At 43.7% G+C, this 72,089-nt stretch overlaps 1 protein-coding gene across 1 annotated transcript; it reads left to right on the forward strand.

The window, feature by feature from the left end:
• Positions 1–8,218: 8,218 nt before the first annotated feature.
• Positions 8,219–46,613, forward strand: LOC145359999 (tumor necrosis factor receptor superfamily member 5-like). The gene is made up of 8 exons (XM_080214902.1): positions 8,219–8,296; positions 21,812–21,911; positions 23,107–23,129; positions 28,551–28,653; positions 32,474–32,599; positions 33,564–33,710; positions 43,949–44,042; positions 46,432–46,613. Exons 3-8 carry the CDS (start codon positions 23,121–23,123, stop codon positions 46,595–46,597), a joined length of 645 nt encoding a protein of 214 aa, XP_080071028.1. The 5' UTR covers positions 8,219–8,296; positions 21,812–21,911; positions 23,107–23,120; the 3' UTR covers positions 46,598–46,613.
• The last annotated feature ends 25,476 nt before the right edge of the window (positions 46,614–72,089 follow it).

The raw sequence follows: 72,089 nt of genomic DNA on the forward strand, positions 1-72,089 counted from the left end.
AAGGGTTATGGGGAGAAAACAGGAAAGTAGAACTGAGCCACGACAGATCAGCCATGATCTTATTGAATGGCGGGGCAGGCTCAAAGAGCTAGATGGCCTACTCCTGCTCCTATTTCTTATGTTCTTATGAGGGCAGTTGAGATCAACCACATTACTGTGGCTCTGGAGTCACTTGAAGGCTGGGTAAGGACGGTGGATTTCCTTCCTTAAAAGACATTAGTAAACCAGATGGGATTCTCCAACAATCATAGAACATACATAGAACATAGAACATTACAGCGCAGAACAGGCCCTTCGGCCCACGATGTTGCGCCGACCAATTAAGAGAAAAGCAATGACCCTCTAACCTAAACCAATCCCTTTCCATCCATAAACCTATCCACGGATCTCTTAAACGCCCCCAAACTAGGCGCATCTACAACTGCAGCAGGCAGGGCATTCCATTCCCCCACCACCCTCTGGGTAAAGAACCTACCTCTGACATCCGTCCTATAACTACCACCCCTTAGTTTAAAGCTATGTCCCCTCGTGCTAGCTTTCTCCATCCGAGGAAAAAGGCTATCACTGTCCACCCTATCTAAACCTCTAATCATCTTGTATGTTTCAATAAGATCCCCTCTTAGCCGCCTTCTTTCCAACGAAAACAACCCCAAATCCCTCAGTCTCTCCTCATAGGACCTTCCCTCCATACCAGGCAACATCCTGGTAAACCTCCTCTGCACCCTCTCCAATGCCTCCACATCCTTCCTATAATGTGGGGACCAGAACTGTACACAATGCTCCAAGTGCGGCTGCACCAGAGTTGTGTACAGTTGCAACATGACGTTGCGGCTCCTAAATTCAATCCCCCTACCAATAAATGCCAAGACACCGTATGCCTTCCTAACAACCTTATCGACTTGATTCCCAACTTTCAGGGATCTATGCACATATACACCTAGATCCCTCTGTTCATCAACACTATTCAGAGCCCTACCGTTAGCCCTATACTCTACACATCTGTTATTCCTGCCAAAGTGAATTACCTCACACTTTTCAGCATTAAACTCCATCTGCCACCTCTCGACCCAGCTCTGCAACTTGTCCAAGTCTCTCTGTAAACTATGACACCCTTCCTCACTATCTACCACTCCTCCGACTTTGGTATCATCAGCAAATTTACTAATCCATCCTTCTATACCCTCATCCAGATCATTTATAAAAATTACAAACAGCAGTGGCCCCAAAACAGATCCCTGAGGCACACCACTCGTAACCGAACTCCATGACGAATACTTCCCATCAACCACCACCCTCTGTCTTCTATCAGCTAGCCAATTCCTGATCCAATTAACTAAATCACCCTCAATTCCATACATCTGCATTTTCTGCAGAAGCCTTCCATGGTGAACCTTATCAAACGCCTTACTAAAGTCCATATATACCACATCAACTGCCTTACCCCCATCCACCTCTTTGGTCACTTTTTCAAAAAACTCAATAAGGTTAATAAGGCACGACCTACCCTTCACAAAACCGTGCTGACTATCTCCAATCAATTCATTACTCTCTCAATAACTATAAATCTTATCCCTAATAATTTTTTCTAATACTTTGCCCACAACAGAAGTAAGACTCACCGGTCTATAATTCCCGGGGAAGTCTCTATTCCCCTTCTTAAACAATGGGACAACATTCGCTATCCTCCAGTCTTCTGGCACTATACCTGTGACCTGAAGATCAGAGCCAGTGGCTCTGCAATCGCCTCTCTTGCCTCCCAGAGAATCCTAGGGTAAATCCCATCCGGCCCAGGGGACTTATCTATTTTCAAACCCTCAAGAATATCAAGCACATCCTCCTTATCAACTGCAATACTATCCAGCTTACAACCCTGTAACCCAGTGTTCTCCACAACTACATTTCCATCTCCCTGCGTGAATACCGAAGAGAAATATTAGTTCAGTGCCTCTCCAATCCCTTCCGGTTCCACACATAACTTCCCACTGCTGTCTCTGACTGGCCCTAATCTTGCCCTAACCAATCTTCTATTCTTAACCTATCTAAAGAAAGCCTTAGGATTCTCCTTAATCCTATCAGCCAAAGTCTTCTCGTGTCCTCTTTTAGCCCTTCTTAACTCCCTCTTTAACTCCCTTCTGGCTAATCTATAGCTTTCCAGTGCACTACCTGAGCCCTCAAGCCTCATCCTGACATAAGCCTCCTTTTCCCTTTTAACCAGCGAATCAACTTTTTTAGTGCACCACGGTTCCCTCGCTCGACCATTTCCTCCTTGCCTGACAGGGACATACTTATCAAGGACTCGCAGTAGCTGCTCCTTGAATAAACTCCACATTTCGGATGTTTCAAGCCCCTGTAGTTTCCTAGTCCAACCTATGCTCCCTAATTCTCTCCTAATAGCCTCATAATTACCCTTCCCCCAGCTATAACTACTGCCCCGAGGTTCATGCCTATCCCTTTCCATCACTAAGGTCAACGTAACCGAACTGTGGTCACTATCACCAAAATGTTCACCAACTTCCAAGTCTAACACCTGGTCTGGCTCATTTCCCAGCACCAAATCCAATATAGCCTCACCTCTAGTTGGCCTATCTACATACTGAGTCAAAAAACCATCCTGCACGCTTTGTGTAAAAACTGACCCCTCTAATGAGCTAGAGCTATAGCTATTCCAATCAATATTAGTAAAGTTAAAGTCTCCCATAACAATTACCCTATTACTTTCACTCCTGTCCAGGATCGTCTCTGCAATCCTTTCCTCTACCTCTCTAGAACTTTTAGGAGGTGTATAAAAGACTCCCAACAGGGTGACCTCTCCTCTCCTATTTCTAATCTCAGCCCATACTACCTCAACAGACAAGTCCTCATCAAACTTCCTTTCTGTCACTGTGATACAGTCCTTGACTAATAATGCTACTCCTCCCCCCCTTCTACCTCCTTCTCTACTCTGACTGAAGCATTTGAACCCCGGAACCTGCAACAACCATTCCTGTCCCTGCTCTATCCATGTCTCTGAAATGGCCACAACATCAAAGTTCCAGGTACTGATCCACACTGCAAGTTCATCCACCTTATTGCGAATACTCCTCGCATTAAAGTATAAGCATTTCAAACCACGCTGTACTCCACCCCCATGGTGCCGTGCTTTGCAGTCCTCAACTATGACCCCCTCAATTTCATCCCTGCTACTCAGGATCCCACCCCCCCTCTGAATCAGTTTAAACCCCCCTGCATAGCCTTTGCAAATTTTCCCCCCAAGATATTGGTTCCCCTCTGATTCAGGTGTAGACCATCCCTCTTGTAGAGGTCCCACCTTCCCCAGAATGAGCCCCAATTGTTCAAGAACCTGAACCCCTCCCTCCTGCACCATCCCCTCAGCCACGAGTTCAAACTTACCCTCTCTCTGTTCTTCTCTAAACTATCCCGTGGCACAGGCAAGAGTCCCGAGATAACCACTCTGTTTGATTTGGCCCTAAGTTTCCACCCCAACTCCATAAATTTCTGTTTAGAACATAAGAACATAAGAAATAGGAGCAGGAGTAGGCCATCTAGCCCTTTGAGCCTGCCCCGCCATTCAATAAGATCATGGCTGATCTGTCGTGGCTCAGTTCCACCTTCCAGCCCTCTCCCCATAACCCTTAATCCCCTCTCTTATCAAAAACCCATCAACCCACGTCTTAAAAATATTTAGCGAGGCAGCCTCCACCACTTCAACGGGCAGAGAATTCCAGAGATTCACCACCCTTTGAGTGAAGAAGTTCCTCCTCAACTCCGTTCTAAACCGCCCCCCCCTTTATCTTGAGGCTGCGCCCCCTAGTCCTACTGTCTTTTTTGAGCGGGAAGAGTCTCTCCACCTCTATCCTATCCATCCCATTCATCATCTTATACGTCTCAATGAGATCTCCCCTCATTCTTCTAAACTCCAACGAGTACAAGCCTAGTTTATTCAGCCTCTCCTCATAGCTCAACCCCCTCAACTCCGGTATCAGCCTAGTAAACCTCCTCTGCACTTCCTCCAAGGCCAAAATATCTTTGCGCAGGTGCGGCGCCCAAAACTGCAAACAGTACTCCAGCTGCGGCCTCACCAATGCCCTATACAGCTGCAGCAAGACCTCCCTACTTTTATATTCAATCCCCCTCGCGATGAAGGCCAGCATCCCATTCGCCTTCCTGACCACCTGCTGCACCTGCAAGCTGGGTTTTTGCGACTCATGCACAAGGACCCCGAGGTCCCTCTGCACCGTCGCCTGCTGCAGTTTTTCGCCCCGTAAGTAATAGTCCTTCCTACCATTATTCCTACCAAAGTGGACCACCTCGCACTTACCAACATTAAATTCCATTTGCCATTTCCTGGCCCATTCGCCCAGCCTATCTAGATCCTTCTGCAGACTCTCCACACCCTCCGCACAATTTGCCGTTCCACCAATCTTGGTGTCATCAGCAAATTTCGACACCCTACACTCGGTTCCCTTCTCCAGATCATCTATATAAATGGTAAAAAGCTGAGGCCCCAGCACCGACCCCTGGGGCACTCCACTAGTCACCATCCGCCAATCCGAATAGCACCTGTTGACCCCCACTCTCTGCCTCCTATTTGACAACCAATCCTCTATCCACGCTAACACCCTACCCCCAACTCCATGTCCCTCGACCTTCTGCAATAACCTCTTGTGAGGTACCTTGTCAAACTCCTTCTGAAAATCTAGAAAGACCACATCCACCAGCTCTCCTCTATCCACCGCCCTAGACACATCCTCATAGAACTCCAGTAAATTTGTCAGACACGACTTCCCTTTAATGAAACCGTGCTGCGTCTGCTCTATCAAGCAATTCCCTTCAAGATGCCTTGCAATTTCCTCCTTAATGACAGATTTTAACATTTTACCTTCCACAGATGTTAAACTAACAGGCCTATAATTCCCTGCCTTTTGCCTGGCACCCTTCTTAAACAACGGCGTAACATTAGCCGTTTTCCAATCATCCGGCTCTTCCCCGGAATCCAGCAACGTCTGGAAAATAACCACCAAGGCATCCACTATCACCTCCGCCATTCCTTTCAGGACCCTCGGATGCATTCCATCCGGTCCCGGGGACTTGTCCACAATCAGCCCCTCCAGTCTGTCGAGCACCGCCTCTCTAGTAACTGTAATGTCATTAAGACCCTCCAGTCCTACCACCTTTCCATCTCTAACACCCGGCAAATTATTCACGTCCTCCTCCGTGAAGACAGAAAAAAAAAGTTATTCAAGACCTCAGCCATTTCCCCATCCCCTACCACTAAGTCCCCCTTCTCATCCTCTAAGGGACCAACGTTCACCCTAGCCAGCCTCTTCCTTTTTATATATTTATAAAAACTCTTGCTATCCTTTTTTATATTAAGCGCTAGCCCAGCTTCATAGTTTCTCCTGCCCTTCTTTATCAACTTCTTTGTCAATCTTTGTTGACATTTAAACCTCTCCCAATCCTCTTCTCGCCCACTACTCTTAGCTACTCTAAACGCCTCCGCTTTTAATTTAACACTTTCCTTTACCTCCTTCGTTATCCACGGCTTATTATCTCTCCTCCTACTGTCCTTTTTGACCATCGGAACCCATGCAGATACAGGGAGAATGTGCAAACTCAACACAGTTACGCAAGGTCAGAATTGAACCTGGGTCCCTAGGTCTGAGGCAACAGTGCTAACCACTGTGCCAGCGTGCTGTCCTCCACTATACACCCTTGTTTACACTATTTTGTTTATTCCAGAATGTTTTCTGACTCTTGAATCTATAGCAATACAATTAACCCATTGTGGCAACTTCCTAATATTGTATCAATATTTGACTGATTTGAACATTAAAGGGAATTCTCATTGCACTGTGAAGTTTCCATACAGGGTTCTAGGGAATCTTCAAGTCAAACTGGGTTCCTGCTTCTGATATGGAATCCAGGTTTCAGCTGCAGACGGCAATCTACTTATCTGGATGGGAATTGTCAGATTGGGGTTTTCCAGGCTCTTGCTGGAAGCTTTCCTAATGTTGTAGCAGCACGAATACAAGCTGGTGTCCCCCTCGCCAAGCTTCATTTCACTTGAGATTGTCAATGCCAGCAGAATACACCTACCTTGTCCACTTCAGTTGCGATTTTACTTATGACCACCTCATTTTTTTTTGCTGGTTAATCCTGACTCCAAATTCCTCTGCAACAGTTGAGAAAGTGTGTGGAATTGACTACGCACCTTCAGGTGAATGAACCACAAAAACTGCATCATTGGCAAAGGCTAATATGCAGGTACAGCAAGTAATTGGGAAAGCTTATCAAATGTGATTGTTTACTGTGAGGGTAATTGATCGTCCCCAAAAGTAGGCAGGTTATGCTTCAATTACACAGGACACGAGTGAGACCACATTTGGGTACCATCTACAGTAATGGTCCCCTTTTTGAAGAGAAATGGAAATGTGTTTGAAACAGTTCAGAGAAGGTTTACCAGCCCAATACCAGGAATGGGCAGGTTGTCGAATGAGGAAATGTTGGGGGGGTTAGGTTTGTATTCACTGATGTTTACAAAGAGGTGTTTGAAATAAGATCCTGAGTGGTCTGGACATGTGGCCCAACTTTTTGCTCTGTCATTCAATGAAATCAGGGCTGAACTTCTGCATAAACCTCATGATCCGTTTCTGTCCTCGTATCTCTCGATCTCCTTACTGCCCAAAAATCTATCCACAAGTCTTCAATATATGCAATGATTGAGGATCTAGAGTCCTCTGGGGTAGAGAATTTCAAAAATTCTCCAAATGAGGAATATCCTCTTCATCTCAGTTCTAAGTAGCTGATCCCTTAACCAGAGATTATGAACACATGTTCCAGAAGATTCTTCAGCCAGTTGCATCAAAAGGTAGAATCCAGGAACTAAACTGTGTGCAGTTCTTGATTGTTTTAGGTCATGCTGATGAGGTTCCTTCCTGCTGTTTAACACTGTTTAAAATTTGGCTCAGGTCAAGCATCAGATGAAGCCCAAGCTGAGGTGAAATGCCTCAACTTGTCAGCTTGGATCTTGTTTGTCTCTTACGAGGACAATGAATTAGATTCAATTGGATATTTAATGTGGTTGTTGGCCTCTTTTAAGGTCCAACCAAATAAACAAACTCAAATTAAATTAGGACAAAGTAAAAGGAGCAGCTCCCCAAAGGAAGGGGAACAGCCCGAACAAAAAACAAGGTACAAAGGAAACTTAAAAGCGTCAAATTAAAATGTGATTATTAGGGTTGATAATGCACCCCAGCCCCTGCTGTGTCCAACGGGCATGGGTCAACTGCACCCGTGGCCACCACATGCTCCCTCTCCAGGGACTCCTGGCTGCGAATGTAGCCATGGTAGAGGGGCAGACGGTCAGGATGGACAGCCCCCTCGATCGCCCGCTGCCTGGACCTATTGATGGCACGTTATGTGTTTGTTGGAATTGGTTTGGGTTTGTTCAATCCATTCTGAGCATTTTCTTTATAACTTTATGAATGGTCTAAAAAATTTAAAAAATAAAATGTTGAGGTTAAGGTAAGGTGTAGGTTGGGGCATAGTGTTTGAAAATGGCAGCACTGGTTTCTAATCAGCATTGCACACCAACTGGCACCAATGTGTGCCCCTAAACTGATTATCAAGATATTTTTTGGCACCAAAAACACACACAAGTTCCACCCCATTTTCAGCATTAGGAAGCTCCGTAGCACCTAAAACCACAGTGGGCACTGGAGAGCCTTGATTCTCCTCCAGTTTTTCTGGTTGGTGACACTGGGAATGGAAATTGTATTGTCAGATTTGAACCTAACAAACAGCAACCAAGTGCACTGAACCTGTTTATAAATTAGCCTTTAAAACAATCGTCCATTTCACACAAACACTGAGGAAGGGGAAGGCTGCAGGGAGAGGGTCCAATATTCAACAAAACCACAAACTGCACTTTGTTTAACACTGTGTGAACTACAGCATTAGCACAGAGAACATTGTGACTGGGTGTGGGAGATGATATTGCGCGCGGTGACAAGTGAGTCAAACAGAAACCGCACTTTGTTTCACACTGTGTGAGTCCACCCACACAGATTAGCACCGGAAACATCCTTATAAGGTGTGGGAGATGATATTGTGCGCGGTAACTGGGAGGTAAGATCACGGGCGGAGACGACGCTGAAAACCGTGAATAAAAAAGAGTTTTTTTCCCGAAACTCATTGATTACTTTGTCGGCAGTGGAGCAGAGAGAGTTTAATAATCTTTCCCTCCCCGCGGATGGGGTCCGGGTTTCCCACCGCTATCGGGTGGGGAATTTCACGGGTGAGTGACTGGGTTTGAGACCGTGTCCCCCGCGGGCTCGGGGCTCGGGACTGGGACTGGGGGCGGGAGGGGCCCGCGGGACCTTCAGCTCCTCACGGTTAAAACCGGGAAGAGGGGGGGGAGATCTGAATTCCAGTGGATGGTGTGGAGATGGATGGGGCAGCGACACATTAGAAAATCACAAGTACACATTATTGTCGATGGAGTTTGCTGAAGACGGAAAGTAATTCTCACTGACCGTTTGTCTCTCTGTCAGTTTGTTCTCTCCCCGCTACCCTCTGGCGGGCAGTTATGGGATGGCGGTTAGTCGCGAGCGGATTTGAACAAAGGCGTGGGGCTCGTGATGCGCATGCGCACTGCCCGTCATGGGACAGTAGCGCGCGTGCGCAGTGTTAGCAGATTTAGTTCTGCAGCATCATTAATTCATCGATCCTTCTTAAACTAAGTGATTTTTAGTAAGAAGTCTCTCAACACCAGGTTAAAGTCTAACGGGTTTATTTGGTCTTGGACTGTTGGACTTTAACCTGGTGCTGTGAGTCTTATTACTTTGTCTGTCCCAGTCCAATGCCAGCATCTCCACAATGATTTTGGAATGTGACAGACGTTTGAAGCCAGGATCTTTCCTGGAATTTGTGAGCTCGATAAAGCTTTGCTCTCGGATCACTGAAAATTCAGCAATATGTGATTACCGTGCTTATAAATTTGAAAGACGACTAAAATCACTCCAGTGAGTTGAAATATTGGCATTTAACAACAGTTCTGGATTGTTCCTCTGCACGAGATAAAGTTTGAGCTGCTGGACAGTCATAGAAACTTGGTGAGATGGATCAAAAACTGGTTTAGTAATAGTATTCAAAGGGGAGTGGTAGAAAGCTGCTTGAATGACCAAAGGCCACTGTCCACCGATTTACCACAAGGTTCACTTTGTTATCTACATAAATGAAAATCTTGGGGGGAATGATCGGCAACTTTGCAGACAACACCAAGATTAGTAGGGTGCGTAACACTGTAGGAGATGATTGTAGGTTACAGGAAGATATAGATGGGTTGATCAGATGGACAGGGCAGTGGTAGATGGTACTTAATCCTGATAAGTGTGAGGTGATGCACTTTTCAAGACAAAACAAGACAAGGGAGTATTTAATGGATGGCAGGATGCTGGGAAACTTAGAGGAACAGAGGGATTTTGGGGTTATTCACAGATCCCTGAAGTCAGCAGAGCACCTGAATTGAATAATTATAAAGGTATATGGGACACTTGCTTTCATCAGTCATGATGTAGAGTATAAGAGCAAGGAGGTAACGTTGAACAGAGTGATTAGGCCACAGCTGGAGTACAGTGTGCCATTCTGGTAACCTCACTGTAGGAAAGATGTGATAGCACTAGAGGGGATGCAGAGGAGATTCACCAGGATGTTGCCTGGGATTGAGCTTTTGAGCTATTAAGGAGAGACTGGATTGACTTGGGTTGTTTTCCTTAGAGCAGAGAATGGCGAGGTGGGGACATGATTGAGGTAAGAATATGAGGGGTACAGATACGGTGAGTAGGGAGCAGCTGTTCCCTTTGAGGGGGCATAGTTTTAGGGCAAGGGGAGGGGATTCAGAAGGGATTTGAGAAAAAACCTTTTCATTCAGCAGATAGTGCATTCCAGATTCCCACTGTCTGGGAAGGTAGTAGAGGCCAGAAACCTTAAAACATTTTTAAAAATTTGGATGAGCATTTGAAATATCATAATATTCAAACATATGGGACAAGTGCAGGAAAATGAGATTAGTGCACGTTTAGTGGTAGATATTGTTGGTGCAAACTTCATGGGCCAAAGGGCCTTTTCTGCACTTTGACTGTGTCCACTGGATTTCTGGGGGCCATTCATTACGTAGTATTACAGCAATTTCTTTACTAGATGTGCACTACCCACAGAAATACAATCAGATCAAGATTCAAATTTTATGTCAGTTATTCAGGTAAGAAGTAAAACAATCTAAAATCAACTCCATACCACACAATCACAGGGAGTATTGGAACAGTGGCATTAAAGATCATGTTGAGGGCCTATAGACAAGATTATCCAGAGGATTGGGATAAAGGAATTCCATCTGTACTCATTAGTGGAAGGATGCACCGAACAAATCAACCAAATCAGTCCATTCGGATTGGTTTTTGGTCATTGGGTAAGACGACTACTTAAATTGATTAAGGAGAAATTGATGAGTCAGCATTTTGAGACTACATTTTTGGACCATGTGTCAAACTTTATGGTGAGATTAACTAGAATAGGTGAGTTGGCTGGACAGCATTTAAAAGTGGCACAACATTGAAACAAGAAATGAACAAGGAATCAAAAATTTGTAGTTTTGCTAGTGGCAGTAAAGTGTTACTATTACCAGTGGTAGGTGAACCCTTAAAAGCAAGGTTTAGTGGGCCTTATCAAATCCAAAAGGGAATTGAGTGAAGTGAATTATTTGATAAGGGCGCCAGATAGAAGGAAAGCTCAGTGCGTCATGTGAATATGCTCAAATGGTATTTTTATAGGGAAGGAAAGCAGAAGGAAGATTTGTTCGTTGTTACAACTCAGAATGAAGAAACAAATTCTGTTGATTCTGATTTTGATATTCTGAAATTAGATTGGATAACAAAGAAGCTATCAGAAATTGGAATAAATTATTGAGTTACCTTCCAGCAGAAAATCAAAATGACCTGAAAGGGTTATTACAGTCATATGGAGATGTATGTGGGAATGAATTGGGAAGTACTAAAATAATTATGCCTGATGTAGATGTAGAAAATGCTGTTCCAACTGAGCAATATTCGTATAGACTTCATCCATTCAAGTTGGCACAGTCTCAGAAAAAGAAGCTGATGTTTGCTCAATCTGAAATGCAGCACTCGAAAGCCTCCGGTCAAACACTACGAAGGCAGATAGATTTCTGATCAATAAGGGAATTAAGGGTTAGGGGAACAGGTGGGCAAGTGGAACTGAACCACTTTCAGATCAGCCATGATCTTATTGAATGGAGGGGCTAGATGGCCTCCTCCTGCTCCTATTTCTTATGTTCTTAGGACTGGTGGATAGTCACCACTTTGAGATAAATGAAGACACAAATGGAGGTAAATGAGTGCAATGTAAAACTGATGAAGGTAGTTACTGGACAATGATGTGAACAAGGAAAGTGAACAGTGCAGAGACAGATGCACGAAAATTTGACTGATTTGGAACTTATTCCTGAGTTATTGAAATTACTTGAGCATAAACTGCAGGACTGCCAACAACAGCTCCTCATTTTTGAGAAGAAAAATGTAGATGAATCAGCAGTTATGTGTGATCTCAAGACAGATTGAGGAGCAGAAGTATTTTACTCCTTCAAACAAAGGAAACGGACAACATGCAGTAAGCATGTTTAATGAAACTGCACAATCTTTCAAAATGAACTGCTGGAATACTGAATCTATTCCGCTTGCACAGATGTGGATGCCAAGAGAAACAGTATTGTTCATAGCTAATGTTAAAGTCAACTAAGATGATTTTTGCAGCAGCGCAACTGTCAGTGATCCCTAAAACCATAATTATAACACATCTTGCCAAAGAATATGCAGGAAATGATTGAGGATTCAGAACAAGCAAAGGAATTGATGAACTACCTTGGAACAGAAAGATATACAATTGGAGATGCTTAAAATAATTTTGAGCATATCATGTCACAGCAGAAGATGGAGTTGGACTGCCTGACAGGGGAACTCAGGCCATTTAACAAGAAAGGGGAGAGAGATAAAGTAACCTTACTGAATGGCCTTGATCATACATATCTGAAATTGAGAAAGCGAGGGAAAAGTGACTTTGACAAGTTCAAGTGAGCTGTTCAACCTTCTGGGAAAAGATTATTTCATTTTGATGTTTTGAGACTCTGAAAATAAAAAGAACTGTTTGGACCCAGCAAAGGAAATTAGAAATCAAATCCAAAAGTAGTTTGTGCTCGTTTGCATCCAGTGTAAAGTTTTATCCTCCTGATTCTGCTTAGCTCTGAGGACATTACCAGGACTACTTTACATTCGTGAAAACAAAATTAAGCTTGGATTTGGAATCAAAGAAGGTTTCTGAAAGGAAATCGGAAGCAGCTGAACAATAGCAGCGTGTTGAGACCAGGAGAACCAGGAGTAGGCCATCTAGCCCCTCAAGCCTGCCCCGCCGTTCAATAAGATCATGGCTGATCTGAAGTGGATCAGTTCCACTTACCCACCTGCTCCCCATAACCCTTAATTCCCATATTGATCAGAAATCTATCTACCCGTGACTTAAACATATTCAACAAGGCAGCCTCCACCACTTCAATGGGCAGAGAATTCCAGAGATTCACTACCCTCTGAGAGAAGTTGTTCCTCCTCAACTCTGTTCTAAACTGACCCCCTGCCTTATTTTGAGGCTGTGCCCTCTAGCTCTGGTTTCCTTTCTAAGTGGAAAGAATCTCTCTACCTCTACCCTATCTAGCCCCTTCATTTATCTTATGTCTCTATAAGATCACCCCTTAGCCTTCTAAACTCCAACAATTACAGGCCCAATCTACTCAATCTGTCCTCATAAGCTAACCCCCTCACCTCTGGTATCAACCTGGTGAACCTTCTCTGTACTCCCTCCAAGGGCAATATATCCTTTCGCAAATAAGGGGACCAAAATTGCACACAGCACTCCAGTTGTGGCCTCACCAGTACCTTGTATAGTTGCAGCAAGACCTCCTTGCTTTTATATTCTATCCCCCTCGCGATAAAGGCCAACATTCTATTTGCCTTCTTGATCACCTGCTGCACCTGCAGACTGGGATTTTGCAATTCATGCACAAGGACCCCCAGGTCCCTCTGCACAGTAGCATGTTGTAATTTTTCACCATTTTTAAATAATATTCCATTTTACTGTTATTTCTTCCAGAGTGGATAACCTCACATTTTCCAACGTTATACTCTATCTGCCAGATCCTCGCCCATTCACTCAGCCGATCCAAATCTCTCTGCGGACTTTCTGCGTTCTCCACGCAGTTTGCTTTCTCGCTCATCTTGGTGTCATCAGCAAACTTTGTTCCTCTATACTCGGTCCCCTCCTCCAGATCGTCTATGTATATGGTAAACAGTTGAGGCACGCCACTAGTCACCAACTGCCAACCAGAAAAGCACCCATTGATTCCAACTCTCTGCTTCCTGTTAGACAGCCAATCCTCAATCCATGCTAACACTTTACCCTAATCTTCTGCAGCAACCTTTTGTGAGGCACCTTATTGAATGCCTTCTAGAAATCTAAAAACACCACATCTACTGGTTCTCCTCTGTCAACCGCACTAGTCACATCTTCATAAAAATCCAGTAAATTTGTCAAATACGACTTCCTCTTCATGAATCCATGCTGCGTCTGCTTTATCAAACCATTCCTTTCCAGGTGTCCTGCTATTTCTTTAATGATGGATTTTCCCAACTATGGACGTTAAGCTAACCAGCCTGTAGTTACCCGCCTTTTGTCTAGTTCCTTTTTTTAAACGGCATAACAGTAGCTGTTTTCCAATCAGCCGGCACTTCTCCAGAGTTCAGCGAATTTTGATAACTACTAACGCATCTGCTATTACTTCTGCCATTTCTTTCAGTACCCTGGGATGCATTCCATCCGGTCCCGGGGACTTGTCTACCTTCAGTCCCATTTGTCTACCAAGCACTACCTCTCTAGTAACAGTATTAAGGACCTCACCTCCTACCAACCCTCATTCGTTACTATTCGGTAAGTTATTTGTGTCCTCCACCGTGAAGACCGACACAAAAAACTTATTTAAAGTCTCTGCCATTTCCTTGTTTCCCACCATTAAATCCCCCCTCTCGTCCTCCAAGGGTCCAACATTCGCTCTAGCCACTCTCTCTTCCTTTTTTTATATATTTGTAAAAACTTTTACTTTTTTTATATTTTTGAGCCAGTTTAGTTTCATAATCTATCTTTCCCTTCTGTATTGCTTTCTTAATCGCTCTTTGTTTTTTTTTTACAGCTTTCCCAATCTTCTAATTCCCCACTATTTTTGGCCACTCTGTATGCATCGGTTTTTAATTTAATACCCTCTATTTCCTTCGTTATCCACGGCTGGTTATCCCTTTTCTTACAGTCCTTCTTTACCACCGGAATATATTTTTGCTGAGTTTTGAAAAAAAATCTCCTTAAAAATCCTCCACTTTTCCTCAGCTGTCCTACCAACCAGTCTGCGCTCCCAGTCTACATTAGCCAATTCCACCCTCATCCTATCGTATTCCCCTCTGTTCAAGCAGAGGACACTGGATTGGGACCCGACTTTCTCACCCTCCATCTGTATCAGAAATTCAACCATATTGTGATCACACATCCCAACAGGATCCCTCACAATATAATTCTACCTGCCTCGTTACACAATACCAGATCTAAGATAACTCGCTCCCTCGTAGATTCTATAACATACTGTTCAAGGAAACTATCCCAACAGCATTCTAAGAACTCTTCCTCAAGCCCATCTCCTCAAGAAAAGGAGAGAACCTCACCAACCTTTACAGATGCACCATAGAAAGCATCCTTGCTGGTTGCATCACAGCTTGGTCTGGCTCCTGCTCTGTCCAAGGCTGCAAGAAACTAGAAAGGGTTGTGAATGAGGCCCAGTCTGATTGCTAATGCTTTATCATGATTTTAATGAAAGAAAAAGGAATACTCAATATCGGAAGAGAAGGACTGATGTGTACTATTATGTTTGCATGCTTTTATTTAATAATGTATGTGTATATATAATGGAATACTTATAATGTAAACCTAGAGGTTTTGAAAAATTCAGCTATCTTTGCATATTAGAACAAGGAACAACACAGCATGGGAAACAGGTCCTTCAGCCCAACGAGCCCACACCGCCATTTTAACATTGAGTGCCCTCCTCGACCTGTGACCTTTGTCTACGCCTATTGGGGAAGATTGAGGGAAGACTAATTTAGGAATAATTTGTTACACCAATCAGCCTAAGAGCACGTTTTTGGGGTGTGGGAAGAAACCAGAGCGCCCGGAGAAAACCCACACAATCAGGGGGAGAATGTGCAAACTCCCACAGACACTGGCCCAAATCCATGTATCTGTACAACAAACAGTGATAGTCACTGAGCTGTCATGTTGCCCGTCAGATGGTCCAGTTTAAGCGTACACTAATGATGTGAAGCACTAGGCAATTCTCGAAGCAACATCCAAGAGCAGCCCTCGCACGACCCACCGCGTGTATGCCCGTTGTTGGACAAGAAGGGGGACCGAATGACCTGTGAATTAAAAGAAAAGACATCAATAAACATGCAAAACCTAGACAGACATTTACAGAATCCCCAGAAGCTCAGAAGTAAGACAAGTGAGCCGTACAATATGTTGGAAGGTCCGTAGGAATCAATTGATTCCCAGGGACGTCCCAAGGCTGTTGATCTTTATTTAGATCAGTCTCCTGTATCCGTCCATCTCTAGTCCACTCATGTGCCTATCAAAGTAAGCAAAGTTAAAGTTAAGTAAGAACATAAGAACATAAGAAATAGGAGCAGGAGTTGGCCATCTAGCCCCTTGAGCCTGCCCCGCCATTCAACAAGATCATGGCTTATCTGAAGTGGCTTGGTTCCACTTTCCCGCTTTCTCCCCATAAACCTTAATCCCCTTGCCTACCAAAAACCTATCTACCCATGTCTTAAATATATTTAGCGAGGTAGCCTCCACCACTTCAATGGGCAGAGATTCATCAGCCTTTGAGTGAAGAAGTTCCTCCTCAACTCTGTTCTAAACTGCCCCCCCTTATCTTGAGGCTGTGCCCTCTAGTCCTGCTGTCCTTTCTGAGTGGGAAGAACCTCTCCACCTCTACCCTATCCATCCCTTTTATCATCTTATACGTCTCAATAAGATCCCCCCTCATTCTTCTAAACTCGAACGAGTACAAGCCCAGTCTATTCAGCCTCTCCTCATAGCTCAACCCCCTCAGCTCCGGTATCAGCTCAGTGAACCTCCTCTGCACTCCCTCCAAGGCCAAAATATCTTTGCGCAAGTGCGGTGACCAAAACTGCACACAGTACTCCAGCTGCGGCCTCACCAGTGCCCTGTACAGTTGCAGCAAGACTTCCCTACTTATATATTCAATCCCCCTAGCTATGAAGGCCAGCATCCCATTTGCCTTCCTGACCACCTGCTGCACCTGTAGCCTGGGTTTTTGCGACTCATGCACAAGGACCTCCAGGTCCCTCTGCACCGTAGCATGCTGCAGCTTTTAGCCCTATAAGTAGTAGTCCTTCCTACCAAAGTGAATAACCTCACATTTGCCAACATTGTATTCCATCTGCCAGGTCCTCGCCCACTCGCTCAGCCTATCTAGATCCCTCTGCAGACTTTCCACACCCTCCGCACAATTTGCTGTTCCATTTATCTTTGTGTCATCAGCAAATTTCGACACCTTACACTCGGCTCCCTCCTCCAGATCATCTATATAAATGGTAAATAGCTGAGGCCCCAGCACCGATCCCTGGGGCACTCCACTAGTCACCAACCGCCAATCTGAATAGCAACCATTGGCACCCACTCTCTGCCTCCTATTTGACAGCCAATTCCCTATCCACGCTAACACCCTACCCCCAACTCCATGCCCCCAACCTTCTGTAACAATCTTTTGTGCGGCACCTTATCAAACGCCTTCTGAAAATCGAGAAACACCACATCCACCGGTTCCCCTCTATCCACCGCACTAGATACATCCTCATAGAATTCCAATAAATTTGTCAGACACGACTTCCCCTTAACAAAACCGTGCTGCGTCTGCTCTATCAAACAATTCTTCTCAAGATGCCTCGCTATTTTCTCCTTGATTACGGATTCAAGCATTTTTCCTACAACAGACGTTAAAATAACCGGCCTATAATTCCCTGCCTTTTGCCTGCTACCCTTTTTAAACAGCGGCGTAACATTAGCCGTTTTCCAATCTTCCGGCACTTCTCCGGAATCCAGCGAGGTTTGGAAAATAATCATCAAGGCATCCACTATCACCTCTGCCATTTCCTTCAGAACCCTTGGATGCATTCCATCCGGTCCTGCGGACTTGTCCACCATCAGTCCCTCTAGTCTGTCAAGCACTGCCTCTCTAGTAACAATGATCTCATTCAGGTCCTCCACTCCTACCATCTTTCCATCGTTAACACCTGGCAAACTATTTGCATCCTCCTCCGTGAAGACCGAAGCAAAAAAGTTATTCAAGCCCTCAGCCATTTCCTCATCCCCCACCACTAAATCCCCCCTCTCATCCTCTAAGGGTCCAACATTCACCCTAGCCAGCCTTCTCCTTTTTATAAAAAGAGTAAGTTAAACAACTCTAGCGTGCCTGCCTCCACCACCCTTCTTGGCAGTGCATTCCAGGCCCCCACCACCCTCTGTGTGAAAAACCTCCCTCTAACATCCGAATTATGCCTTGCCCCCCTCACCCTAAGCCCGTGGCCCCTCGTAATTTTTGTATCCAACCTAGGAAAAAGCTTACCTCTGTTCATTCTATCTATACCCTTCCTAATCTTATACACCTCTGTTAGATCTCCCGTCATTCTCCGCCTTTCTAAGGAGAACAGCCCCAATTTGCCCAATCTCTCCTCATAGCTCAGTCCTTCCATACCAGACAGCATCCTGGTAAACCTTCTCTGCACTCACTCCAGGATCTCCACGTCCTTCTGGTAGTAAGGCAACCAGAACTGGACGCAGTACTCCAAATGCGGGCGAACCAACGTTCTATACAACTGCAACATTAGACACCAGGTTTTATACTCTATACCCCTTCCTATAAAGGCAAGCATACCATATGCCTTCTTCGCCACCTTCTCCACCTGTACTGCCACCTTCAAGGACTTGTGTACTTGCACCCCCAGGTCCCTCTGCATTTTTGTACTCTTAATAGGCCTACCATTTATCGTGTAAGTCCCCCCTACATTATTTCTTCCAAAATGCATCACCTTGCATTTATCTGTATTAAACTCCATCTGCCATTTCTCTGCCCAATATACCAACCTATCGATATCCTGCTGTATTGCCTAACAGTGCTCCTCACTATTAGCAAGTCCAGCTATCTTTGTGTCATCTGCAAACTTGCTGATCACACCACGTACTCCCTCTTCCAAGTCATTTATGTATATTACAAATGGCAAAGGTCCCAGTACTGAGCCTTGCGGCACACCACGAGTTACAGACCTCCAGCTAGAAAAGGACCCTTCCACTACTACTCTGTCTCCTGTTACCAAGCCAGTTCTCAATCCATCTAGACACCTGTCCTTGTATTCCATGAGCCTTAACCTTTTCCACCAACCTACCATGAGGGACTTTGTCAAACGCCTTACTGAAATCCATATAGACGACATCCACAGCTCGTCCTTTGTTAACCATTTTTGTCACCTCCTCAAAAAATTCTACCAGATTCGTAAGGCATGACCTCCCCTTAACAAAGCCCCTTAAAATATTGATGGTTCATTTTTTAAGAGGGGAGGTCAGAAGACACTGCCTTTAACAAATGTGTTTGTGTCACGTTTCTTGACAGGACTGTTTTATATTCCAACCCTGATCGCAGTCCCACGTGCTAGGCAGGCAGAAGAGCAATTGCTCCAGCTTATTGGTGTGTTTGATTTGATTTATCATTGTCACATGTATTGATATACAGTGAAAAATATTTCTTGCATGCTATACAGACAAAGCATACTATACATAGAAAAGGAAAAGAGAGAGTGCAGAATGTGGTGTTACAGTCATAGCTAAGCTGTAGAGAAAGTTCAACTTAGCGCAAGGTGGATATATTCAAAAGTCTGATAGCAGCAGGGAAAAGGCTGTTGTTGAGTTGGTTGGTACATGTCCTTAGACTTTTTGTATCTTTCAGATGGAAGAAGGTGGAAAAGAGTATGTTCGGTGTGGGTGGGGTCTTTGATTATGCTGGCAGCTTTTCCGAGGATGTGAGAATTGTAGATAATGTCACTGGTTGGGAGGCTGGTTTGAGTGCTGGACTGGGCCTCATTCTCAACCCTTTCTGGTTTCTTGCAGTCTTGGACAGAGCAGGAGCCATACCAAGCTGTGATGCAATCAGAAAGGATACTTTCTGTGGTGCATTCAGAAAGGTTGGTGAGAGTCATACCAAACACGCCAAATTTCCTTAGTCTCCTGTAAAAGTAGAGGCATTGGTGGGCTTTCTTAACTATAATGTCGGGACTGGGGGGAATGTGAGTCTTATTCTATTCGAATCAGTAATCTGTAAACTGTCTGTGCTGCTATATGCTTTGTCTGAGGCCAGAACTCTCCATTCACCTGACGAAGAGGCAAACCCGAAAGCTTGTGAGTTTACTCTCAAATAAATCAGTTGGACTTGAACCTGATGTTGTCAGACTTCTTACTGTGTTTACCCCAGTTCAATGCCAGCATCTTCACATTGTACCCCATCCGGGCCAGTCGCTTTCCATGTGTTGATCAGAGTTACCTGATTTGAATGCCTCAGACCTGGACTTCAGCAAGCAGTGGGTATTCCTGTTTCCAGTTGGGACTTCTTTGGCACATCGTCTTCTACACAGTTAGTTATTAATGAAGTCAGTTACTGTAGTGGCATACTCGTTCAGGCGGATCACAGAATTTTTAAGTACTGACCAGTCTACTGACTCAAAACAGTCCCGTAGGAGATCATCCGATTCCTCAGACTGACATTGCATGACTTTCTTTAATGGATTCTCCCACGTCAGTTTTTGCTTGTAAGTTGGGAGCAGGAGCACAGCCTTGTGGTCTGATTTGCCAAAGTGTGGGTGGGCGATAGAGCGGTAGGCATGTTTGATGTTTGTGTATCAGAAATCCAGAATGTTTGGGCCTCTGGTGCAACATGAGATGTGTTGGTGGTTTCTTGGTAGGATGCTCTTGAGCTTGGTCTGATTGAAGTCCCTGGTGAATATGAACAAATTCTCAGGATGTTTCATCTTGAGGCTATTTGTGGTGGTGTATATTTTGTCCAGCACGGTCTTCACACCTAGGTTGTTGCCAAGAGTGATCTGGAAATCACCGTACCTAAGTGCATGCAGTATTCACAATAAGGTCAATCAGTTGACGACACAGACAACTGGGTATGATTAGGTGGGGATTACTGAAACATGGTTACAGGAGGACTGGGACTGAGATTTGAATGTCCAATGGTACTTGGTATTCCGGAAGGATAGACAGGATGGAACAGGAGGTGCAGTTGCTTTCTTAGTTACAGATGACATTGAGGCTATATTAAGAAATAGCATTGGCAATAAGGGCAACATGTTCAATCATGGGTGGAAATAAAAAACATCTTGGTAAGAGTAATTTACAGGCCCCCGAGCAATATTTCCAAAATGGTGCGTAATATAAACCAAGGAATAATGAGGGCTTGTGAAAAGGAAGTAACAGTAACCGTGGGTGATTTTAACATGCATATTGACTGGATCAAACAAATTGACGAAGCTAGCTTCGAGGGAGATTTCATTAAAGTGTATGAGAGATTGTTTCTCAGAGCAATATGTTCTGGAGTCAACCAGGGATCAAGCTATTTTTTGATTTAGTGTTCTGAAATAAAGAAGGGTTGATAAATAGTCTTTTGTTAAAGATTCTCTTGGAAAGAGTGATCACAGCATGGACATCTACTCATAGTTATTTGTCCACCATATAAGGATTAAAACAGTCTGTGTGGCAGGCGGCAGCATGCCAAAATTCCAGATTGAGTGAAAAGACAAAGTGCCATACTAGAGTTTTAGCATTGGGCAGAGGTAATTAATTATACAGGCCTGAGGAAAGGGTTAGGCCAAGTAAACAGGATACAAATAATTGAAGGCAGGACATTTGAGGAACAATGGTGGATGTTCAGGGAGATATTGAATCCCTCTTAACTGAAGTATATTCCTGAGAGGAAGAGGGATTGTAAAAGGGGAAAAAAACCATGGCTAGAAAAAAGCTAGTGGTAAACTGGAGGATTGGGAGAACTTTAAGATTCAGCAACAAGGTTAGAACAAGAACAACAAGGTTACTGGAATCACATCATATCTGAGTTTGCTTCAAGTTTAATACTACCCAGATTTGGACATATATTTCTCTTGCTTCATTGATTCTGGGTCATTTTCCTAGAATTTTCTAGTTAACAGGATTGTGGCAGTGCCATCAGCACGTAGAATGCAATAATACAGCTTCAAGAGAGAGCTGGAGTGGTTTTTTAACTTGGGCTTTGGTTGTATCATATTTGGGGGCCAGTACGGGCTTCTTGACTAACTTTGGGCTCTTGGAGGGATCAAAGAACATTTTTCACCCTAATGGCCGTTGTTTTGTTTTGCGTTTTCAATGTCCTGGGAAGCGACATGGCACCTACAAGGTCAGGAGTTTCTTGACCTTGGTACATAAGGTACCAGAACTGCATGTGACAATTTAATTATTCAGTTGCTCTTTTCGAGGCCAACATTTTTGTATATTCATATCATCAGGATTAAGATCTGATGGATTTTTTCCTCTGTTTCAGATGCTGGATTTCTTTTAACTGAGGAGCTGGATAAGATTCTATAAACATTATAATATTTTGTAAAGTATTACTACTTTACGCTTAGAGAAAAAAACTTCTTGTGACTTGTGAGTATGTTTATTTTACTTCACACATATACAGGGACAAGCAGAGCTGTTTCAGTATGTCCTAATGACAATTGAAGGATATGATGGAGAGGAGTTGATAGTTGAGAGTGGTAGCAGAAGGGGAAAGAGGAAGAGGTGTCATTGAGAGACATGACTTGTCATTGTTAACTCCTGTGAGATCATATTAAGCAACAATTTGTATTGTGTAACTTTGGCCAATTCAGCAGGTGATTCTAAGGGCAGCCGAACCGTCAGTTGTGGCAGAATCTGGAAATTAAAATCAAAGTTTTAATGTCCACATCTTAAGTTATTGCTTTGAAATGGATTGGTCAGATTCCATTTGTAATATTGTGTTCAATTCTAATTACTGCAAAAGATATTCATACTTTGGGAGGTAGAGAAATTAATTGCAAAGATAATCTGAAATGGAATAACTGCAGCTCAGAGTGAAAAGTGTCTGGTTCGGAGAAGATCTGAATGGGATATGTGTAGAATAGTGAGAAGTGAATTTGACACTGATGTCAGGGAGATCATTTTAAAATTCACTGAAGGAGTTCACCAGGGTGGTGAAAGAAACTGATTTAATGGTTTGAGTCCGTATAACTCTTCAGTGTTAAATAATATCAGAAACAACTTACATTTGCAAAGCTATAGAGCGACCAAAGTACCATGTTTTATTAGTACATGCCTTGAGTATTTATACATTGGAAGGCCATTATCCTGCCTGAAACCTGGATAGATGAACAGTCAACATTGTGTGAGGAGGAATGGTGAGGAAAATAATGGATAGATTCAAATGATGAATAGAGTTTTTTGTTGATGTGGAAAAGGAATGCAGTGAACTCAAAGTCAGATCATTGGAAATGGGAGCGGGAGTAAGTAATTCTGCTCATTGAGCCTTTGAATAATAAGGGTGGAAACCTGATCAGGGCCAGCATGACAGGCTGGGTGCATCATGATCGGCACAAAACTTATTTTTCTGCTAGTGCCAGATTCTCTGAGCCAATGTGATTCCCACCAGGGAGCTAGCAGGCCTGAAATATACTCCAATTAGTGTTTCCATATCCTACCATTCAAACTTTGACTTTATTTTCTGTGTAAATATAAAGCTATTATCAGTAAAAGTAAAAATGTTAAATTCTGCACATTCCTTTCAGAAATTTATTTACATTATTCTTATATTATCAGGAACTAGAAGAATAATGAAACAGGTAAGAATCCATTATATTCCAAGACCGATTTCATTGCCAGTTATATAGAATTGTTTTTCTTTCATGGAATGTGCCTGTTGTTGACGAGATCAGCATTTTTATTGCCCATCCATAATTGCCCTGGAGAATGTGGTGGTGCACCGCCGCCTTAAACTGTAGGTGTAGGTGCACCTACAGTGCTGATAGAAAGTGAGTTCTAAAACATTGACCCAGCAACAATGAAAGAATGGAAATATAATTCCAAATCAGGATGGTGCATGGCTTGGAAGTGGTGGTGTTCCATGCATTTGCTGCTCTTGTTCTTCTAAATAGTAGAGGCTGTGGGTTTGGAAGGTGTTGTTGAAGGGACCTTGGTGAATTGGTGCAGTGACTGTTATAGATGAAACATACTACTGCTGCTCTGTTGGAGGGAGTGTTGAAGGTAGGGTGGATGGGGTACCAAACAAGTGGATTGCTTTGGCCTGGATGGTGTCAAGCCTCTTGAGTTGTTGGAGCCACGCTCATCCAAGCAACTTACCTCTGACTTCTGCCTTATAGCCCATGATCTGACTAAAGGCAGAGCAGACTCAAGGGGCTGAATGGCTGACTCCTTGCTTGTATGTTCATAAGATAATGGGCAGAATGTTCTCCTCCCACCAGTGGCAAGCGTTGTGGTAACAAAATTTGGAGTAACTTCAAAAGTCAGCTTGGAATTTTGTTCTCCCGATTTTGGTAGTGGGCTAAAGGCTTTGCTGCTGACCTATGATTGGATCCTCAATTGCATCTTATGAATACTCATTAAAAGGCAAGCCAGAATCGCATCTCCCCTCCAAATTAGTGTATAGAATGATGTGCAGGGAATTGTCGCTGAACAGAATGGTGCACAGGGCATTTGGTCGTAGGTGTCATAGTCATGAGAGTTAACGAGCACAGTAACATTGATTGGAAGCTTCTAGATTTGAAAGGTTGGTAAATGTGGAGGCATTGAGGATATTGTATGGCCTCATGGGGTGGGTCTCTGAAAGTGAGGGTGCAGGAGGGCTGAGGAAGAGACAGGTCAGATCAACAAATGGCATGGGAACATCAACATGGAAGGGAATGTGAGGATATCAGGGCTATCAAAATGCACAGTGGTAGCTCAGAGGAAACAGCAGGGAAGATGAATCACTGCCCACCCACCATGAGATTTGACAAGCTGCTCACTGATGCAGAATTAGTGAGCTGAAGAGCAGAAGATTGGGTGCAAAAACCTGCCCCGATGCTCAGCGGGAAGCACGGCAATTTTCCGATCGCTACCACATTTCCATCTCCAAAACTGAAAATTCCACCCGACATCTCCAACAGTGATTAGGGAATGCTGCACTGAGGTAGTCTTGATATTTGTGCTAGAACTTTCTGACTTGGATGTGAGTGTCTCACTAACAAATCCCCCTACTATACTCCTTTTACACCTATGACTGTGTAGCTAAATTCCCCTCCCGTTCGATTTTCAAGTTTGCTGACCACCGTGGTGGGTCAGATCTCAAACACTGATGAGACAGAGTACAGGAGTGAGATAGAAAATCTGATGAACTGGTGCGACAATAATAATATCTTCCTCAATGTCAACAATGTGAAGGAGATTGTCGTTGACTTCAGGAAGCATAGAGGAGAACATGCGTCTGTCTACATTAACGGGAACGAAGTAGAAAGGGATGAAATAAGTTCAAAAGTTCAACGGCAAAAGCCGTTTAATCAGCAAGAGCACGATGAAGTTTCAAACTCAGGACAAATGCTGAAACATTTAGTGGAACGTTTAATGTCAAAGTGAAAGGCCCTATTGTCCGAATATAAGAATGTATCGATTTAGGGGCCTTCCAACAGATATAGTCAGCTGTCTTGGCAAAGTGCTACTGGGAAAGGTATTCAGATGATAAAGAGACATAGCAATAAGGAAGTTAACTATGCCAGGGGATAGATATCCAGTTTTTGGGTTAACAAATGAAAGATCATTAAGTCAAGCTGTGTTTTGCAATTGGCTGAAACAAAACATTAATCTTGGTTGTGGGAGGCCTTTAGATAGTCAACAAGCTCTGAGTCAGTGCTAAAGACTCCTCCCAAATCTATTACAATTGTACTTTCCTGATACCTAAGGTAATCCTTTTGATTAGCTTAGACTTGATTTCATTGCACATTATCACATCAGTCCAAAGCATGATAGATCCCTCAGCCAATTGCAAAACACAGCTTGACTTAATGATCTTTCATTTGCTAACCCAAAAACCAGATATCCACCCCCTGGCATGGTTAACTTCCTTGATGCTATGTCTCTCTCTTATTCGAATACTTTACTTTTCCCAGTGGCACTTTGCCAAGACAACTGACTATCGGTCCAGGGCCCTTCAGACAGATACATTCTTACACCCAGACAATAGGGCCTTTCACTTTGACATTAAATGTTTCATTAGATGTTTCAGCATTTGTCTTGAGTGAAACTTCATTGTGCTCCTGCTGACTAAATGGCTTTTGCCACTGAACTCTTGAACTTCTATAGTCTCTGCAAAGTTTGCAATTTGACTGAGGTGAACAATATATTTGAATTAAATTCAATATCTTAATATATATTATTTAACAAATATATAGATATTTAACTTTAAAATCATCTGTATTATGGGAGATTTCAATCTACATATTCATTGGTCGACCCATGTTGGACGCGGTGGGCTCGAGGAGGAGTTCTTGGAATGCTGCCGGGATGGTTTCCTTGAACAGTGTGTGTTGGAGCCGACGAGGGAGCGAGCTATCTTGGATCTGGTGTTATGTAATGAGGCGGGTAGAATTAGGGACCTTGCGGTGAAGGATCCTCTTGGGGAGAGTGATCATTGTATGGTGGAGGTTCTGGTGCAGATGGAGGTGGAAAAAGTGGGTTCCCGGACTCGCGTCCTTTGTTTGAACAGAGGGGAGTACGGTAGGATGAGAGAAGAATTGGCGAATGTTGACTGGGGGAGCGCGTTGGAAGGTAGGTCTGTTGAGGAGCAGTGGAGGATCTTTAAGGAGATCTTTCTTGGTGCTCAGCAGAAATTTATTCCGATGGTTAAAAAGGATCGTAGGAGGAGAGGTAATAAGCCGTGGATGAGGAAGGAGGTGAAGGAAAGTGTTAAATTAAAAGCGGAGGCGTTTAGAGTAGCTAAGAATAGTGGGCAAGAAGAGGATTGGGAGAGGTTTAAATGTCAACAAAGATTGACAAAGAAGTTGATAAAGAAGGGCAGGAGAAACTATGAAGCTGGGCTAGCGCTTAATATAAAAAAGGATAGCAAGAGTTTTTATAAATATATAAAAAGGAAGAGGCTGGCTAGGGTGAACGTTGGACCCTTAGAGGATGAGAGGGGGGACTTAGTGGTAGGGGATGGGGAAATGGCTGAGGTCTTGAATAACTTTTTTGTTTCGGTCTTCACGGAGGAAGACGTGAATAATTTGCTGGGTGTTAGAGATGGAAAGGTGGTAGGACTGGAGGGTCTCAATGACGTTATTGTTACTAGAGAGGCGGTGCTCGACAGACTGGAGGGACTGATTGTGGACAAGTCCCCAGGACCGGATGGAATGCATCCGAGGATTTTGAAAGAAATGGCGGAGGTGATAGTGGATGCTTTGGTGGTTATTTTCCAGACGTCACTGGATTCCGGGGAAGTGCCGGAAGATTGGAAAGCGGCTAATGTTACGCCGTTGGTTAGGAAGGGTGGCAGGCAAAAGGCAGGGAATTATAGGCCGGTTAGTTTAATGTCTGTAGTAGGTAAAATGTTAGAATCCGTCATCAAGGAGGAAATAGCGAGGCATCTTGAGGGGAATTACTTGATAGAGCAGGTGCAGCACGGTTTCGTTAAGGGGAAGTCGTGTCTGACAAATTTGTTGGAGTTCTATGAGGATGTGTCTAGGGCGGTGGATAGAGGAGAGCTGGTGGATGTGGTGTTTCTTGATTTTCAGAAGGCATTTGACAAGGTACCTCACAAGAGGTTATTGCAGAAGGTAAGGGGGCATGGAGTTGGGGGTAGGGTGTTAGCGTGGATAGAGGATTGGTTGTCAAATAGGAGGCAGAGAGTGGGGGTTAATGGGTGCTATTCGGATTGGCGGTTGGTGACTAGTGGAGTGCCCCAGGGGTTGGTGCTGGGGCCTCAGCTATTTACCATTTATATAGATGATCTGGAACAGGGAACCGAGTGTATGGTGTCGAAATTTGCTGATGACACCAAGATTGGTGGAACGGCAAATTGCGCGGAGGGTGTGGAGAGTCTGCAGAAGGATCTAGATAGGCTGGGCGAATGGGCCAGGAACTGGCAAATGGAATTTAATGTTGGCAAGTGCGAGGTGGTCCACTTTGGTAGGAATAATGGTAGGAAGGACTATTACTTACGTGGCGAAAAACTGCAGCAGGCGACGGTGCAGAGGGACCTCGGGGTCCTTGTGTATGAGTCGCAAAAACCCAGCCTGCAGGTGCAGCAGGTGGTCAGGGAGGCAAATGGGATGCTGGCCTTCATAGCAAGGAGGATTGAATATAAAAGTAGGGAGGTCTTGCTGCGGCTGTATAGGGCATTGGTAAGGCCGCAGCTGGAGTACTGTGTGCAGTTTTGGGCGCCGTACTTACACAAAAGATATTTTGGCCTTGGAGGGAGTACAGAGGAGGTTTACTAGGCTGATACCGGAGTTGAGGGGGTTGAGCTATGAGGAGAGGCTGAATAAACTAGGCTTGTACTCGTTAGAGTTTAGAAGAATGAGGGGAGATCTCATTGAGACGTATAAGATGATGAATGGGATGGATAGGATAGAGGTGGAGAGACTCTTCCCGCTCAGAAAGGACAGTAGGACTAGGGGGCATAGCCTCAAGATAAAGGGGGGGCGGTTTAGAACGGAGTTGAGGAGGAACTTCTTCACTCAAAGGGTGGTGAATCTCTGGAATTCTCTGCCCGTTGAGGTGGTGGAGGCTGCCTCGCTAAACATTTTTAAGACGTGGGTTGATGGGTTTTTGATAAGCGAGGGGATTAAGGGTTATGGGGAGAGGGCGGGAATGTGGAACTGAGCCACGACAGATCAGCCATGATCTTATTGAATGGCGGGGAGGCTCGAAGGGCTAGATGGCCTACTCCTGCTCCTATTTCCTATTTCTTATGTTCTTATGTATTCAATTTTAATTGTGTCTTTTATGTTTAAATCTTTTAGTTACGTCTTGAATTGAGACTTCTTGCCTTTGCGAGTTAAGTTTTTAAGAGAATCGGCCCACCAACAGAGAAAGCCCCACTACATGCCCTATTATCTCCTGTAACCCAGTGTCATATTGTGTTTTATAAAGATGCTGTATTGCGCTTTGAGACATGTTATTACATTAGAAGTGTTTAAACATTTTTTTTGTAGAGGAAAATGGATAAGAAGTAAAATCTAACAAAGTGCATGTCAATTCACTTCTCGTTACAGACTTGTTTAATCCTCTTATTGGTTCTTAACCTACAAATCAAAGTCTGCTGTGGCCCAGCCGAGTATTTGAATGATGGAGAGTGGTGCTCAAAGTGTCCACCAGGTAAGTGATGGCCGCTATTTTAAATGATCATGTCCACACAAACACCATCATTATCTTTAACTTTTCAAAGTGCGAATGTTATGAACCATTTGAATAGAAACCTTACAGTGCAGAAGAAGGCCATTCACCCATTGAACCTGCACTGAAAACAATCCCACCCAGGCCCTGTCTCTGTAGCCCTACATATTTACCCTGCTAATCCCCCTGACATTAAGGGTCAATTTAGCTGATTCACCTAAGTTGCCCATTTTGAACTGTGGGAGGAAACCAGAGCACCCAGAGGGAACCCACACAGACATGGGGAGAACATGCAGACTCCACACAGATAGTCACCCAAGGCTGGAACTGAACCCGGTGGCAGTGCCACCCTGCTGCCCATAGTTTTAATTCATATAAAATGCATCATGAATAAATGTTCCCTTATCAATGCCAGTTGCTTTATTATGAGAGACGCATAGCTCCTGTTTCCTCTTCTCTTAATTAAGATTTTTGTTTAATTTTACTGCAAATCATTTCAGTTTCTCAGAAGTATTCACATCACTAATTGTTTCAACATTGAAAGCTTTCAATAACAGTTATATTTTTGATTGTTTTCCAATGACACCTAACTAATATGAACAATGGCACAGTTTTTAACACTGCTGCCTCACAGTGCCATGGACCTGGGTTTGATTTCCGGCTTGGGTCATTGTCTGTGTGGAGTCTGCACATTCTCCCTGTATATGTGTGGGTTTCCTCCCACAGTCTGAAAAGATGTGCTGGTTCGGTACATTGGCTATGCTGAATTCTCCCTCAGTTTTTCCGAACAGGCATTGGAGTGTGGCAACTAGAAGATTTCCAGAATAACTTCATTGCAGTGTTAATGTAAACTTACTTGTGACACCAATAAATAAACTAAACTTTTGTATTTGTGAAATGTTTTTAATGTAATTAAAACAAACTTTGAAATATTCATTTTCAGGTTTACTTATTTAAATCATAAATAAAACCACCCTGCCGAAAATTCTGAGGTTTCACATTTCAATGCTTTTGTTAACATGGTGATTGCTCCATGTTTTCCAAAGAGCCGTTCACCTCACTGACAGCTGCCACATAGTTTTTGCGGTCCTTTGAGCAGAGAGTTTCTCTAATCAGGCATCTGATCCAGCACAGCGTGCCTTCTGCAGGGCATGTGTGAGTAGGATTAAAAAAAACAAGGCTCTTCAACCAATCAAATTGAATCCTTGCTGAAACACACGGAGGGTTAAATTGGATAATCCCTGGAAAACAGCACAGGGACTGTGATACACAATTAAACCACACCTATATTTAAAAGGCAGGCAAAATGCCAAACCTGTGCCTATGCCTTCCAATGGTTCCTGTGTGCAGTCAACATTCCCCACTGGGTTCACTGGAGATACACACCAACAGGTGGATCTATAATATTGGTATCTTGACTTTTTAAAATTAATTTTGGGACATGAGCTTTGCTGGTTGGTCAGCAATCATTGCCCATTCTAGTTGCCCTTGAGAAGGTGGTGGTGAGCTGTCCACAATGGCATTGGAGAGGGAATTCCAGAATTTTGACCCAGTGACTGCAAAGGAAAGGCAATATACTTCACGTGACATTCCCATGTATCTACTGCCCTTGTCCTTTTAGATGGAAGTGGTTGTATGTTTGGAAGGCGACTGAATCTGTTAAAGGGGAAGGACGTTGTGCCTGCTGGTGATGCTGAGATCATTTGAAATATTGTGTTGTGATGGGTCAGCAATGGGTAGCAGCTGGAGAGAGCATGGACTAAGATTTTCAGATGCTGTGCTGGAGCTCTTGGTGGAAGAGATGAAAGAAAAATGTGATATTCTGTACTTTCCAGGCACATGCTCAGAAGGCACTGACGAGGGAGAAGGGGTCTAGTCCCAAGAATCTGGTCCCAGGGAGCTGGATGCAGTGAAGGAAAATGTTTAATAATCTCACGCAAGTTATTTCTGTTAACACATACATCTTCAAATGCCATAAGGATGCACACTAGTTCTACAGCAGAGGACTCAGCTGAGGACTTTATATAGACCAAGTTACAGATAAAGGCTGATGGGTGTGCACAGAGAATTGCACATGGTACACTGGGAAACCTGCAGGAAAAACTTCCTTCAGTGTTAATGGAGAAGTCCAACACCAATTCTCTGGAGTGTTGCAATGGAAGCTGACACTGCAACCTTAGCTCACTGTTATGGAAGAAACTGATTTTTTTGCACAAGTCATTAAAAATCTGTAGATAATGGAGACAAATATGGAAAAGCACTTACTCCTGAATGTGGCAGCCCTAACTTTTCTGGTTTTTTTTGTTCACGGGATTTGGGCCTCACTGGCTTGGCCAGCATTTATTGCCCATCCTGAGGGTATTTAAGAGTCAATCATATTGCTGGAGTCACATGTAAGCCAGACTAGATAAGGATGACAGATTTCCCTCCCTAAAGGACATTAGTGAACCAGATGGGCTTTTATGACAATCAATTCGTCATAGTCATTAGATTTATAACTCCAGATTTAAAAATCTAATTCCAGTTTCACCATCTACCATGGTGAGAGTTGAACCCAGGACCCCAAAACATTACTTGGGTTTTTGGATTACTAATTCAGTGACAAAACTGCTACCTCCCCCTGTGTGTTTAATGGTCAAGTATCAATGCCACAATTCTCCCAAAATAAATGTCAAATTCATGGGAAAACTGGTACAAACCACACCAGTTTTTTCAGTGTGACTTTGTACTTGAATCTCCCAAACTCTGTGCAATGTAGAGGTCACAATCGTGAATATAATTAAAAGCTCGGGCGGAGACTGACAGTTGCGCAGTGCTGCCAGTGTACAGTGGCCCCGATTTGTCAGCCTGCAGTTTGCTGGCCAGCCCGGGACCTGCGCAGTGCTGCCTCTCCCACCCAACATCTCAGAGGGCCCCAATCTTCAGACAACCCCACACCGTAGCAGCGACGACCCACCACACCATCCCTCCTGCTAGGTTGATTTCACCCTCCCCCCCCCCCGCCCCCGCCTGCTCCCCCCGACCCTGAAGGTGCCCCGATCGCTGGCCTTCCTCCCTGCAGCCTGCCAGATCACCAGGCAAAGTGGCAGCAGGACCCCCCCACCATCACACCCATGGATCATTTCCTTGGGATTGCCAGTGGGCAGTGCCTTGGTGCCCTGTGGGCATGGGCATTTTGCATCTTGGACAATGCCAGAGGCATACGCGGGCACAGTCAGGGTGCCCATGCCCAGTGGCACCCCCATCCCCCCTTTACTCTTGCAGGGTCTCCTGCTAGTCCCCTGAACATGGAGAATTACACTCAATCGCACTGGAGTGAAATATTCCTGATGGGGTGGGAGATGCTAGCGGGCCTGGAGAATTCAGTCCCAGGCCCCCTAATCACAAAATAAAATTAAAAACAGATGCAAAGTACTTGTCTTCTCGCTGGTTTCCAGACAGCGCCGGATTTCGGCGTTGGGAAATGCACGTGTGAATTGGCCGACAGGTGATTCTCCCAGCCTGCCGCACTAATTCAGGGCACAAAGCTAAAAAATTAGTGCGGTGGGATGGGAGAATCGCGCCCCCTCCTCCCCCCAAAACTTGCATCTTTACATGAGTAAGCTCCTTGATTACTCTGATATACCTGTACCTCCTGAACTTCTGTTATTGCTGTCTAAAAATAATAAAGCTTCTCATGTCATTTCTAATTTTGTTTTTTCTTAGCCTTTTGCAGCAGAATTCTTTCTGTCAACAGTTTTCCAGGAACATGAGAAGTATTCTAATTCCATAACTGACTTGCACATGTTTTATTTCCTTGCAGGCACCATAGTGTTCAAACATTGCACGAGAGATTTTGGTACAACTTGTAAACCTTGTACAGATGGAGAATATATTGAACATCCAAATGGCTTAGAAATCTGTCTCAAGTGTAAAGTTTGTGATCAAGGTAAATATCACAATCACATTTATTTCACTGTCGTGGAGACTGACTTGTTTAAAATATTCAAGATGCAGATTGGCAAAGTTCTGGGAGTCAAGGGTTATAAGGGTTATGGGGAACAGGCTGGAAAGTGGAGTTAAGTGGAGTCAGACTTCTTACTGTGTTTACCCCAGTCCAACACCAGCATCTCCACATCATGACTACTATCGAACCAGAGAGTTCCTGCCCGTCACCACCCCCCCCAATCCCCAGTTTGCCCCAAACCTTAAATCGCCCCAGTAATCCTGGTACATCTAATTTGAATTCCTTGAGCTTAGTGTTTGAGGGTTGAACTAATTAAACTCTTTAACATTTTAAAGGGATTGAATTGAGAAGATACAAAGAAACTAAGATGGAGGTAATCTTAGTATTATTGCTGAAAGATAGACTTTGTTGAAGTTTTTTTGTCTTGTACTCATCACAACAATCTGCAAGGACGCCAAATATAAAGGAAAGAACAATTTTTACCATGAGAAGAGAGTGCTGAATGATTGGCAAGTAGACTGTGATTGGTAGAGGCGTTGCTGTGGAGGATGAACCAGTAAATGATGACTGACAGTTATTAATTTTAAGATTAGAACCTGTCCATTTAAGAATTAAATTAGGAAGCAGTTTTTCCTGTAAAATGTAGTGGAAATTTGGAACTGCCTCCCCAAAGATCTCTGGATTCTGGGTCATTTGAAATGAGGTAGAATTTTGGTATGAGTGATTGGCGAGGAAAATGTTAAAAATATAAACTGAGAAATGGTCTCTTCTTCATGGAATTGGACAGTTGGCTGGTGGCTCCATCAGGTTAATCACCCAAAAATCAATCCTCTAGATTATAATCTTAATAAAGTTCCTCTATTTCATTGCCTACCTTGTAAGGCGGATAAAGTGAGATGGTTCATACTGATCTCACTTGTAGTTTATTCATGTTTTCTGTTTATAGAGTTGGGGCTGCAAGCTAAGCATGCATGTACCTCTACACGTAACACAATATGTGGACCGAGAGAAGGATATTACTGCGTTGACAGCACCTGTCAGATGGGCAGAAAGCATAAAACGTGTCCTCCAGGCGAAGGAGTTAAAGAAAAAGGTATGGTTTGAATTTCCTTATTTCATTATTAAATCCTGCCTTGTGGTGGAAGATGTGGGTTTGACTTTACTGCATTATACACTTCAGAATTAGGCGTTACAGTAACAGCAGAGGATGGACAATCCGGTATGAAGGCAGGTTGCTAAATACTTGATCCTAATGCCATTTAGCCCTCAACTGGCCTATCAGATTAATTATGGGCAGTGCTTGGGAAACAAACCCAAATTGATATCATGATGAGGGAATTTGCTCCCAGAGAAGCAAGATGCATTGGGTCACCCAATTGATTCCTGCGGTTTGTCAGATTGACCCCAATGGGGATCATGGACAAATCAGTCTGTCTTTGAGCTGAAACATTTGGGCTCTGCCGATATCAGGAATAGGTGCAGATTGGGCTTAAAAGTGATGTAGCTGGCTGGCTTCCCAACTCCTTTCTTTAGTGACCCATTTGGGTTCAGCAGCCTGGAAGGTCACTCACTCCTCAATGCCAACAGGCAATTAGTCATTAAGAGCCTTGTTAAAGGTAGGAAACCGAGACTGACTAGGAGTTTCTCGTTGGTCTCCAGTTTCGGGTCACAAAGAGGCAAGTCACCTATCTGGAGGCAGGCACACAGCAGTAGCCCAGACAAAAACCTACAAGCTGCCCTTGCCTACCTGTGTGGGTTGACAGCCACAAATTGCCCAATAGAGGGATTCCACCCCCTCTCGGTGATAGCTTTGTATGTTTTAAATTCTTTTAAAAATTGGCTGAGAGGGCACCTTGTTATTGAAGTGACCTTGAAATTACTTGACTTGCACAGCAACCAGACACACCACCTGAAGCTGGAAGGCCTCCAGTAATGCAGCTTTGAGAGACTATTAACTGCTGTTAATTGGATAAGAAACCAATCCAAACGTTTAAGAGGATCTATGGTCAACATTCCAGGTCAGTGATTATTGCTCCTCTACGGGTTTGAGATCTGGAAATAGTCCCCCTGTTTTGCATCCCCAAATTGAAAATTCAGTCCGTTAACCCTCTCTTTTCAGATGCACTAAATCATCCCAGCAAAATGTTTTTCACCTATAATTATTGATTTGGCTCCCATTGCTTACCGACCTTTACTGGTCAAAACTCAACCCTGTCCAAAGCTTGAGCTTCCCACATTCCTGTCCACACTATTATCATCCCATCATCTCCAATCACTAATATATTCCTGCTCTGTTACACAATATATCCAAATTAAAATCACTGTCCTTTTCTGACATGGTGGCACAGTGGTTAGCAGTGCTGTTTCACAACACCAGGGGCGTGGTTTCGATTCTGAGCTTGGGTCATTGTCTGTGTGGAGTTTGCACATTCTCCCCGTGTCTGTGTGGGTTTCCTCTGGGTGCTCCAGTTTCCTCCCACATTCTGAAAGACGTGCTGGTTAGGTACTTTGACCTGAATTGGTGCCGGACTGTGGCAACTAGGGGAATTTCACAGTAATTTCATTGTGTTAATATAAACCTTACTTGTGACTAATAAACTTTAACTTTAAATCTCTCTGAATTTTCACATTCCTGTCACTGCAAATACGTCAAGCCACAGATTATTTTGTGAACCTGACAATCCTCTGACCCCAGCCTTCTGCACAACCCTCAGTCCCTCGCTATTCCTCACCATTGGTGGCAGAGTTTTGATAGCCTCGTTCCTACTATCTGGATCTTGTAGTATAAAGGGTCAATATGGGACTGGAAACAGTACTGTCCACAGAGTGAATAAGAGAACCCATGACCAGCATAGTCAAAATTTGAATTCTTTACAGTAATGTACAGACTATATGGCACAAACTGAATGAGCGTCAGGGACAGATTCAGATCAGTAACTATAATGTAGTAACCATTACCAGGACATGGATACAGGATGGTCAAGATTGGGAACTAAAAATATCAGGTTACACAGAAGGAATAGGGCAAACTGCAGAGGGTGTAGCAATTCTGATCAATGACAGAATCACTTCTACAGTGAGGGAGGATATAATTAGGAGAAAGCGTGCAATAGAGACCCTAAAGGTGAAACTGAGGAACCGTAAAGAAACCAAAACCACAATGGGTGTCAGATATAAACCACCTGGTAGTAGCCCAGAAGACAGTAGATGGTATAAATGCTGAAGTTAGGCAACTGTGTAGTAAAGCAGAGTAGTCTTAATGGGTGATTTTAATCTTAACATGGACTGGGACAAGTACCTGCCAGAAAGGTTATGAATTCCTGGAGTGTGTCTGGGATAATTTCCTACAGCAGCATGTCTTGGATGCAACAAGGGGCCAAGCATTACTGGATCTAGTACTGAGCAACGAACCTGATTTAATTAATGACTTAGTTGTTCGTGAGTACTTGTTAAACAGTGATCATAACATGATCGAGTTTAGTGTAGCATTTAATGGGCGGAACAGTGGTTAGCACTGCTGCCTCTCAGCACCAGGGGACCCAGGTTCAATTCTGGCCTGTGGTCACTGTCTGTGGAGTTTGCATATTCTCCCCGTGTCTCTGTGGTTTCCTCCGGGTGCTCCAGTTTCTTCCCACGCTCCAGAGATGTGCAAGTTGTTAGGAATGGGTTAACAATCATCTTCCATTTAAGTTCGAACTTGAATGTTAATCATTTAATAGAAGTCACTGGGATATATAAAGAGGTTACAAGTGGCACTGGGTGTAGAGGAGAATTTTAAGTAGAATTTGATCAAAGAAATAAAGGTAGGTTTAAGAAGAAGCTGAACTCATGTCTCCTTTACTGAACTGCAATTGAAAGGCTCAAAAACAGGTTAAATTGACCCTAGTGTCAAGGGAATTGGCAGGGTAAATACATGGGGTTCTCGGAATAGGGCCTGGGTGGGATTGTGGTTGGTGCAGACTTGATGGGCTGAATGGCCTCTTTCTGTACTGTAGGGATTCTATGATTTGAAAGATAAGCAAAGATCGGACACGAAAACTTTGGATTTAAGCAAGGCGGACTTTAATGGGATGAGGCAAAGACTGTCCACAGTAGTTTGGGAAACTGCTCACGGGTAGAACTGAGGAACATTGGAGGATATCCAAAAGAAAAGTTAATGCTCTTCAGGAGCGGTTTGTGCCCATGAGAAGGAAAAGCTCTGCCTCACTTTAAAAAACAGCCATGAACTTCGAAGGATGTGAGGGACGGCATAAAATTAAAAAGCTTATGAGAATGCAAAGAATAATACAAATCTCACAGAATGGGACACATACAAAGACCAAAGGGCCACAAAGCGACTTATAAGAGCAACAAAACAAAAGGATTACAAAAGGAAACTTGCAGAGATGTTACAATTGTATAAAGGGAAAGTAACTGGTTAAAAGCTCTATTGACCCACTGAAGACTGAGGGTGGGAATGTTGTTAATGAACTTGGGGAAATTGCAGACTTGCTGAACAAGTATTTTGCTTCAGTATTTACAACAGAAAGGGGGGATAGCTTGCCAGAAGTCCCACAAAACTAATAGAGGATCAGGAACAAGGTCGAAATAGAATTAGCTTAAGTGAATCATCAATAATGGGGAAATTCATGGAACTGAAGAGTAATTCCCAGGGCCCAATGGTTTCCATCCACACATGTTAAAGGAGGGAGAAGAGCATATTGTCGGTATTCTAACTAATCTTCCAAAGTTCCCCAGATTCAGGAGTCATATCCCTGGACTGGAAATTGGATCATTTTTCTCTGCTCTTAATGAATGGTGACTGAGGAAACCAGGGAATTACAGATCTGTTTGCCTAACATCTGTGGTGGGGAAATTGTTGTCACTCAAGGATCTCAAAATTACAGTTAATCGGGGAGAGACAGCATGGATTCATGAAGGGTAGGTCATGTCGGACAAACATCTAAAGAATTATTTTGAAGAGGTGATAAAGATGGTGGACAGAGGCAAGTCAATGGATGTTGTTTATATGGACTTCCAGAAGGCTTTTGATAAAGCCACACACAAGAGATTGTTAGCTATGGTGGAACCCATGGAATTGTCGGTAGATTGCTGATGTGGATAGGAAATTGACTGAGCAACAGGAAATGGAGTTGTAGTAATGGGTAAATACTCAAATTGGGAGGATGTGACTAGTGGTGTCCCGCAAGGATCTGTCTTGGGGCCTTAATTATTTACAGTATTCATTAACAACATGGATAATGGCACAAAAAGTAAAAGATCCAAATTTGCAGGTGACCCAAAGTTGGACAGCATTATAGTTAGTGTTGTGGACAACACAGAACTACAACAAGATATTGATTGGCTGAATGGGCCAAGCTGTGGCAAATGGATTTTAATTTTAAGTGTAAGGTTATCCATTTCAGATCAAAGAAAGTGCCTTATAAAAAAAATCCTGATATATCCTAAGTTAGATTTAGGGATGTCCAACAAAATTTGGAGGTTCAGGTGCATAGCTCCATAAAATGCCACAAACAGGTGCAGAAAACAGCCAAGACCAACGGAATGCTAGCCTTCATATCTAAAGGGCTGGAGTGTAGGGAAGCAGATGTTATCAAAAGAGAAAAGGCTGGAAAATCTCAGTAAGTCTGGCAGCATTTTTAAAGGAGAGAAGAGCGCTGACATTGAGTCCAGCTGACCCTTTGTCAAAGCTTTGTTCCAGCATCTGCAGTAACTATTTTTTTGAAGTAAATGTTATGCTGACCTCACTTAGAGTATTGTGAGCAGGTATGGGCACCAAACCTTAGGGAGGATGTTTTGACCTTGGAAGGAGTTCACAGGTTTACAAGAATGATGCCTCAACTCCATGGGTCAGATTATGAGGAGAAATTAGACAAATTAAGCCTTTACATGGCCACAGACCAGCCATGATCTTATTGAATGGCAGAGCAGGTGGAGGGACTAAATGGCCAACTCCTGTTTCTATATTCCTACATGGAGTATACTATCACGTAGGGACAGAGCTGTGTGTAGAAGCAAGCATGGAGAGAGCACCTAGCTTTTACCCTTTTGGTAATTATATACATGTATTACAGTAATAGTTAATATTTACTGTTGAACTATCTACGAGTATGATATCTTATTGTGACCTACCAAACTACTGAACATCTTGTAACAGGGTGGTGGCAAATGGAACAATACAAAACCTCACAGAGACTGCAGAAGAACATTAAAATCCTGGCAAACCAATGAAGCATTCTGACCTGAGGAATAGGTCAAAAAGTGAGAAGCAGAAGGAAATCGTTGGAGAAAAGTTCCAAAGAGAAGCTGAAGACAGAAATAAGGCTCTTCACTGCAACCAAAAACTCCATGGAATCCTGTGGAAGTCCATCTTCAAAACCCAGACAGTGAAGAATCAGCAGACCTAATAGGGATGAGCTAAAGATTCAAAAATCCCTGGACTAAGGAAGTGCTGAAAAAGTTCAGACACTACAGTGGTCAAAAATTACTACTTAAATCGCAGTGTGATACCCGAGTCTACGCCCAAACACATGATGGCGGAGCTCATTTCAAAAATAAAACATTAATTAAAAATTAATCACAACTGAGTCGTCAGCTTCAAAAGCTGGGATTCAACAATTCAACAACCTGAAAACATAAAGCTAAAGCTGTGAGAACTCTTACCAATGGGTCCAGGCATCCATTGTTGAAAAAATCTGAACATTGTGACAATGAGCAGCATTACTGTGGGAGCCGAACATGACCAGCAAGTGTGGGAAAACCCTTCATGCAGAAACACTGCATCAGCTTGGATTTTCTGAAGTCTCTTAAAACTAAATCTGAACGTAAAAATATTTAACCATTGATCAGAAATTTATCCTTCTTAATCAGTTTTGACTTATCCAAGGCCCAGATCAATCACAGAATTGGGAATTTAGAGAGATTTGTTAAATACAAGATTCAGATCTGGATAACAAGACAGAAGCTAAACAAGATAACATACCACTTTCTGCAGTAGGCCTGATAGCTGATGGTATATAACTAGACAAGGAATAAACAAATTATCTACAAAATTCAGTGAAGTTTTAAATTGGTGTGACACTGATTTAACCTTCAAAATAACAAAATCCTGAAAGGGCAAATTTATTAAATGTGTGGCAGCCAGGAGAACCAGTGAACTTCTTTATTAAAGAGCTTTACAGAAAATTACAGTGCCCTAAAATCTGAGCTCATCACAGATAGAATTGATGTAGTTGCGAACAGTGATGTGCTTCAAGTGAAGGAAGATCTAATCTTTTGAGATTGCCTGTCAATCTGAGTGGCTATCTGAAATCCACTTACAGCACAGATCCATATTAAGAGAAGCAAATACAAAATAAAGTCCACAGTCCAGCTCATGAAACAGCACAGAAACAGAGACAATCCAGGCCAAGGGAAGTAATATCCTAACTGACCAGTTAAGTGGCCATGTCAGCAATGTGGAGCAAAGCCTCCCACAGCTGTGATCAACGTCTGATAATTTCAGTCCAATGCTTTCATTGTAACTGAAAAAGACATTTGTGAAAAATAGGGACAGCCCAGAGGAATCCAACTTCAGTTTTAGGCATTATTCTGGAACCATTGAGGTATGGTGACAAACAAATCTTCCAGCTGGTGTGTGTCATTGATAATCAGTCTTTTTCTGTCCTGAGTAGTGATGTTTGTGTTGCCCTAAATCTCCTCAAAACAGCAGAAGATTTTTATTAGTGTCACAAGTAGGCTTTTATATTAACACCGCAGTGATGTTACTGTGAAAATCCTCTAGTCGGCAGACTCTGGTACCTGTTTGGGTACACCTGAGGGAGAATTTAGCATGGACAATGCATCTAACCATTGGTGCATTGTCTTTCGGACTGTGGGAGGAAACCGGAGCAACCCCACACAGACCACGGGAAGAATGTGCAAACTCCACACAATTAGTGATCCAAGCTGGGAATTGAACTTTGGTCCCTAGTGCTGTGAGGCAATAGAGCTAACCATTATGCCACCATGGCACCTAGATTGCCAAGAGAACCACAGATGTAAATTATACAGAATTGCAAGTTCCCAAGAACTCTCAGATCCTCCTGGCTGAGACTGTAGCTCTGAATTGGCTTCTCTCTTTGTAGAGCCAGTTTATCCACTTCCTGTACTGATGCCAGAAGCCCCTCATTGGCCAGATCAATCAACCAACCACTCACATGGTTACCATGACACCTTAAGCAGATGGTCATCTAGAAAGGAACCAGTAACCAGAAGAGCCTCAACCTCCTGCTGAAAGACAAACCCAGAGACCACAAAAGAGATGCTGTAATCCCCAGTCAGCATGATGGTGGTAGAGACCGTGCTAGAAAAAAGTAGCATCCATTGGTCATAGCGTAGCACATGGGCAAGCAAAAAGATGAGCTTAATACTAACATTCTCACAACAGGAAGCATCCTCTACTGCTCCCACTTTTGCTATGGTGAACTGGATGAAGGAGTAAAAGGGAAAACACTGTAGAGATGGGCTGAGAGTTCCTTCGCCCTGTGGAAAATGGGATAAACCAGCTATCTTCCATTACTACATTTGGAGAATTGGTAAAGAATGATTCAATGCCAAAGAACAGAAAAAAGGATAATGAAGATATCCAGATGGCAGAACAACTTCCAACTCAACAAAGTTTACCTGCAGCAATAGAGCTTACCACACTGATTCATCCCTGCATGATGTTACAATCCCAATGTTGTAGACAATGGTACAGAATTTCTAACGGAAGCAGTGTAGATGGGGTCAGGTTCCAACTTCAGCCAGAACTCCCTTTCTGTGATGTTGCTAGTTCAGTGTTAAACTGCAAACTGAGACTTTGCAGTTCAGCAAGGCAATATTAATGGTTCCACAAGCTAGAGGTTTTTAATCACATAGAACATAGAACACTACAGCACAAACAGGCCCTTCGGCCCATGAGTTGCGCCGATCACATCAACACCTACCAATCTATAGACCTATCTATAACCCCCAGTCCCATGAAACCCCATATACTCATCCAGAAGTCTTTTAAAAGACCCCAGCGAGTTCGCCTCCACCACCACTGACGGCAGCCGATTCCATTCACTCACCACCCTCTGAGTGAAAAACTTACCCCTAACATCACTTCTGTACTTTCCTCCCCGCACCTTAAATCTGTGTCCTCTTGTAGCGACCATTTCAACCCGGGGAAATAGCCTCTGAGAATCCACCCTATCTATTCCTCTCAACATTTTATAAACTTCTATCAGGTCGCCTCTCAACCTTCGTCTCTCCAGGGAAAAGAGACCCAGCTCCCTCAACCTAACTTCATAAGGCATGCCTCCCAGTCCAGGCAACATCCTTGTAAATCTCCTCTGTACCCTTTCAATAGCTTCTACGTCTTTCCTATAGTGAGGCGACCAGAACTGCGCACAGTACTCCAAGTGAGGCCTGACAAGGGCCTTATAAAGTTGCAGCATTACCTCCCGACTCCTAAACTCAATCCCTCGATTAATGAAGGCCAGTACACCATACACCTTCTTGACCACATCCTCCACCTGTGAGGCCGATTTAAGAGTCCTGTGGACCCGGACCCCAAGATCCTTCTGCTCTTCAACACTACTAAGACTCCTGCCCTTGATAGTGTACTCGTTCATCCCGTTGGTTCTGCCAAAATGAACGACTACGCATTTATCCGTGTTGAAGTCCATCTGCCACTTCTCCGCCCAGTCCTGCATCCTATTTATGTCCTGCTGCAACTTTTGACATCCTTCCAGACCATCCACAACACCGCCGACCTTCGTGTCATCAGCGAACTTACTTACCCATCCCTCCACTTCCTCATCCAGGTCATTTATGAAAATGACAAACAGCAAGGGTCCTAGAACAGATCCCTGGGGCACTCCACTGGTGACTGACCTCCATTCAGAAAAAGACCCATCCACAACCACTCTCTGCCTTCTGCAGGCAAGCCAGTTCTGGATCCACAAGGCCAAAGGCCCTTGGATCCCATGCCCTCTCACCTTCTCAAGAAGTCTTGCATGGGGGACCTTATCAAATGCCTTGCTGAAGTCCATGTACACCACGTCCACGGCACTTCCTTCGTCAATGTGTTCAGTCACATTATCGAAGAACTCAACTAGGCTCGTAAGGCACGACCTGCCCTTGACAAAATCCATGCTGACTATTCCTGATCATGTCAAACCTCTCCAAATGCTCGTAAATCTTGTCCCTCAGAAGCCTGTCCATCAGCTTACCAACCACTGAGGTCAGACTCACCGGTCGGTAATTTCCCGGGCTATCTCTGTTCCCTTCACATGACTTCCAACTCTCCACATTGTCTTTTGGCGAAGAATGTGCATCCCTCACCTGGGTCCCCAAGGTGTTGAATGTCTCAATCATCAGGAATTGAAAGGAAGGTTGGAGGTCCCTTTGTATGGATAGATGAATAGATGCTGGTTGACCAGCCTAGGTTATAGGCTGATGACCTTTGAATCACTGTCTGAAATTTGTCTGTGCAACCCTTCAGGGATAATGATGTGCAAATTTCCCCAATACTGCCAGGTAGCTTCAGTTGTTCAGGGTCACAGACATACGCCAAAGTCTTGCTGCAATTCGCGCTGGCGGGATCTGATGGTCCCACCAATGGCGCACCCCTGGGAGCAACACATTGCGCATATCGACACAGACATCAAGTTAAAACAATCTGCTTGGAGATCCTCTCCACTTGGAACTGGCTGTTTGCTATGTCAATGGTAGTCATGATGTGGAAGTGCCAGCTCCACCGGCTGGACTTTAAGCTGGTGTTGTGAGATTTCTTTATGTTTTACCCCAGTCCAACGCCAGTACCTCCACATCAGCAACACGTTGTCTCCATAGCTGTGAAACACACTGCAGAAAGGGAGAAAAATCCCACCCAACAATTTTGGATCTTTTTCTGGTTTGAAATAGCAGGCAGCAATGAGCTCCTATATATTTTGTTCTAAAAAAAAGTACAGGGTGAGGTCTTGGTCCCTCATTTATTTTAACTCTGGGCAGTTTTAGTGAAAAACTCACTAAATTATTGAGAAAACTGGAGTACATAAAACAATAATAGGAAGTATGGTCCAGATTTTAAGATCCCAATAGCAGCAGACACACATCAGGGGAGCCTCTAATGATGGCCCCACTGGGCTGCGCTCTCGAGCTGCAGGGACCAGGAATGGGTAAATTTGAACAAATTACACAGATTTTAAGCGCCCTGTATTAGAGCTGATAATCACAAGCACAGAACTGCATTTCAAACTGCCCTTAATACAAGCTCAATTCCAATGACCTAGTGTTGATTTTCATACATTTATTTTTCAGGTACACAGTTCGAAGATACTGTGTGTGAGGTGTGCCCTGAAGGAACGTATTCAAACAATGATTCATCATCTCAAACATGTGAGAAATGGACAGTGTGAGTACCTCAAAGAATCCAGAATGTTTATACTTGTAACATCAGTGTATGGCTGGTTGTGATTTTTAAAATTCATTCATGAGATTCGGGCGCCACTGGCTATTGGGGAATTTGAACGTGTGACACCAGGTTTAAGTCCAACCGATTCATTTGATAGTAGACTCAGTGTTTACCCCAGTCCAACGCCGGCATATCCACATCACGAATTTGAATGTAACAGTATGTGGTTGTTTATTTATTCGTGGCACAAGTAGGCTTACAATAACTTCATTGCAGTGTTAATGTGAAAATCCCGGAGATTGAACCCAGATCCCCGGCACCGTGAGGCAGCAGTGCTAACCGCTGTGCCACCCCTGTCCCGTTGCTGAGGAATGCTGTCATGGCAGGTGTTGGGTTGTTAAAGACGCGAAACGTGCAGCATATTTGGAATGAAACAAGAACCCAACAGTGTCTGCATTTAACCAGTGCTACCTCCAGAGGCAAATGCAATACCCCGGAGGGACAGTTAGGGCAGTGCTTCAGTAACATTTAAAACCAATTCTCTGAAGATTTATTTCTGCATTCTGACTTTATCTGCCAGCAGTCTGGTTTCCAGGGTTGTGTGAAGCTCAACAGGATGAACCAGTTGAGAGCACAGCAGGACGAACAGAGCCCTGAAAATGAAAAACTGATTCAGGAAAGGGGTTTATTTCCTTAAGTGAAAGGATTTTGTGTACAGGAATTGTTCTGTTCTTCTTGTGGGTAACCAGTAAACTATTAGCAATAAATTGAGGGATAAATTTAAAAGGCAGAATAAACTAAATTAAAAGGATGCAATGGCTGGGATTCTCGCAGAAAAAGTGCCCAATAGTTGGGAAAATGGGAGAATTTCCCACCTGTGTTTTGGGCATATTTAGTTTAATGAATCTCCAGCACTCTGTACAATCAAAAAGTGGGAGGGCAGGGTATCATCCCACTGAAGAGGCCAGCAGCATAGAGCTCAGCGCGTCACTGCGCATGTACCAAACTGTCAGTGTGGAGATCGGCACTTGTGCACTGACTGCACTCCCCAATCACCCCCTCCCTTCCCCAGTGGTCCCATTGCAGAGTGCACAGTGGACCCCTCTTCCCTGCCTCGGCACTGCCTGGTGCCCCTTGGCACTGGCTTCATGGTAATGGTAGGGTAGTGGATGTGCTGGGTCATGCAGTTATAGATTGTGATTGAATTCAATTCTGCTGCTGCTGGCCCACAGCACCTCAGACAACCAAACTTGAGCTGCTAGATCTATTCCAAGTCTGTCTCAGTAAACACAGCTGCAGTTCCACACACACAGTAGAGGGTATCCTCAATGTAAAGACAGTATTTGGTCTCCACATGGACTATATGGTGATTACTGCTACCGATACTGTCATAGACAGATGCATCTGTGACAGGCAGATTGGTCAATGTGTGGCCAAGTCAGTATTTCCCACTTGATGATTTCCGTATCCCCCCTGCTGTAGGCTTCAGCAGAAATGCCCTTCAGGACTTGGCCAGCTCAATCATTGGTGCTGCTGGAATCAGTAGAGCCACTTCTGGTGATGGACATTGAAGTCCTCCACCCAAGAACATTTTGTGTCCTTGTCACCTTCATTGCTGCTTCCAGGCAAAGTTCAACAAGGAACAGGACTGATGCATCGGTTGGTGCAGTAAGTGGCAATCAGCAGGAGGTTTCCTTGTCCAGATTTGACCTGATGAGCATGTTAATAGGAAATGACACTTTACTACCCTCAGTCATCTTTCCTCCTATGTTAATGGTTAATAACTATTACAGAAGTGTCCTACAGACTCCTTTCATGTTCACCTGATATTATCACAAGTCGGCATTTTTGGATTTTTAAAATCTAGAAAAAGAATTTTAGACAAAAGACCAGTTAGTGTTTCAGTGCGATTCTTCGGCAGAGCTCAGTTCTGAGGTTTTACTTCAATAAAACTCTTTTTTAAAAATTCTTTCACAAGAATTGTGATCACTGGCTAGGACAGCATTTATTGCCTTTTAGCCACTGCACTCTCTGATATATGAACATCCACAGTGCTATTAGGAATGGGGTCCCAGAATTTTGACTGAGTGCAGGAACAGCAATATCGTTCCAATCAGGCTGGAGTGTGTCATGAAGTAACAGACCTCATTATAGTCTTTGGAAGAGGAGTTTGGGAGTTATGCAAGGTGCCCTGGCCAAGAGTTATTTTGGTCACATCAAATGGATCAGCCTTCAGTCGTTTCCCGTAATGGTAAATTGAATTCAAACTGAACTGGGCTTGGAATAAGATTTCAATAAGAGATTAATTGTAACAAATTAGTTATAATTATGCAAACAACAACTACAGTAGATATTTGTGTTGATTTAACATTTTCAACATTTTCCACAGTTGTAAGGAAATCAATAAAAAGCAGGTCACACTCGGAACTGCTACTACTGACACAGTGTGTGAAGAAGAAAAGAGTAATCCAGGCATTATAATTGCAGCTGTTAACGTGCCCGTGCTCGTGCTCGTGTTGATCATAGCTGGTGCAGTGCTTTATGTCCTTATATGAAAAAAAGGAAGCAATCAAAATCTGTAGGTGAGTAATTCATTTGAGTTACTGTGTGCATTTTCCTGTGCGAGTATGATTTTTCCATATTCTTTCAGTTAGATTACAAATAATTTTTCTTTTACAAAAAAGTTGCCATAGACCCAGATGACCATCAGCTGCTCTATTGAGTGATTTTAACCTGAGGATCACCACACCTCAGGCAAGGGGCAAGGTTGAGAAGGTGAAGGCTTCGTGAATATCCTCAGCCAGTCTGGTAATTAAACCCACACTGTTGGCGTTGCTGTGCATCGCTAACCAACTGAGCCAAACTGATCCCCTTTTTCAACACTAAACTGTAATCAAACCTGCATGGAAAGCAGGAGGTCACATCAGAGAAATCCTGGGATTGGTATCTGACAGTTAGTGGGAAGGGGGTTTGGAGAGGTTCATTCAGGATGGGGAAAGTGCAGATGAGAACTGAAGGTACCACAGCTGTTGGGTACACTTCAGAAAGTCTGGGCAGTGATTTTTGTGGGTCATGGGAACATTCCTGATCCTCTTGGTCCACAAGGAGTCCGAGCTCAGATTTTCTCATTGATACTTTGCTGCCGGCAGTGTAGGTATCCTCCTGACTGCTTCTTTATTACTTGGCAGCTTTATGACATCTTTGGGCTGAGACTTTGGGCTACCAGTACATTAAAATCTAATCTGCACCGAGTTGAGAGCCTTGGTCACCTTCAAATTTGGCAAAGGCAAGATAGTAACAGGCAGGTGCCGTGCAACCTCGGACTGTTAACTCACCTCAGCGTAATTTTAACCATTACTGTGTACGCTGAGTGGGGCTGGGGTTAAAATGGGGGCCTGTGTGTTATTTGCTAACATAACCTTCATGTTAATAAACAGTGGAACAAAAATTGCTAGCCAAGTTCCGCACACATGAGGACGGTCTCAACTGGGATCTTGGGTTCATGTCGCACTATCTGTAACCCCCATGACTTGTGTGGTTTGCTAAACCTCACTTACTGTCCTGTCTGGAGACAACACACATCTCTTTAACCTGGGCTTAATGCTCCTTCCACTCACATTGTTGGACTCTTTAAGATTGAATAGCAGGTTAGGTGTAAAGACTCGCATTCTAATCAGTAATCTGTAAACTGTTTGTTTGTGCTGTTATATGCTCTGTCTGAGGCCAGAACTCTCCATTCGCCTGACATAAGAACATAAAAAATAGGAGCAGGAGTAGGCCATCTAGCCCTTCGAGCCTGCCCCGCCATTCAATAAGATCATGGCTGATCTGAAGTGGATCAGTTCTACTTTCCCGCTTTCTCCCCATAACCCTTAATTCCCTTGTCTATCAAAAACCTATCTACCCGTGACTTAAATATATTTAGCGAGGTAGCCTCCACCGCTTCAACAGGCGGAGAATTCCAGAGATTCACCACCCTTTGAGTGAAGAAGTTCCTCCTCAACTCCAATCTAAACTGCCCCCCCCCCCTCCTTATCTTCTGTGCCCTCTAGTCCTGCTATCCTTTCTAAGCGGGAAGAATCTCTCTACCTCTACCAAAGGGACGAAGGGGCAAACCCTGAAAGCTTGCAAGTTTACCATCAAATAAATCGGTTGGACTTAAACCTGGTGTTGTCAGACTTCTTACTGCCCTGGTAGACCCGCCAGAACACTGGTCCTGGCAAATAATTAGATATTAACGAGGTTTATTTTCAGATTCTGACTCTGAAACTCAACAATTGCAACTGCTAAACACCAAGAGTGACCAAACTGCTATAATTCCAGGTGCGTGCGTGGATTATCACATGACCATTAACTCCATTGTATTACAGGACCTGCCCATTACTTCATGTCTGTGTAGTCACATGCAAACTGGTTCAGTTCCAGTACTTAATTATTTTCCTGTCCTGTACGTATTGGTCTTTAGACTCTTTTAATCGGTATTATCATCTCATAAAGTTAAACAGTAATTCTAAAGTGACATTTCTGTATTTTTTAGGTGAAATTTCTGATCCAGGAATAGGGAGTCAAAGTTCATCTGGAATTACTTCACAACCTCACCAAGAGGAAATAGATTTCAGAACTATATGATCACTTTGGCCGTTTGGTCTGACTGTTTTATGCATTGGACTTGTCAGATCCAAATTCACTTTAATACAGTCAGTGCAGGAAGACAAGAGGATTGTCAAAAGAAATGAACAAGGAAGCACAATGCAACCTCTACAAATGGATACATCGCAACAGAAACTCATTAATAATAATCAATATCAGATCAATTGCATTGTAAAAGAAACAAGCTGCATTTTGAAACCACGGACAGTCTCAAATTTTGAATTAAAGGCAGCAAGTTTGTTTCTACTTTTATAATGCCAGAGCTTGGTATACCCTCTCAAAATATTCTAAGTGTGAGCTGTATGTAATATATTTCGTGTAACATGAATGACCACAACAGCATCAGAGTTCGCATCCAGCAAAAGATCCGGCTCTCATACTGATCAGGGAGAGGGAACTGTTAGATTGTGTTTAATTTTTGTTTTAAGGGCTTATTGTTGAGCTGTACACAGCCAATTTTATTTTTTAACCTCAATGCACTTTAATGCAAGGATGAACCACTATGAACACTCATCTGTTGTCAAACGACTGTTGGTGAATCAAGTGCAGCAAGTCTGGAAAAAGAACTTGTAAAAGGACATTTGAACACATGTCGAATGCACGCAGCTGATTCATTCTGAGAAAAATGATAGCAGTCTTGGTTCTGAGTCGAAGGATTTTGCAAACAAGTCAATCCTACCCGCTCTCAAAACTGGACACAAACTCTTACAGACTACAAACAAAGGGTAAAAATCATATTCTTTTTTAAAACAGCATATGTTCCTTTAACAAAATGCTAATAACCCTCAACAAACCCTGATGACCTTTCTGTCGGGTCATTTGGACTCAAAACGAATAAAGATGAATTTACTATGTTTGTTATTACCGCTTTATTTTTGCTGGTGTCTGGGTCATGTGAATTCTCAAGAATGTTTCTAACATTTATTCTTTCATGGGATGTGAACATTGTTGGTAAGGCCAGCCTGTTACAAATTCCTAATTACCCTTTAACAAGGCTGATGAGTTAAAATAGGGTCACTGAATACTGAGGTCACTGGTGATTTGATACAAATGCATGGGTGTAGAGTCCTGATGGTTCTAGAAGGTAAACAACGGAAAAAATTAATGTTTCTTCCAACTTGAAATCTAATAGTTCCACCGACTTGAACTGTCCAGAAGCATTTACAAAAAAAATGCTATAATTACAGGATTCTGTCACTGACAGTAGAGAGGTCGATTTAAACTGCCCGATTTTCCCACTCTCTATCCACCCATAAATAGATGGTTTTTTAATTCTGATTTTCTCAACCGTTAAATTTGGAAAGGTTCCAATCCTCTAGATGTGACTCGCACGGCAAACTCAAATTAAGATAAAATAAAAGGTTCTGTTCATTTTTGTACTCACCAACATGAGGTTTTTCATAATATCCACCCCATTTTCTTTCGCACAATATAAATGAGGGAATAAGGAAGAGGGTTCAGGGCATGATAAACTACAAGTAGGAGTTTCGCAGTCCAGGATCGGAAGAAAACTGGAATGTTCTTTCCGAGGGGAGTTGACTGTCACAGAATGATTTGTCTTTACTGATTGAGACTTGCACAACATGAGAAGGCACATAGAATGATTCAATCGGGAGGCATGTGTTCAAAGTTCCAGTAGTTGGATGTTTGATGAGGGTCGGCATAGTGGCACAATGGTTAGCACTGCTTCCTCACAGCTCCATGGACCCGGGTTCAATTCCGGGCTTGGGTGACTATCCATGTGGCGTTTACACATTCTTCCAGTGTCTGTGTGGGTTTCTTCCGAATGCTCCGGTTTCCTCCTACAATCCAAAGATGTGCAGGTTAGGTGGATTGCAGATGCTGAATTACTGCTTAGTTTCCCAAGATGTGTAGGTTAGATGAATTAGCCATGGGAAATGTGTGGGTTTATGGGGATTGAGGTGGGCAGAGAGCCTGGGTAAGATATTCTGTCAGGGAATCGGTGCAGACTCGATGCTGAATGGCCATTTCTACACTGTAGAGATTCCATGGTGTTAGGATTGGAGTTCTTTCTGCTGGCACTGGCTTGATGGTCGACACCACAGGCTGTCACCTGGAGTTCTGTACACGTTGGCAATCAGATATGAACTACTGCAATTGAGTTCCAACAGACAAGATCACGTTGCAGCTTGGGGGGGATCATGTGATATACCTCCTCAATGTTAATACAGGATGACTGGAATCTTGAGGTTTAATTGAATCATAGAACCCCACAGTGCAGTAGGAAGCCATTTGACCCATCAAGTCTGCACCGACCACAATCCCACCCAGGCTCTGTCCCCATAACCCAATGCATTTACCCTAGCTAGTCCCCCTGACACTAAGGAGCAATTTAGCATAGCCAATCCTAATCTACAAATCTTTGGACAGTGGGAGGGAACTGGAACACCCGAAGGAAACCCACACAGACACAGAATGTGCAAAGCACACGCACACACACACACACACACACACACACACACGAGGCTGGAATTGAACCTGGGTCCCTGGTGCTGTGAGACAGCAGTGCTAACGACTGTGCTACCGTGCCGCCCGTTGGAGTTGGGATTCCTTTTATTTTTGGAGACGCTGCTGTCGGGTTAATTAACTGCTGTTCTCTCTGTCGAACCCGTGGTGTTGGGACTGCTCATGCTTCAGTCATTAGCATCATTATGGAAGGTTAGGATCTGCAATCGATTTCCTTTATTTGGAGCTGGCTGGACCAGACTCCACAACCTCACAACCACTGTTATTTTCAAATTGTTGCAAAGCATCCCGGTGACCGGCTGGAGACATGTTGTTAGCTCAGTAAGTTTCCATTTTTAACAACTCAGAAAAAGACAACTTTATAAAATAATCCGGCTGATTAATGTATTTTTTAATCTTTCACATCTCGACCTTAACACACCTTACCCCCCGCCCCCCAACCGTTTTGCAGAAATGAAATGAATTCATTTTAATATTTTCTGTTTTCATCTTTTTTTAATGTGGGTCACACGAAGGAAGGATCAGGAAACTTGGTAGTATACAGGCATACTTTAATTCACATGGCAAACTCAAACACACGATTTACCAGGTGGAAATGGCAGTTTGTGCTGCATCTTTGTTTTCAGTTTTGGGGCTGAATTCTCCGATCTCGCCCACAGCTGGGATTCTCCAGTCCCGCTGCTGGGATTCTCCAGTCCTGCTGCTGGGATTGGACATTTGACTGAGTGCCAAGTTCTCCATTCTCACTGGCAGCCGTAACAGGATGTGAATGATTGGAGAATTCCGGCCTTAGACTTTGGCCGTCTGGAGAGCATTGTCCTTTGCAGCAATGGAAGTAATTCGGTGAGGATTTAAATTTCATCTGCTTGGGGAAGTCTCTTTGAGCACAAAACTTCTGAATTCATCTTCCCTCTGTTGTTGGGAGGGGGGCAGGGGCGGGGGTTCAGGCATATCACCCCCCCCTGTATCTTGGACTGAGACTGTGGGATTTACAGGGTGATGAGGCCAGAGGGATTGAATGTGGATTGAGCAGCTCATGGGAATCCTGGACATCTCACTCTGGTGGTGCCAGGACCTGAGATTATCTGATTGAATTGCTTTTAACATAGAAAGAAAATAGGAGCAGGAATAGACCATTCAGCCCTTCAAACCTGTTCTGTTATTCATTATGATCCTCCAGCTCAGGAACCTGGACCTGCTTTCTCCCATATCCTCTGATCCTTTTATTCCCAAGAGCTGTGCCTAACTCCTTGAAGACGTGAATGATTTGGCCTCAACTGCTTTCTGTGATACTGAATTCCACAGACTGACCACTCTCTGGGTGAAGAAATTTCTCCTCATCTCAGTCCTAAATGGTTTACCCCGTACCCCTGGTTCTGGATTCCTCTGCCGTCAGGAACATCCTTTCTGCATCTACCCTGTCTAGTCCTGTTGGAATTTTACACATTTGAGATTCCCCCCTTGCTGTTCTAAACTCCAGCGAATATAATCCTAACCAACTCAATCTCTCCTCAAAGCAGTCCCGTCATCCAAGGAATCATTCTGGTAAACCTTCACTGCACTCACCCGTGGCATGAACATTCTTCCTCAGATAAGGAGATCAAAACTGCACACAATATTCTCACTGGTGCACAAGGTCACCCAGGTCTCGTTGCACATTCCCCTCTCTTTCAATTTATAGTCATTCGGATAATAATCTGCCTTGCTGTATCCACCAAAGTGGATAGAGTTGTACCTGTTAATTCTCAGACACTTTCGACCAGTTTCCTTACTCTGAGGTTTTACCCCGGTGCCTTCATTTGCAAGATGGAGAAAGGACAAACACAAGTAAAGGTTCAACAAGTTTATTAATAATAACACTATTAACCCTTAAATTACCCACATAAAACAAGAGGATAACCCAGATTCAAGGATACGACTCACAAAGATGATTGGTTAAAACAGCAGGCTCGATTCTCTGAGTCCCTTTGGTCCATCGTCACGAAGGTGAGTCTCGACGGCAGCTTCCTTCCTTCTCTGGTCAGTCTTCTGGATTGCCTCCTTCATCGAGTCTTCACTGCTGGTTTCTGAAAATGTATTCCTCTATTCCCTGCCTGCTTGCCTTTCTAGAAACTTCTCTGGCTTCCGGCCAATGAGGTCCCAGGAGGGGGTTCCAATACCCAGTGGGTTTCTTGATGTCTGCCTGACAGGACACCAGGGTCCGCCCCCCAGGTGTTCATCTCCGTGCTGTTGCTTACATGAACCTGTTATCAAATTAAGCCAACTGCAGGAACTCGCAGTGACAGGAAGTCTGGCCCAATCTGGGCTTCTAACAATAGGCTGATGCATTTCAATGGGGTGCAATGGTCTCCTGCTAAGTCATGCTGTGGAGATGCCAGCGTTGGACTGAGGTAAACACAGTAAGAAGTCTCACAACACCAGGTTAAAGTCCAACAGGTTTATTTGATAGTAAATCCACAAGCTTTCGGGGTTTGCCCCTTCATCAGGTGAGTGGAGAGTCCACGAAGGGGCAATCCCTGAAAGCTTGTGGGTTTATTATCAAATAAACCTGCTGGACTTTAAGCTGGGGTTGTGAGGTTACTCCTGCTAAGTATCAGTCGGGTGCAACAACCTTTGATGGGTGATTGATGAATCAGACCCAGACAGGTATTGTACAATTGGCCTGTCTGAGGTTTGACTGTTTGATTTTAATATGCCCAATTCTTTAATTTAGGATATCCAATTTTATCAGCCTTAAAACTAGGCCCTGTTTATATTACAATAGCCTCACATTTATTCACATTCTCCTGCATCTGCCATGCATTTGCCCACTCAAATTGTCCAGATCACACAGAAGCATCTCTGCATCTCCTCACAGCTCATCCTCCCACCCAGCACTGACTGACCCCTGTGATGCCCCATTTGTCACTGTCTGTCATTTGGAAAAAGACCTATTTAATCCTGCTCTAGTTTCTAGTTTGCCAATCAGTTTTATATCCATCTCAATACACTGCCCCCTCTTCCATGTGCTTTAACTTTATGCTTCACTCTTATGTCAGACTTTGTTGAAATCCTTCTAAAAGTCCAAATAAACCACATCCACTCGCTTCCCTTTGTCAACTCCACCAGTTACATCCTCAAAAGATTCCAGTAGATTTCTCAAGCATGATTTCCTTTTTATAAACTCATGATGACTCTGTTCGATCCTGCCACACTTTTCCAAGTTCTCTGCTATTAAATCGTTGACAGTGGACCCCAGAACTTTCCCCATTCCTGACATCAGCCTGACTGCCCCCTACCTCCCTTTTATAAATAGAGGGGTTACATAAACTACCCTTTGATCTGTAGGAACTGTTCCAATCACTATAGAATTCTGGAAGATGACCAATGCATCCATTATTTCTAGAGTCACGTCCTTAAGTACTCTGGGATGTCGATGATCAGACCCGAGGGAATTCTCAGCCTTCAAACCCAACAATTTTCCCAGTACCATTTCCCTGCAAATACTGATTTCCTTCAGTTCCTCCCTCTCACTGAACCTTGTGTTCCAACATTTCTGGTATGTTATTTGTGTCCTTCCTTTGTGAAGACAGAAAAAAGATCAGCTTTTTTCTTCCCCATTATAAATCCCCCTGTTTCTGACAGTAAGGGACTGACATCTGTTTTCACCAATCTATTTCTCTCTAATCCCTATAGAAGTTTTTACTGTCAGTTTTTACGTTCCCTGCAAGCTTACTCTCGTACTCTATTTTCCCCTTCTTAATCGATCCCTTTGTCCTCCTTTGCTGAATTCTAAACTGATCCCGATCCCCAGGTCTGTTGTTTTTCTGGCCAAGTTGTGTGTCTCTTTTTTGGAATAATATGAGCTCTAATTTCCCTCATAAGCCATTGTTTGGCAATCTTTTCCATTTTATTTTTGGGCCAGACAGGAATGAACAACTGTTGCCATTCACCCATGCACTCTTTGAATGTTTGCCACTGCCTATCCAGTATCATTCCTTTCAGTAACGTTCCCCAATCCATCATAACCAACTCAAGCCTCATACCTTCATACTTTCCTTTATTTAGATTCAGGACACTAGTCTCAGAATCCACTACATCACTCTCCATCTTGATGAAGAATTCTATCAGATTATGGTTGCTCATCCCAAAGAGCCCTTGGATAACCAGATTTCCAGTTATTCTTGTCTGTTCTGGGTGTCACAGCGGTTAGCACTGTAGCCTCACAGTGCCAGGGACCCAGGTTCGATTCCCAGTTTGGATCACTGTCTGTGTGGAGTTTGCACGTTCTCCCCATGTCTGTGTGGGTTTCCTCTGGGTGCTCTGGTTTCCTCCCACAGTCCAAAGATGTGCGGTTAGGTGAATTGGCCATGCTAAATTGCCCCTTAGTGTCAGAGGGATTAGCTAGGGTAAATGGGGATGGAGCCGGTGTAGGATAGTGATTGGTGCAGTGTCGATGGGCTGAATGGCTTCCTTCTGCATTGTAGGATTCTATTGTACAATACTCAGTCTTGGATAACATATTCTCTAGTTAGTTCCTCAACCTGTTGGTCCAGACAATTATCCTGTATACTCTCCAGGGATTCCTCAATGGCATTGTTACTAATCTACATGCAAATTAAATTCACCCATAATTACAGATGTTCATTTATCACACGTGTCTCTAAATGTTTTTTTTGTGCCATTCCCAACATCACCAGTGTACTTTGGATATCTATATGCAACCCCCATTAATGTTTTTTGTCCCTTGGTGTTTCTCAGCACTACCCAAACAGATTCCACATCATCAAAGCTAATATCCATTCCCACCATTGCACTAATTTCCTCTTTAACCAGCAATGCAATTCCACTGCCTTTTCCTGTTAGTCTGTCCTTCCTAAATACTGAATACCTCTGAATGTTCAGTTCCCCTGGTCACCCTGCAGCCATGTGCCATAATCCAGACAATATCACATCCATTTACATCTATTTTTGTGATTAATTCATCCATTTAATTGCAAATGTTCTGTGCATAAAGGCACAATTCCTTAAGGCTTTAATCCATTATTTTTCACTATGGCTCAGTTTGATTCTGGCCCTTGGTTTCTCTGCCAATCACTTTTCCTATTTCCCTTTTCTGTATTTTGTTCTTGTCTGTGTCTCCCCCTCCCCTGACCCCTTGCATTGGTTCCTAACCCCCTGCCTCCCAATCGCTCTCGCAAATATTCCCGTTCCACAATGACATCAGTCCCAGTCCTGCCCAGGTGTAACATGTCCAGTTTGTACAGGTCCCACCTCCCCCAGACCCAGGAAACTGAAAGCCTCCCCCTCACACCGTCTATTCAGCCACGTATTAATCTGATATCTCCTATTTCTACCCTGACTAATACATGGCACTGGGCCCCTATAATAAGCTTTCAGCATCTCATCCCTCCTTTTTCCTACATTGTTTGTACCAATGTGTACCACGGCCAGTGTCTGTTCACCCTTGCCATCCAGAATGTCCTGTAGCCGCTCTGAGACATCCTTGATCCTGGCACCAGGGAGTTTTGTTTGCAGCCACAGAAATGCTTATCTATTCCCTTATAATTGAATCTCCTATGCCAGGAAGTATTAGGATTCTATTAAAATGAATATATAGTTTTTTTGCACAAGTAAAATTAAACTGCCATGCATTATGTAAACTGTGTCTAGACAACACCTAAGACAAAGGAAGAATAGGGAACAGGGTGTTCCTTGTTACTGATACAATTAATATTCAGAATACTGTGAGCTAAGAAGCAGTTTAGACACAGATGGGGTGTTGAAGAATCAGCAGCAAGAAAGAGAGAGAAGCAGCCGTATTCAACTCAGCTAAAGATAAGCTGCTTAAGATAAGCCGGTTTTTGTAAAAGATTGTTTCCTTTGCTCATCCGAACACCGTTCCCAAGTCCTGCTCATTTAAGCTGTGGTGCAGTGGTTACTGGCTCAATTTGACCAATGGTTGTTATTTGGGAAATGGGGGTCTCAGCAAAGTTTAGGATTACAGGTAAACAAATACCTCTGGGTTTTCAGCCTTTGGGGGTCTAAGTTTTTACTGTTAATTTGCTGAAGTTATTTGTCGTGTTTTATTACATCTCTTCCAGTTAATAAAAGTTTGTATTTGTTTGTTCAGTGAAAGAGGTCTAAGTTCACACTGTTCCCGCAAACGTTTCTCACTATATGCAAAAAAACAAATACACCATACAAAACCAGTATTTCAGGATGGAATACTACCACACAATAACATCAGCAGGGTTTTATAACTTAAAAATTGGGGTCTCTCAGTATCGCTGTTTTATCCTCCCACTCCATTCTCAATCTTGCTCTTTTATCCTGCTGGCCCCACTTTTTGTCCTGTTTAGCAACCGTCTGTTTATTTGGGTGACCTGGAGTTCAGTTGCTTGGATCCAGGGGCAGGAATTCAGCCAAGTGTCAGGAGAATGGGAGGTTTTGCAGGGCCTTTGGCTGGTTTAGGGGATAGTGCAACTGGGGAGTTTCAGTTTCTGTTGCTAATTGGCCCCAGAACTTGGGTCAGCTTTTCTGGGCTGAGATGATAGGGAGAGGGTCTTCTATCATCCATACTGGATATGACTACATATAGCAGCCTGGTGGGGGTAAGCATGAGGTCCAAACTGGTTGGGCTCCCTCTGCTGGTGAGTTGGGGGATGGTTTCTGTGTCTTTTGGGACACTGTTGCCCCCTGGGGAATGGCCAGCTGCTACTGGTGTACCTCCAGGTGGCTTATCAACTGGGGGAGGCTTAACACTCCCACCTGGGTGAATGTGGGAACTTCTCAGCTCCACAGTTCTTCTTGCTCTGGAGCAGTTTGCACAAATGGTCACTGGCTTCCTGGCCAGGCCCTTTGGATTTGGAGAGGGTGGGATGCTAACATCTTTCAGTTCCTCTGGAACACCACTGCCCACTAGTGGAGGTGCATCCTTAGCTTGGCTGTCCAGGGAGCTCGTCAACCGGGGGAGGAAGTCTGTTCACTTTGAAACACAACAAACTCATTAATCAATGATGCACGGACTGTCGCATGGCCATTAGCTCCATTGTATTAAAGGACCTGCCCATTGCTTCATGTCTGTCCAGCCACATGCAAATTAGTTCAGTTTCAGTACTTAATTATTTTCCTGTTCTGTACGTATTGGTCTTTAGAGTCTTCATTGAGTCTGTATCATCATTTCGTAAAGTTAAACACTAATTCTAAAGTGACGTTTCTGCATTTTTTAAGGTGATATTTCTGATTCAGGAATAAAGAACAAAGAATAAAGAACAACACAGCCCAGGAAACAGGCCCTTCGGCCCTACAAGCCCGTGCTGCCCATTTTAACACTCAGTGAGTGCCTCATTCCAATCCTTCTTCTACCTGTGACTTTTGTCTATGCCTCTTGGACTCCACAATAAAGGGGTGCAAATTTAGAGAATTATATGTGCGCCAGATTAAGGGAGATCCAAATCAGGGACAATTTATGAACACCAATCAGCCTAAAAGCACGTTTTTGGGGTGTGGGAGGAAACCGGAGCACCCGGAGAAAACCCACGCAAGCATGGGGAGAATGTGCAAACTCCCACAGACACCGACCCAAGTCGGAGATCCGACCCGGGTCCCTGTAATTGCACAGCAGACAGTGATAGTCACTGAGCTGTCGTGTTGCCCGTCAGTTGGTCCAGTTTAAGCGTACACTAACGACGTGAAGCACTAGGCAACTCTCGAAGCAACATCCAAGAGCAGCCCTCGCACGACCAGGGAGCCAAATAGGGAGCCAAAGTTCATCTGAAAGTACTCCTGATCAAAAGGAAATAGATTTCAGAATGTTATGATCAGTTTGGGCTGTTTGGTCTGCCTGTTTTATGCACTGGATTTGTCAGATCCAAATTCTCTTTAATACAGTCAGTGCAGGAAGACAAGAGGATTGTCAAAAGAAATGAACAAGGAAGCACAGTGCAACCTCGACAAATGGATACATCACAACAGAAACTCATTAACAATAATCAATATCAGATCAATCGCATTGTAAAAGATACAAGCTGCAATTTGAATGTATTGACAGTTGCAAATTTGGAATTATAGAGGCAGGAAATTTGTTTACAACATATTATACCAAAGTCTATTATATAATCTTTCAAAATACTGTCCAGGTATAACATCATCTTCCTTTCAATTCTTAATGGTAGATTCATTCAACAATCTTGGTGACCTAAACAAACTTTTCAAAGACAACGTGGAGAGTTGGGAAGTCATTAAGAAGGCCCTCTGGAACCAGCCTTCCTGAACTGCAAACTCTCAATTTGTTTTTTTACCATCTGACCACCAGACACTGGCACCATCTGCTGGAGATTCTGTGCTATTGCCTACAAGACTGGTTAATCTCTGCATACCTATCTCATACCCAGCCTTCAGAACAGTGACCACAATACCACACAACCTTGCCACAGCAACCTCTGCAAGACATGCCGGATCATAGACATGGATACCATCATCACAGTGAGAATACCATCCATCAGGTACACAGTAAATACTCTTGCAACACGGCCAACATTGTCTACCTGATACGTTGCAAGAAAGGATGTCCCAAAGCATGGTACACTGGGGAGACCATGCAGACGCTACGACGACGGATGAATGAGTATCGCTCGACAATCACCAGGCAAGACTGTTCCCTTCCTGTTGGCGAACACTTCAGTGGTCACGGGCATTCAGCCTCTGACCTTCGGGTAAGCATTCTCCAAGGTGGCCTTCATGACACACGACAGCACAGAGTCGCTGAGCAGAGACTGATAGCCAAGTTCCGCACACATGAGGACGGCCTCAACCGGGATCTTGGGTTCATGTCGCACTATCTGTAACCCCCGTGACTTGCCTGGGTTTGCAAAACCTCACTCACTGTACTGTCTGGAGACAATACACATCTCTTTAACCTGTGATCAGTGCTCCTACCACTCACATTGTTAGCCACTTTAAGACATGAACAGCAGGTTAGGTGTAAAGATTCGCATTCTAATCAGTAATCTGTAAACTGTCTGTGCTTTATATGCTCTGTCTGAGGCCAGAACTATCTATTCACCTGACGAAAGGGCTAACCCGAAAGCTTGTGAGTTTACTATCAAATAAATTGGTTGGACTGAAACCTGGTGTTGTCAGGCTTTTTACTGTGTCACTGCTGTTCTGCAGGATTTGGGGACAGGCCACACCTGCGCCACGTACAACAACACAGCCAGCACCTCGCGTCGGATCACCAGGCTTTTTCCGGTGATGGGGAGCATTGCTCCACAAGCTCAATTTTTGTCTGGCTTTGGCGATACGCTCTTCCCAGTTTTTGGTTCATGCCCCTGCTTCTCCAAACCATATCCCCAGCACCTTAAGATAGTCTGCCCTAACAGTGAAGGGGACAAAGGATCTGTCAATCCAGTTCCCAAAGAACATGGCCTCACTATTGCCCCGGTTGACTTTGGCTCCCGAGCCCAGCTTGAACTGCTCACAAACTTGGAGGAGTGTGCGAACAGAAAACGGCCAAACCGTTAGGCAATCATTTATTACCCTTGAACTGAGTTGCTTGCTCAGCCATTTCAGCGAACCACATTGCTGTAGGTCTAGAATCCTATCTATGTCAGACTGGGTAAGGATGGCAGATTTCCTTCGCAAAAGAACATAGGTGACCCAGATGGGTTTCTACAAAAATCAATGATAGTTGCACAGTCACCATTACTGAGACTACTTTTGGACTCAGAAGAGATTTACAACATAGAAAGAGGCTCTTCAGCCCATGATGTCTGCTTCAGCCATCATACACTTATATTCTAATCCCATTTTCCAGTGCTTGGTCCATAGCCTTGTATGCTATAATATTTCAAAGACTCATCTAATTGCTTCTTAAATGTTGTGAGGATTTCTGCCTCTACCATCCTTTCAGGCAGTGAATTCCAATTTTCCACCACCCTCTGGGTACAATACACATCTGCAATACACATTGACTCTCTTCTGCTCTGGCTCCAGCTGAGGTTCCTCCTTCAGTTGGGATATGCTCCCTTGCACCCGATTGGCTCGCTTCCTGTGCTGCCTCTCTATAGAGTACGACCTGATCACGTGGCCCTTAGGGATCGCCTCCTTAAAGGGGCCACGCTACCACATAAGGGAAAAAATTTCTTCCTACCTACCCAATCGATGTCCCTCGTAATTCTGTATATCTCGATTAGGTCTCCCTCAGCCTTCGCTGCTCTAAGGAAAACAACCCGGCCTAACCAGCCTTTATTCACAGTTGAAATCCTCCAGCCCAGATTAACATCCTGGTTAATATTCTCTGCGCCCTTTCTAGTGGAATCACATCTTTCCTACAGTGTGGTGACCAGAACAGCACACAGTAATCCAGCTGTGGCCAAACATGTGTTTTCTACAGCTCCATCATAACCTCCTGCTCTTATATTCTACGCCTCGGCTAATAAAGGTAATATCCCTTTTGCCTTAACCACTTTATTTACCTGTCCTGCTGCCTTCAGAGATCTTTGGACTTGCACCCCAATGCCCCTTGCTTTGTTAGTCCTCCCAAAATGCAAAGAATAGATAGTTTTAATTACAGGTAGGTTTATTCATTGAATTACAATTTCACCAGTTGCCACATCCTGTGGCCGCCATGTAGAGGTAGCTCCATCCCCCAAATTCTGTGACCACCAGTACGGATAATGGCCCACCTGATGTTCTGAGGGACCTTTTACTCCTCTGAAATATAAATGTTCACCCCCAAGGCCTCATGGTTCATGACCTGCCTCAGCAGTGACCATCTCACTTGATGAAGCTGCCCAGGCTTCAGAGCTGCCAACCCTCAGATTGGCTCAATTCAGAAGTCACAAAGGTATCTGGATTTTTATACATTTTTCATTATAATGGGAGTTTTAGTTACTGTCTGTTATCAATGTTTGTGTGAGCTATCTGTAGAGTTAATTGCTGGACTGAAAACAGAAACTGCTGGAAAAGCTCAGCGGATCTGACGGAGAGCCCTGACCTTTTTGGAACTGCTGGCTTGTGTTCTAGTGGGAGATTACTTCTCACATTGATTCAGTTAGGCCTAAATAAAGGATGTCACACCGTGATTAGGGAACATGTCGGAAGCTAGACATTTATGGAGACCAACAATCAAAATAAACATTCAGAATGACTAAATGGAAATGAGAACCTTTTGGCTAAGATCAAGTGTAGTATCGACATGCTACACTTGGTTGGAGTCATTAGGTTACATTTCAGCTTCTTTTAAAGCAATTTTTTAAAGCGGCATCTCAGCCATTTGGCTAAGATGCAAATAAGATCAAGCCTTGGAGGAGGAGCTAAACCTACTCCAGTCAGCTTGGATCATGTAGATCAAGCCCAAGACAGGAGGTGAGAGCCCTGTCTTGTCAGCTTGGATCGGGAATGTCCCAACTTGTTGGGACTCTGAATTGGGTTTAATTTGACTTGATTGGATTGGAATAAAGTTTAAAAAAAAAGGAAATGAGAACAGTTTACATTGATTGAGTCTGTCTGTGGAATGTACACATGTACATGAAATGTGCAAACTCCAAATGATCTGCTAGACTTTGTCAACTGTAGTTCAGGATGCGACTGACGGTTGTGTACTGGTGGTCCAACATGTAACTGAATGGTGAATCCATTATATTGATTGTATTAGGAATGGTGCAAGTGGGTTGCTTTTATCAAATATGGGTAGGATTGACTTGATTGATTATTGTTATATGTACTAACGTAGTGAAAAGTATTGTTTCTTGCACACTATACAGACAAAGCATACCGTTCATAAAGAAGGAAAGGAGAGAGTGCAGAATGCAGTGTTACAGTCATAGCTACTTTGCAAAACTTAGTGCGAGGTAGGTCTATTCAAGTGTCAAATGGCAGCAGGGAAGAAACTGTTCTTGAGTCAGTTGGTATGTGACCTAAGACTTTTGTATCTTTTTCCCAATGGAAGAAGATGGAAGAGAGAACGTCTCGGCTGCGTGGGGTCCTTGATTATGCTGGCTGCTTTTCTGAAGCAGCGGGAAGTGTAGACGGAGTCAATGGATGGAGGCTGGTTTGCAATCCTGGATGCTGGAGCTGGGGGAGCGGTGAAATAATCCAGCATTCACTTCTACAGGCTCACAGAGAAAGAAGAAAGAAGTCAGACCAGAGTCTGTGTGTGAGCTGCTGGGACAGTAAAGACCATGAGTGACTGGAAAACTAACTATCACCTGGTTGTTTATTATTGCTTTGTTTTGACCTGATGGAGAGATCATCTCGACACAAGTGCTGCCTGACTTGCTGAGTATTCCAGCATTTTCTATTTTTATTCCATTAAGGCAAATACTAACTGCCCACGCAACACTGGTAACTTGATAAAAGATGACTTTTGATCTGTAAAACAAAATGTGCTGATCTCCCAGAGCAATGAGCTGTCTGTGACTAAATGTGGCCGATCTGTCTCATTTCCCCTTCCACAATTCTGTGCTGAACATTTGCGTCTGCACAAAGACCCAGGGGAAAGGCTACAATTTAGTGAATCCTGCCATCACGCACAGAGAGGACGGATCCCGTGTCAGATCTTCAGTCTGAATGTTTACAAGCAACAATGGAAACAAAAGCAGCAGCTCAAATAGTTTTAAATAAAAATACATTCCAACACCAAACACTTGAATATTTTTGGAAGTTTAAAACCTTAAATGTACCTCCCTGAACCAAAACACAATCTGTTCAGAACGGTATCCATTTGTTCAGGGATTTATTTTTCAGTGAATAAACTTTCTTTTGGAAAGAAACAGCAATGTTTCTCATATATGAACTTTTATCCACAATATTTGTATTTGACAGACTGCTAGATTTTAGTATTGATATCAATTTATTTTTTCCTTTCATTAATTCTAAACTCCACTGCACCTGTTCTGTGGCAATTTGGAAAAGAATTTGATTTGATTTATTATTGTCACATATATTAACATACAGTGAAAAGTATTGTTTCTTGCGTGTTATACAGACAAAGCATACCATTCATAGAGAAGGAAAGTAGACAGTGCAAAATGTAGTGTTACAGCCATAGCTAGGCTGTAGAGAAAGATCAACTTTAGTGTGAGGTAGGTCCTTTTAAAAATCTGATGGCAGCAGGGAAGAAGCTGTTCTTAAGTCGGTTGGTACACTACCTCAGACTTTTGTATCTTTTTCCCAGCAGAAGAAGGTGGAAGAGAGAATGTCCATGCTCCAACTCAGCTTTTCAGCATCTGGCGGTGCCACATCCCCTGACTAGGAACAATGTGTAGGGACATTGAAGGAGGTAAGGGAGTGGTACTGAGTCATGATGCTGGTTTGGAGAGCCAGTGCAGATACGATGGGCTGAATGGCCTTCTGCGCCACAACAATTCTGTGACTGACTTTCAGATCATGGCTTTTCCATGTTTTTCCTGCCCAAGCAACCCCCCCCAGCCTCTCTTGAATCCACTGCCAATCCCATCGGATTTCTCCTGGCCTTCAATGATTGAGAGATGGTGAGTCTGTGTCCCAGTAACCTCGTGTGCAGCTGCCAGAGGAATCTCCTGCCCTGGGCCACCTTCCGGCTGCCATCTCCACTGAGGGATCATTGCCAGTGGGTGCATTGATCATCTCATCCAATCTGAGACCCTATAACCCACAGAGTAACTCGGCTCCTACCCAACCTTCTGTTGGTGAAAAGGATTAAACAAACTAAGAGATAAAGCAAGAAGGGCCACCCCTTAAAGGGGGGAGCACCTGAAATTTTAAAAAAATGTAAAGGAAGCTTAAAACATCAAACCAAAGGGTGATTAATGAGGTCAATGATACACTCCAGTCCCACAATGAGCATGGAGAACCTCAACGGCGCCCACGGACACTGCATGTGCCCTCTCCAGGAACACTCAGCAGCAAATATAGCCGTGGTAAATGGGCGAGCAGTCAGGTTAGATGATATCCTCAGTCACTCATTGCCTGGACCTGTTTATAGTAAGTTTGGACAGGCCCAGGAGCAGGGGTTCACGAGGAGGTCCTCCTCCTTCCCCACACCCTCCGCACTGATGTGATTTGATCTGATTTATCATTCTCACATGTATTAGTATACAGTGAAAGTATTATTTCTTGCACACTATACAAAGCATACTGTTCATAGAGAAGGAAAGGAGAGAGTGCAGAATGCAGTGTTACAATCATAGCTAGGGTGTAGAAAAAGATCAACTTAGTGCAAGGTAGGTCCATTCAAAAATCTGATGGCAGCATTTTGAGTCGATTGGTACGTGACCTCACACTTCTGTGTCTTTTGTGTCAAAAAAAGTGAAGAAAACTTTTATTTTGCAACATTTATTACTAGCTGTGTTAGAAAGTGATCACAGTAAGAAGCCTCACAGCAACAGGTTAAAGTCCAACAGGTTTATTTGGTAGCAAACGCCACTAGTTTTCGGAGCGCTTGCATGGCTGTCTCATTGTGTTCGCTGTTGGCCTCTTGGGGTTTGTAGAAGAAGTCCCGCAGCCTTATTTGCCTGAAGAATTCCTCTGTGTCTACTGCGAGACTCATAGGGTCTATTTTGGTGGTGGGGCAGAAATTGAGCCCTCGGCTGAGAACTTTGATTTCATCTGGTTGAAGTCTGTAGTCCGACAAGTTGACAAGGGACTTCCCTGCAGTGGTACTGTTTCCTACTGTGGTACCGGAGGAGGTGGTGATACAGCAAAGAGTGAGAGATTATTAAGCAAAGGAAGATTGGAATAAGCGATTGGAAATGGGTGAATATTTTCAGCAAATGGACTGAATCTGAACATTCTTCTGATGAAGGACGTTCTTGCTCTCAAGGGAGTGCGATGAAGGTTTACCAGGCTGATTTTGAGGATGGCGGGACTGATGTATGAGGAGAGGTTAGGATTGTTTTCGCTGGAGTTCAAATGAATGAAGGGGGATCTCACAGAGACTTACAAAATTCTAACAGAACTAACAGGGTAGATGCAGGAAGGATATTTCCGATGGCGGGGGAATCCAGAACTAGGGGTCACAGTCTGAGGATTCAGGGTAGACGAGTTAGGACGGACATGAGGAGACATTTCTTCATCCAAAGAGTGGTGAGCCTGTGGAATTCATTACCACAGGAAGTAGTTGATGCCAAAACATTGAATGTATTCAAGAGGTGGCTGGATATAGCACTTGGGGCGAATGGGATCAAAGGTTATGGAGAGAAAGTAGAATTAGGAAATTGAGTTGGATGATTAGCCATGATTGTAATGGATAGCGGAGCAGGTTTGAAGAGGCAAATGGTCTCCTCCTGCTCCTTTCTTCTATGTTTCTATAACATGTCTAGGAAGCTAGACATTTATGAAGACAAAAGTTAAAATAAACATTCAGAATGATTAAATGGAAATTGGAACAGTTTAAAATAATTGAATCTGTCTGTGGAACGTACCGTTGAATTGTGCAAGCCCCAGATGGTCAGAATACCTAGAATTTGTTAATTGTTGTTCAGGATGTGGCAGATGATTGTGCGTCAATGATCTATTAATGTAACTGAACGGTGAATGGATTATATTGATTGTATTAGGAATGGCACAAGTCAGTTGTCTTTACCAAGTATGATAGGAGCAATCCTGGATATCAGAACTCGGGAGGGACAGAAAAGTCTCTGTGAAAGACTACAGCATTCACTTCTACAGATTCACAGAGAATAAAAAGAACCAGAAGAGGTCAGATCAGAGCCTGCGAGTGAGCTGCTGGAATAGTAAAGGCCATGAGTGACTGGTAAATTAACTATCACCTGGTTGTTAAGCGTTGCTTTATTTTGACCTGATGGAAAGATCATCTCGATTTCAGAGATGCTGCCTGACCTCAGAGTCATAAAGGTTTACAGCATGGAAACAGGCCCTTTGGCCCAACTTGTCCATGCCGCCCTTTTTTTAAAAATCCCTAAGCTAGGCCCAATTGCCCACATTTGGCCCATATCCCTCTATACCCATCATACCCATGTAACTATCTAAATGCTTTTTAAAAGACAAAATTGTTCCTGCCTCTACTACTACCTCTGGCAGCTTGTTCCAGATACCTACCACACTGTGTGATAAAATTGCCCCTCTGGACACTTGTATCTCTTCCCTCTCACCTTAAACCTATGCTTTCTAGTTTTAGACTCCCGGACCTTTCGGAAAAGATATTGACTACCTAGCTAATCTGTGTCCCTCATTATTTTATAGACCTTTATAAGTTCACCCTCAGCCTCCTACGCTCCAGACGAAAAAGTCTTAGTCTATCCAGCCTCTCCTTATAATTCAAGTCCCCGTAGCATCCTGGTAAATCTTTTCTGCACACTTTCTAATTTAATAATATCCTTTCTGTAATAGGGTGACCAGAATTGCACACAGTTTTCCAAGCCTTACCACTGTCTTGTACAACTTCAAAAGACATTCTAACTCCTGTATTCAATGTTCTGACCAATGAAACCAAGCACCACCAAATGACTTCTTCACCACTCTGTCCACCTGTGACTCCACTTTCAAGGAGCCATGAACATGTACTCCTAGATCTCTTTGCTCTGTAACTCTTCCTAATGCCCTATCATTAACTGAGTAAGTCCTGCCCTGTTTCAATCTACCTGCTGAGAATTCCAGCATTTTCTGTTTTTATTCCACATTAAGACAAGTATTAACTGCCTGTGGATGCTGGTAACTTGGCAGAAGTTGCCCTTGGATCTGGAAAACAAAAGACGTTGATTAAATGTGGCCAACCTGTTTCATTTCCTCTTCCAGAATTTTGTGCTGATTTTTTGTGTCTGCACAAAGACCCAGGGGAAAGACTACAATTTAGTGAATCCTGCCATCGCTCACCGAGAGGACAGATCCCGTGTCAGGTCCTCAGTCTGAATGTTTACAAGCAACAATGGAAACAAAAGCTGCAGCTCAGATAGTTTTAAATAAAAATACATTCCAATGCCAAACACTTGAATATTTTTGGAAGTTTAAAACCTTAAATGTACCTCCCTGAACCAAAACACAGTCTGGTCAGAACGGTATAAATTTGTTCAGGGATTTATTTTGCATTTATGAATAAGTTTTCTTTCTGAAAGAAGTAACAATGATTTGATTTATTATTGTCAGGTATTCGTATACAGTGAAAAGTGTTGTTTCTTGCATGCTATACAGACAAAGCATACTGTACATAGAGTAGGAAAGGAGAGAATGCAGTATCATAGCTAGGATGTAGAGGAAGATCAGCTTAATGAGAGGTGGGTCCATTCAAAAGTCTGATGGCAGCAGGGAAGAAGCTGAGTCGGTTGGTATGTGTCCTCAGACTTTTGTATCTTTTTCCCGACAGACGAAGGTGGAAGGGAATGTCTGGGGTGGGTCTGACACTGCGTATTCCGTGAGAAATGATTTAATAATTTCTGCCGACTTGGAAGATACAGCGGTCCTGGGGGAGGAGTGATCCAGGGCAGGATTCAATCAACAGTTGAAATCTCTGCCCAGTATCAACCGATATGAATTCAAGTCTGGAAGCAGCGCGAGAAACGACCGGAAAATGTTTTCACAGTCCCAGTTTGGGTCATACACGTTGGCTAACATCAGGGGCATCTTGTATTATTTACCTGTGACAATGACGTATCGGCCATTTGACTCAAATGACATTGGCTACTACCACGGGTAAGGACTTATGGATGAGAATTGCTGCTGCTCCCCTCGTGCTTTGGTGTGAGAAGTGAGTGAAAGCATTTACGCCCCCGTCCCCCGCCATCCTCTATGGAGTCTAAAATAGTCCACTGGCCTGAGGTTGAGTCTCTTGGAGGAATGCAATTTGGGTGTCCAATTGTTGAAGATGTTGAAATATCGCGCTTACCTGGATGATTTAATCTTCTGGCATTCCAGCTAGTGAACTTGATCGCTCCGAGGTCAGACCGTATGTGCCTCCTAGCCAGCACCCCACATTCGTAATAGTAGCCTGGTATCCCTCCTCACTGGGGAGTCTCCCCCAACCGCTGACATCGCAGAAGCCACATTAAGGCCCCATCCCACCCACCCTCCCCACCAGCTGCAGGGAACCAGCCACGATAGGAGAGGGTTGGCTTGTAAGAGGCCAAACCACACCCACAAACACCCCTCCCCACACGCGCCCTTCCAAACAGGTTGTCTGTGCCTTCAACACCTCATTGTGGCGCCTCCACAGCATTCTGCATGGGACATGATCTCCACCTCCAATCCCACTGCAGTCACAGGTACTATAACCTGAAACAGTCTGTAGAAATACCAAACACCTAACATTTAACCTAACAGTTGCAAAACCCATTACTCTTTCCTGGCCGACAATTTGATTTGGGTATAGCATGCAGGTTCATAAAAAAACAAATATCAGTTTATATCCTCCATGCAGTCACCAACTCATAAGTCTGCCTCACAAATTTCATCACTGCCGGTGGATCCGTGAACTTGTGCTCGGTTCCATTGTTGAGAGTAATCCTCAAGCAGGCTGGAAAGCGAAGCCCAAACCTGACCCCAGGACTGTCATGCAGAAGACTGTCGTGACATCAGCAAGGGCCGTCCTTCTCCTTACCACCGCTGGGGTAAAGTCTGGGAATATGAACAGCTTATTTTCTTGGTACCTCAGAGTGGTAACCTGTGCTGCTTGCTGCAGGATTCTATCTCACGCTGAGGTGTAATGTACTCACACAATAATGGGCTGAGGAGTTTCTCCTTGGTCTGGGCTTTGCCCGTAACACTGTGTGTGCAATCCAGAAGCGGCACATCCTCAGGTTCCAGCACATTCTTCAATAGCCAGGCGACAAAGTCTGTGATATTTGGGCCTTCAATTCCCTCCGGAAGGCCTATCAGATGGATGTTATTTCGTCTTTGACATCCTTCTACCTCATCACATTTCTCCCATAGGGACTTAACCTCAGATGTCAAATCAGTAACTTGGTTCTTCAGCTTGGAGATAGTGTTTCCATTAATGCCTCCGAGTCCTCAAGCTCCTTCAAGTGGTTCTCATATGTGACGGTGACACATTTGAGAGATTTAACAGATGATCCAAGCTCGTCTATCTTGGCCTGCAGCTCAGTGGCCACTGGTCCAACTTACTGTCCAATCTTTGCGTGGCCTTCATAATGGCTTTCCCTGTCCTTTTGCTCAGCATGCTCTATTCAGGAATCGCTCTAGGAGGGAGTGGTGAGGACCGCCCCCCTTCTGTCCTGTGGTCCCACTCTTCGATTTTGGTTTGGCTCCTGCCATTTTGGCAGTGCCAGTGCTTGTGGACTTACCCATTTCCTCCATCCTGGAGGGCTATTTCTTGGTGCACATATCAAGCTGTCTCGCTGTCCGATCAACTAAAGTTCCGACATGGATTGCTTTTCAACTTACTTCATCCTTAACTGGGCAAGCAGAAGGAGCGAAGGGTTCCCAGCCAAGCTGCAAGTTGCAACTTCTCCCTCACTTTAATTCACCCTTGGTTGGGTGAAAAAAGAAACAGCGCAGTGTCCCCAGGTTGATCTGGCAGTTGCAGTTTTTATGACACAGGGAGTTCTTCCCTGGGCTGCCCCTAACCTAAACCAATTCACACTTGACTGAGTGAAAAAATTACAAAGTGATTCCAGGCTGAACGGCAAGTCCCAGTTGCCCCTCAGAGCTCTAGCTGCAAAAAAAAATCCAAAAGTAGAAACAGCAGCTTGCAATTTGGAGCAGGACCTCAGTGGCTCCTGCTTCTCACTTTAATTCACCCTTTCTTGGGTGAAAAAAGAAGAGTTGCAATCCACAGTTCCTCCCCCACTGACACACACAGTAAATTCCAACCGGCAGGAAGGAATCTAAAAACACCCTTTCTAGCTAGACTTTCAAAGTTCTCTCTTTGCAGCTGCATTCCAAGTATGTTTAAAGCTTGCTTGACGTTCATTAATTTCTCTCCAGACCTCAACAAATAACCGGATTTCAAGGAGGATTTTGCCACCTGTGGGTAAAGTAGGACTGAGCCAGTACAGCTTTGTCATGGGGAGATCATATTTGACAAATCTGTTAAGAGTTCTTTGAGGAGGTAACAAGGAAGTTGGATAAAGGAGAACCAGTGGATGTGATTTATTTAGATTTGATTTGATTTATTACTGTCACATGTATTAACATACAGTGAAAAATATTGTTTCTTGCACACTATACAATCAAAGCATACCATTCATAGAGAAGGAAAGGAGAAGGTGCAGAATGTAGCGTTACTGTCATAGCTAGGGTGTAGAGAAAGATCAACTTAATGCAAGGTAAGTCCATTCAAAAGTCTGACAGCAGCAGGGAAGAAGCTGTTCTTGAGTCGCTTGGTATGTGACCTCAGACTTTTGTATCTTCTTCTCAATGGAAGAAGGTGGAGAAGAGAGTATCCGGGGTGCCTGGGGTCCTTAATTAAGCTGGCTGCTTTGCTGAGGCAGCGGGAAGCATAGACAGAGTCAATGGGTGGGAGGCTGGTTTGTGTGATGGATTGGGTTACATTCACAACCTTTGTAGTTCCTTGTGGTCTTGGGCGGAGCAGGAGCTGTGATACAACCAGAAAAGAATGCTCTCTGTGGTGCATCTGTAAAGGTTGCTCAGAGTCATAGCTGACATGCCAAATTTCCTTAATCTTCTGAGAAAGTAGAAGCATTGGTGGGCTTTCTTAACTATGGTGTCGGCATGGCGGGGACCAGAACAGGTTGTTGGTGATCTGGACATCTAAAAACTTGAAGCTCTTGACCCTTTCTACTTTATCCTCATTGATGTAGACAAGGGCATATTCTCATTTACACTTCCTGAAGTTGATGACAATCTCCAGAAGACTTTTGACAAGGTGCCACATAGGAGATTGTTAAATAAGTTAAAAGCACATGGTGTTCAAGATATGGGTAGAGGATTGGCTGACTGACAGAAGGCGGAGAGTGGGAATAAAGGGGTCTTTTTCAGGATGGCAGCTGGTGACTAATGGTGTGCCTCAGGGGT

The sequence above is a fragment of the Carcharhinus amblyrhynchos genome, chromosome 30, assembly GCF_965287045.1.
Source record: "Carcharhinus amblyrhynchos chromosome 30, sCarAmb.v2.hapA, whole genome shotgun sequence".
NCBI classification, from domain to species: Eukaryota; Metazoa; Chordata; class Chondrichthyes; order Carcharhiniformes; family Carcharhinidae; genus Carcharhinus; species Carcharhinus amblyrhynchos.

Coding starts and splice junctions, on each gene's coding strand:
- LOC145359999 (XM_080214902.1), top strand. Junction 28,654..32,473: donor GTGCTCAAAGTGTCCACCAG/GTAAGTGATGGC, acceptor ATTTCCTTGCAG/GCACCATAGTGTTCAAACAT. Junction 32,600..33,563: donor GTGTAAAGTTTGTGATCAAG/GTAAATATCACA, acceptor TTCTGTTTATAG/AGTTGGGGCTGCAAGCTAAG.